Source organism: Macaca nemestrina, chromosome X (genome assembly GCF_043159975.1).
Source record: "Macaca nemestrina isolate mMacNem1 chromosome X, mMacNem.hap1, whole genome shotgun sequence".
Taxonomy (NCBI): domain Eukaryota; kingdom Metazoa; phylum Chordata; class Mammalia; order Primates; family Cercopithecidae; genus Macaca; species Macaca nemestrina.
The window spans coordinates 51,869,622-51,938,498 of NC_092145.1; the positions used below are offsets into that span (position 1 = coordinate 51,869,622).

General features: G+C 40.3%; 2 protein-coding genes and 1 pseudogene across 17 annotated transcripts in view; 2 read left to right on the forward strand and 1 right to left on the reverse strand.

Annotated features, from left to right (window-relative positions):
• Positions 1–7,454, forward strand: part of LOC105499758 (mortality factor 4 like 2) — a 13,017-nt gene extending 5,563 nt beyond the window's left edge. For 2 of the 10 annotated variants that reach the window (XM_071089016.1, XM_071089015.1), the window contains exons 3-5: positions 2,980–3,133; positions 4,178–4,279; positions 5,751–7,454. In XM_071089016.1, coding sequence (XP_070945117.1) covers positions 5,775–6,641 — 867 coding nt within the window. In that variant the 5' untranslated portion in view covers positions 2,980–3,133; positions 4,178–4,279; positions 5,751–5,774 and the 3' untranslated portion in view covers positions 6,642–7,454. Of the gene's footprint in view, positions 1–2,979; positions 3,134–4,126; positions 4,280–5,750 lie in introns of all 10 variants that reach the window. The other 8 variants (XM_011772545.3, XM_011772542.3, XM_011772547.3 and 5 more) reach the window with 4 other exon arrangements.
• A 21,264-nt stretch (positions 7,455–28,718) lies between these two features.
• LOC139360846 (nuclear envelope phosphatase-regulatory subunit 1 pseudogene) lies at positions 28,719–29,437 on the forward strand (annotated as a pseudogene).
• Positions 29,438–48,443: 19,006 nt separating this feature from the next.
• Positions 48,444–51,808, reverse strand: LOC105499788 (transcription elongation factor A like 1). 7 transcript variants are annotated; one of them, XM_011772593.2, is made up of 3 exons: positions 51,730–51,808; positions 50,964–51,031; positions 48,444–50,642 (listed from the first exon to the last, which is right to left on the reverse strand). In XM_011772593.2, exon 3 carries the CDS (start codon positions 50,608–50,610, stop codon positions 50,131–50,133), a length of 480 nt encoding a protein of 159 aa, XP_011770895.1. In that variant the 5' UTR covers positions 50,611–50,642; positions 50,964–51,031; positions 51,730–51,808; the 3' UTR covers positions 48,444–50,130. The 7 variants fall into 7 exon arrangements, with proteins under 7 accessions (XP_011770895.1, XP_070945028.1, XP_011770892.1 ...); XM_071088927.1 differs by having other exon boundaries at positions 50,952–51,031; positions 51,730–51,789; XM_011772590.3 differs by lacking the exon at positions 51,730–51,808 and adding an exon at positions 51,499–51,614.
• Between the last annotated feature and the right edge of the window lie 17,069 nt (positions 51,809–68,877).

Sequence of the window (68,877 nt, forward strand, 5' to 3'; positions counted from 1 at the left end):
TGGCCGGATCTCAGCTCACTGCAAGCTCCGCCTCCCGGGTTCACGCCATTCTCCGGCCTCAGCCTCCTGAGTAGCTGGGACTACAGGCACCCACCACCTCGCCCGGCTAGTTTTTTGTATTTCTTAGTAGAGACGGGGTTTCACCATGTTGGCCAGGATGATCTCGATCTCCTGACCTCGTCATCCGCCCGTCTCGGCCTCCCAAAGTGCTGGGATTACAGGCTTGAGCCACCGCGCCCGGCCTCAAATGAAATTATCTTACTACATGTTAGGTTGGCCCAAGAAAAGCCCCTCTCCTTTTTTTTTTTCAAAAAGATGTTTTTCCAATGTTCTTGAAGTCATGAAAAAATGAACTTTCATATTTTTGTTAGGAGTACAAATTAAAACAGTTCTTTGTGAGATGAATTTGGCTCTATCTCATAAAAGTTATAAATAAGCAAATCCTTTGGCTAAATAGTTCCTCTTGGAATATATCCTTCAGAGGTACTTAATGCTCTAATATTTGTATACACTGATGTGCATTGCAGTATTTTTGTGATAATGAAATATTGGGAAAAGCCTAAATGTTCAGAGACTGGTTATAGTACATAACAGATTAAAGAATGTGTTATGACTATTAAAAAGAAAAGGTAGGTATGTACTGACATGGAAAGATGCCCATGATAAGTGAGCAAGGCAAGGTGCAGAGCAGTATGCATCTCACATTTGTCAAAACAAATAAATGGATGCTATATATTCACATACCTATGTGTATAATATACACATTGAGTCTTTAAAGTTAAGTTTTATGTGAATGTGTACATGAAAAGATTTGAAGGCATACATGCTCATTCAGAGGATACTCCTAGGATTGGGGTGGGAGAGGGGTAGGTGATAAGGGAAGAATGTTCACATCTTTATATAATTTGTTATCTATAGGTATATAAAAGAAATATAAATGGTACCACAAGATCTAATTCATTGAGGTGAACGAAGATTGTCAGTTCATAACTTACAAACTACTGGATGGATTAAGGAGTTAAAATAAATCTATCAAAATATTTGTTCTTAATTTTTAAACTTAAAAATGAAAGGAAAAAAAGTATTTTAAAATGATCCCCAGTGCTGGCCAGAGCGTGAGGCATAGTAAATATTTTTACACACTGCTTGTAGGATTAGAAATTGGCACAACTTGTGCAGAGGGAGTAATTTGGCAATGTATTGAGAGTGTTCTATCTCTTGACTCACTAAGCCCACTTCTGAGAGTCTTAAAGGAATAATAGGAAGCAAGAGTAAAAAATGTTTACACAAAATGTTTTCATTGATTATTAAAGAATATATTGGTGGGAGGTGTGCATTGGATATTTCCAGGGAAGGAGTGGCTAAGTAAATTAAGGTATGCTCATTTGATGGAATCTCTTATATGACTCAAAATGGATGCATATTATAACCTTAACATGGGAAGATTATTGGTTATCATAGTAAAGTTTTTAAAAGAAAAAATCTAAGCTTTGATAGCCATTATGAGCTCACCTCTGTTTAAATGTATTATTTATACAGAGATTAAACTGTTGTAAAAATTAAAGATAGAAAACTAAGACAAACATAAGTACAAAAGTGTTTTCTGAATTTCTGGTTTACCCTAGAGCTGACCTGTAGGGAACAGGTGGGAAAATAGTTGATGACTGTTGTCCCTAATTTATGCCCCAATTTTCTCCATGTGTTGAGTCACAGCTCCCTCCACCCCTATTCACAATTATATACCCACCAGGGACCAGTCTGACTTCCAGAATGGTTTTTGTCCAGCTTGGCTCTACTTAATGTGTTTTACACAGTCTGGTTGGCACTAGGTCACGTTGCTTTCTTTAGGTGATATTTTCACTATCATCCTTTTGTTTTATGGAACCTCTGCACTATGAGCCCCAAGATGGGCTTTCTGGATTTACTCATGCAGGTTGAGTATCCCTAATCTGAAATGCTCCAAAATCTGAAACTTTCTGAGTGCCAACATGCCACTAGTAGATGATTCCACATCTGACCTCATGTGACAGGTGAAAAAGAATGTTTAAAATACTATATAAAATTACCTTCAGACTATGTGTATAAGGTGTATATGAAACAAATGAATTTCCTGTTTACACTGGGGTCCCATCCCTAAGATATTCTCATGCATATGCAAATATTCCAATATCTGAAACACTTCTCATCCCAAGCATTTTGGATAAGGAATACTCAACCTGTAGTAACAATTCTCAGAAGTCTTCAGATACTGTATCTGCTCTGTCCTGGTCACAAAGCAATTCTTTTAGAAACATTATTCTAGAAGCATGATAGCTTACAATTTAATGCCATGATACACTGGCCACTATCACCACTGTCTGATCCTTCACAGGATGTGTCTCCGTGTCCCTCTCAGCCAGAAAGTTTCTGATTCCCACAGGGATCAGTCTCCATATTTACAAATTTTGATGCTTTCTGAAGACTGACTTTACCCTTGAATTTCTGCTCAAAGCTTTGTGCTCTTTCAGTTAGAGGATATTGTTTGCTTAGTGAAAGTACTAGCATCCAGGCCTCTCTTCCCAATAACTGGCTTTCCTGATTCAGGGATCTAGTCTTCAAGCATGCGTGCATATTTATTTATTTATTTGACAGAGTCTCACTGTCACCCAGGCTGGAGTGCAGTGGCACAATCTCCTGGCTCACTGCAACCTCCACCTTACAGGTTCAAGCGATTCTCCTGCCTCAGCCTCCCAAGTAGCTGGGATTATAGGTGTGCACCACTATGGCTGGCTAATTTTTATATTTTTAGTAGGGACGGGGTTTCACCATGTTGGCCAGGCTGGTCTTGAACTTCTGACCTCAAGAGATCCACCCACCTCAGCCACCCAAAATGCTGGGATTACAGGCTTGAGCCCCCGTGCCCGGCCTTCTTTTCTTTTCTTCTCTTTTTGCCCACAGGTGCTACTACCAAACATTTCTTATCTCTGATTTTCTTCTCAGAGCCTCCCTGATGCCTGCCTACACAGCGTTAACGGCTACAGAACGGCTGATGGGCTTTTTCTTTAGGTGAAAGTTGTAGTTACTAGAGAAACCTGGTTTAAGGCTGGTCTACCATCATCCCTTTCTCAGAAGTTACCCGGATTTTAACAGGCTGGTATTTATCTGTCTAGATATTTCCATGCACATTTATAGACATCTGTTTAAAACACACACACAAATGAGAGCACATTCTTCCCAAAAACTATTTCACACTAATGTTTATTTCTGTACCTGTACTATCTTTTTTTTCTTTTTTTGGAGATGGAGTCTCTGTCGCCCAGACTAGAGTGCAGTGGTGCGATCTCAGCTCGCTGCAACCTCCGCCTCTCGGGTTCAAGCAATTCTCCTGCCTCAGTCTCCTAAGTAGCTGAGACTATAGGCGTGCGCCACCATGCCCGGCTACTTTTTTTGTTTTTTGTATTTTTAGTAGAGACGGGGTTTCACTACATTGCCCAGGCTGGTCTCAAACTTCTGACCTCATGATCTGCTTGCCTCGGCCTCCCAAAGTGCTGGGATCACAGGTGTGAGCCACTGCGCCCGGCCTTATCTGTCTCTTTACAATCGTATTGCATTTGGGATCCTATAGTATTACGCCATCTGCCTATTTACCTAATATATATTGAACATCTTTCCATGTCAATACATGGATCTCTGCTTAATTCATTTGAATGTTCTTCTGTAGTAGTCATACATAATTTATGTTATCATTTTCCTATTGAAGAATAGGTAGGTGTTTTCCAGTTCTTCAGTACTGCAAACACCACTACATTGAACATCTTTGTATCCATGTACAAATACTCTGGCAAGGTACTGTGCTAGCTGTTCAGCCTCATCACCTTTATGAAATTCTCACAGGAGCCTGTGAAGGCTATGGGTAATTTGCCACATTCCACAGATGAGAAAAAGAGGCTAAGAGAGCTTACATGTCTTGCCTGAGGTCTCACAACTCATCAGTGATGGAGCCTAACTGAAGTAAAGGTCTGTCTGACAGCAGAACTCAAGTATTTTCTCTGATACCACGATTTACAATTGCAGTATATGATTGATATATGTGTTTAAACATATAAACCACATGTTTATAAATTACTCATTTTTTTCTTTTCCTTAGATGATTTCACAAAAGTTCATCTTCATTGCAGATACCTGCCTTTCTTTCTAGGTTGTATCTCCCACTTCACCCTTCTAGACCATCCCAGAAGATCTATAAGATTTCATCTGGGAAATCACTAGGAGTTCTTGGAAGGGAAAGAAGGAAGATTGTGTAAGTCAAAGGAATTGTTTCCTCTGTCACACCGTAAGAATAATGGAAGACTATTTTTGCATCCTTTTCTCACTAGCACTCCCTGCTGCACTTTACACTGTAGATTATACCTGTTTCTTCTTGGAACGCTCATCTTCTTTGGCATCCAAAATGACATTCTTCTAATTCTGTTATGGCTACTCTTAAAATTTTTGTTTCATTTGTGGTCTCTATGCATCCCTTAAATGCCTTTCGTCCTTACGTTTTCCAGAATTCCATACTTGAAGTTCTTCCTCTCTTCTCCCTGATTTCATTGGCCCTCGTAGTGTCTACTACCAGCTATGTGATGTTTACTCTCAGATCTCCATTTCTGGCTTTTACTTCGCACCCGAGCTTTAATTTGTGTGTGTGTGTGTGTGTGTGTGTGTGTGTGTGTGTGTGTGTGTGTGTGTTGGGGGGGGTACCCAGTTAGCTGGACGAAACTGAGCTTTATAATTTTATGTTTAACTGTACACCTCACACGCAATAGGCCCAACACAACTTTTCCTTCAATCCATTTTCTCCTCCTGTAAATGGAGTATTATCATTTGGTGATAATACTAATGACCTAATCACCCATACCTGGGAGTCATCACTGACTCCTCCCTCACCAATCTTTTTTTTAGCTTCTTCAACAATCACTGACGGTGGTGTCATGTACCATTTCTTGTATCTGCTCCCAAGCCATTTTGTGCCTATAACTATCATTATACTAACCTTATTGTTTTATAATTGTCACTTTAGATATTTGGATCTCTAGCACCTACCATAGTGCCTGTCCCAAAGCAGATATGCAGTAATGTATAATGACAAACTGAATAGATTAATGAATGGATGAATTACCTATGTTCTGTCATTTTATTTCTGATTCCAAACTAAACCCTAAATTCAGTGCTTTTATTAAATTCTTTAATTACCCAGGTTTGAAATTGCAGATTCCTCCCTCCTTTGTTTACTATATTCTTAATGATTTCTGTATTCTTCAGTTTCTCTTCCCTCTGTCATCATCCTAGTTCAGACCTTTCTGGACTTACACAAGAACCTTTACTGTTATTCATTTTGCCCTTAGTCAACTAAGTATAACCTTCCCTATTCCATATTGTCATTTCTCCTGTTCAGAAGTCTTAAATTTCAACTCCACTGCCTTTTATAGTTTCTTTTTCATTTAATTCCTTCTTTCTTTAAAATTGCTTTCCTATCTTGTGAGTGGCATCAACAGAGTAATTTGTGGGTAGATGTGATGAGTATTTGGGTGAGATGAGAGTAGTGGCTGGTAGTGAGGATCAGAGAGAGGGAAAGGAGGTAAAAAAAAAAATCACTTATAAAGAGTCCTGAAATGGGATTTGAAATCCAGATTTTAAGGGAGTTAGAATGTGTTATGCTCTGATGGGCCTTTATGAAACATAAAGGTTGCCATAGAAAACAACCAAGTAAAATATTTTATATATTACAGTGGTTGGAATAAAAACAGGGTTGAATGAGTTCCAGAAAGCAGGGTTCTCAACCTCGTGGACAGCAATCTGCAGAAGAAGAGAACTTCAAAAAACCAACTAGAAGCAACATGCAGAGAAGTAAGATGAGAGGGGCCTCCTCGGGAAAGAAGACAGCTGGTCCACAGCAGAAAAATCTTGAACCAGCTCTCCCAGGAAGATGGGGGGGTCGCTCTGCAGAGAATCCCCCTTCAGGATCCGTGAGGAAGACCAGAAAGAACAAACAGAAGACTCCTGGAAACGGAGATGGTGGCAGTACCAGCGAAGCACCTCAGCCCCCTCGGAAGAAAAGGGCCCGGGCAGACCCCACTGTTGAAAGTGAGGAGGCGTTTAAGAATAGAATGGAGGTTAAAGTGAAGATTCCTGAAGAATTAAAACCATGGCTTGTTGAGGACTGGGACTTAGTTACCAGGCAGAAGCAGCTGTTTCAACTCCCTGCTAAGAAAAATGTAGATGCAATTCTGGAGGAGTATGCAAATTGCAAGAAGTCGCAGGGAAATGTTGATAATAAGGAATATGCAGTTAATGAAGTTGTGGCAGGAATAAAAGAATATTTCAATGTGATGTTGGGCACTCAGCTGCTCTACAAATTTGAGAGGCCCCAGTATGCTGAAATCCTCTTGGCTCACCCTGATGCTCCAATGTCTCAGGTTTATGGAGCACCACACCTACTGAGATTATTTGTAAGAATTGGAGCAATGTTGGCCTATACGCCCCTTGATGAGAAAAGCCTTGCATTATTGTTGGGCTATTTGCATGATTTCCTAAAATATCTGGCAAAGAATTCTGCATCTCTCTTTACTGCCAGTGATTACAAAGTGGCTTCTGCTGAGTACCACCGCAAAGCCCTGTGAGCGTCTACAGACAGCTCACCATTTTTGTCCTGTATCTGTAAACACTTTTTGTTCTTAGTCTTTTTCTTGTAAAATTGATGTTCTTTAAAATCGTTAATGTATAACAGGGCTTATGTTTCAGTTTGTTTTCTGTTCTGTTTTAAACAGAAAATAAAAGGAGTGTAAGCTCCTTTTCTCATTTCAAAGTTGCTACCAGTGTATGCAGTAATTAGAACAAAGAAGAAACAGTAGAACATTTTATTGCCTAGTTGACAACATTGCTTGAATGCTGGTGGTTCCTATCCCTTTGACACTACACAATTTTCTAATATGTGTTAATGCTACGTGACAAAACGCCCTGATTCCTAGTGCCAAAGGTTCAACTTAATGTATATACCTGAAAACCCATGCATTTGTGCTCTTTTTTTTTTTATGGTGCTTGAAGTAAAACAGCCCATCCTCTGCAAGTCCATCTATGTTGTTCTTAAGCATTCTATCTTTGCTCAAATTGTTGAAGGATGGTGATTTGTTTCATGGTTTTTGTATTTGAGTCTAATGCACGTTCTAACATGATAGAGGCAATGCATTATTGTGTAGCCACGGTTTTCTGGAAAAGTTGATATTTTAGGAATTGTATTTCAGATCTTAAATAAAATTTGTTTCTAAATTTCAAAGCAAGTAATTTGCAGTGTGCCTTTCATGTTACTGAGGCTGGTATTCTGTGGTTATTGTAGAAATTTTAGAAAACATAGTAAGAACAAATGCAAATAAGAATTGTGTAATTCTGCTGGATCATTCAAGATCCAAGCAATAAATAAATGGAACTCAAAAATGGATGATTTGACGAGAGTTAAATAATTTTTTCCCTGAGTTGTCACCGGAGGGGTAGGGTTGTGGTGTATATTAGCTGGCTCAGGCTGCCATAACAAAGTACCAGAGACTGAGTGGCTTAAACAATAAATTTATTTTCTCACAGTTCTGGATGTTGGAAGTCAGATCAAGGTGTTGCCAGAGGATTTTTTTTGAGGCCTCTCTCTTTGGCTTCTACACAGCTGTCCTCCCTGTCATCACATGGCCTTTTTCTCTGTATCTGTGTCCTAATCTCTTCTAAGGACACTAGTCACTGGATTAGGACCCACCCCAATGACCTCATTTAATTTAGCTATCTCTGTAAAGACCCTATTTCCAACTACAGTCACATGCTGAGGTATTGGGGATTAGGACTTCAACATGAATTTGGTGGGTGTGGGGAGGGGTGGGTGCACAATTCAGGGCATAACATAGTGTTACTACCCCTCTGCAAAGGAGACGAGAGGAAAGGAAGTGGGGAGGAGCAGAGGGAGTGGGAGGTAAGGGAGGGGTTACTGGAATGGTATACAGCTGTGTGGAAAGGTCCACCTGACAGTAGCTGTAATCTTCAGGATGCAGTCAGCTCACAGCAACCCTGAAAGAGAAAATGAAATGAGAGGGAATAAATGCTTGACTTCGCGATCTTCCGAACATCTGCTAGGTATTTCTCTTGGCCAAATTGGAAGCTGGAGGGCAAGGAAGACCTTTTGTATAGTCTGTGTTGGTAAGTGTGGGGGACACAGAGCAGGAAGGAAAGTAGATGGTGGGGAGGGGGCCGGAGGAGGGTGGTTGTGGGTGGTGAGTGGGAGGACAAACGGGAGATACAAGCACACACCTGAAATAGTTAATACTTTACCATATATTCTTGGAATTATGTGTATACATAAATATTTGTAATAAAGATGACACAACTTTTTTTTTTAACAAATTGGGATCAGATTATATGTATGGTTTTCTAAGTATTTTTCTCCCCAAATTGATATACAAAGGAAATTCAAAGCTAATAAAACTAGTTTATTTTTAAATGACCTAAAACATGAAAATGGAAAAATTCTGAGATTGGAAATTAAGGAGAAGTTGCCACATAGAAAAATTTGTTATAAAATGGTACCCTAAAAGTGTATTTTGGACACCAAAACAAATCAGGGTAACAGAATGGAAATATCTGTATCTGTGTATATGTGTTTAATTTGTTAGATATGTTAGAGGGAATATTTGAATTAGTGAAAGGATGGGATAGTCAAAATATTTGAGGGGAATGTTAGATCTTTTGCTTTACACTTTATTCCAAAGTACATTCCAAATGAATTAAAGATTTACATTTGATAAGTGAAACCATAGATTGTTTGTTTAAAATGAAGGATATTTTATCATGGCTCAGATGACCTTTCTAAATATTATTGACAGGATACCTACAGGAAAAGGTGGATAGATTTTCATACATAAATACTTTAAATAACTTTATTATAAAACAACATGAGAGGAATTATTAGGCATGCAACACAGAACAGAATAATCACAACACATAAATACAAATTGTTAATATCTTTAAAATTTAAAGGATTTTTTTACAAGTTATAAGAGACAAGGGAGATAGGCCATAGATGCACATAAGCTAATTTTGAAAAGAAATGCAAATTGCAAGTAAACAGGTTCATTTTCCCGAGACATAAATACTTAAAATAATGAAGTATTTTCTACCACTGTTGTCATCCCCCTTGCAATAGGTGCTAGTAAGTTATTGAACATACTTTTAGGTGTCTAGTCAATATATTGTCAGAGTAGTAGAAACCAGGCTAGGTTGTAGGCTGGCTACATTGTGACCATCACACCATCAAGCGATGACTAGACCCATCAGGTGTCAATTATTCTTCCCCAAATTCTGGACTGTTTTGGTTATGGTGTAGACAGAGAGGGGGAGTGGCAGGAAAAAGGATCAATGTAAAGAAGAAAGGAGGTTTGATAATTATATGCAGCCCATTGATTACTGAACCTAATTATCACATTTCTCTAACACTGGTACACAGCACATAGAAGTTGCTCATTAAATGTGCATTCAATGACGACTACGTCTTAGACCTTGCATCTTAGTGAATACTTCATTTAAATAGGCAAATCCCTGGCGTCAGATGGCTGAAATGATTCAAATTTTGCATTAGTGAATGATAGGCGACCAGATGGGCAGGCTTGGGGCCTCTCATCCTCATGTCCTCTGTGGAATCTAGGACCTAGCCAACTAACTGAGTTCTTGACCCCTATCCCATTAAGAAGACAGTTGTAACATAGCCCACGATATTCATGAAAACATTCCAAAAGAAAATAAGGATTTGTTAATGAAAGTTTGAATAGGAGGCCTACCAAACAGATATGGATCTTAGTTCACACCCTTCAGCATATAAGAAATGTCACATTTTCAAAGCACCTTTAAATGAATATAAATATGACTCTGATATCCAATCCTAGCATGCTAGTGGGAAATCCACATCAGTTATTACTGGGGATTCCTCATCTCCATTAGTTGTACAGGCATTCTATGGTCTTATCTAGCACCAAAGCCTGAGGAGATCCCTGCTGTCTTCAGCTGTCTGTCCACACTGATTAGGGATGAGGTGCTCATTTACTGAACTGGCATGGTATCTTCAGATCCCTTGTCCCTGCTGCTTCTATCCAACCCTCTGGGTAGTGGAATGTTTGCCAAGACCAGGTGACCAGCTTCCCCCGGCCCATCAGAGAGTCTTCTTTGGGTCCTGATACAGAGAAATGCTCATGTCTCTGCTACTGAAAGGAAGTATAGACCCTGACCTCTATTCTCTTGCTGCCCTAAAATGCCCTCCATTCCCATCCAGGGACATCTGGCTTGACTTCATCAATGAATATAATCCTTTTCAGAATATATGGGCTGGGCACAGTAGCTCACGCCTGTAATCCCAGCACTTTGGGAAGTCGCAGGAGGATTGCTTGAGGCTAGGAGTTCAAGACAAGCCTGAGCAACATAGCAAGACCTAATTTCTTTTTTTTTTTTTTTTTCTTGAGACGGGGTTTTGCTGTGTTGCCCAGGCTGGAGTGCAGTGGCCGGATCTCAGCTCACTGCAAGCTCCGCCTCCCAGGTTCACGCCATTCTCCTGCCTCAGCCTCCCGAGTAGCTGGGACTACAGGCGCCTGCCACCTCGCCCGGCTCATTTTTTGTATTTTTAGTAGAGACGGGGTTTCACTGTGTTAGCCAGGATGGTCTCGATCTCCTGACCTCTGATCCGCCTGCCTCGGCCTCCCAAAGTGCTAGGATTACAGGCGTGAGCCACCGCGCCCAGCAACATGCATGTTAATATATATTTCTCTTTATTTTTTTAGAGAAGTGGGGTCTCACTCTGTCACCCAGGCTAGAGTGCAGTGGTGCCACTATAGCTCGCTTCAACTTTGAACTCCTGGGATCAAGGGATCCTCCTGCCTCAGCCTCTCAAGTAGCTGGAACTGAGGATGTATGCCACTAAGGCTGGCTAATTTTTTTTGTTGTTGTTTTGTAGATGGGGGTCTTGCTATGTTGCCCAGGCTGATCTCAAACTCCTGGCCTCAAGCGATCCACCTCAGCCTCCTACGTAGCTGGTAATATCTCAAAAACTGATAATTTAATATGTCCCAGTTAAATGTATAGGTAGTTTCTTTTAGTTTGGATGATTTATTCTTGTTAATTGTTTCATTAAAAAAAAAATCTTAGGAATATTCAGGAAAGTCATAAAGTACTTTATTAGGTCCAAAACTAGGCCATCCTATTGATTTTAAAAAGGGGGCAGTTATAATAAGTGGACCCAAATTCACATATGGACTCTGTTGATTTAGCAAGTTTCTCTATTTTAATACTATAGAGATGATGTTGCTTTATCTATCCAGACATCTAGATGGTTTCCCTTCTAAAACTGAAGGGCAATTTAAAGAGTATATTTACCCCCATGACATTCAGTGCCTAGTTAACAAGGTGGGTCCATAACAAATAGCTGTTATAACTGTTATTTATTATTGTTATCAATGTCTTCGTCATCAACAAGAATAATCCTGTTTTCATTCAGGAGAATGTATGTGGATTGGTATGGAAGCATGTTGTGAAATAAGTTGCATGACACTCATAAAACACCTGAAAAGGAAAGTAGTTAGTAAATGTAAGGTTTGTCTTGCTTACAGCAAGTTTTTGACATAGAATAAATGTTCAGAAATTACAATTCTCTTTCCTTCCTCCCTTTCCAAAAGGAAAGGGTAAACAATATATTCCTAAGATCTGTAGTTCTCAGCCTGAGGTCCCCAGACTCTTAAGGGTCTTTGAAGATACCATTAAGAATTGAAGAGCTCTCTTCTCTTTCCATATTGTCTCTTCTTTCTTTCTTTCTTCCTTTTTTTTCTTCCTAATTCATTATGGAGGTAATACTTAGCTGAACTTTTTCTAGAATCAAATGAGATAATATATTTAAAAGTGTATTATTAACTATGGATTGTGGCCGGGCGCGGTGGCTCACACCTGTAATCCCAGCACTTTGGGAGGCTGAGGCGAGTGGATCACGAGGTCTGGAGATCGAGACCACGGTGCAACCCCGTCTCTACTAAAAATACAACAAATTAGCTGGGCGCGGTGGTGGGCGCCTGTAGTCTCAGCTGCTCTGGAGGCTGAGGCAGGAGAATGGCGTGAACCCGGGAGGAAGAGCTTGCAGTGAGCCGAGATCGTGCCACTGCACTCCAGCCTGGGCGACAGAGAGAGACTCTGTCTCAAAACAAAACAAAACAAAACTATGAGTTGTAATAATAATGATGATTAATAGTTAGCTTGCTTATACAAATGTCAATAATCAGAAGTTGTATATACATGTATGTAAGTTATATATATATTTTTGTATATATATTTGTATATAAGTTGTGTGTGTGTGTATATATATACATATCTCTCCAAAATATAAAAAAATATGTATAAGGAAGAGGATAGAAGTTAGAGATGCTCTAAATTTTGTTTAAAAAATATAAAGTTAGATAAATAATTTAGAAAAGTCTACCAGATGTGGTGGTGTGCACCTGTGATCCTAGCTGCTTGGGAGGCTGAGGCAGGAGGCTCTCTTGAGCCCACTAGTTCGAATACAGCCTTGGCAACATAGCAAAACCACAACTTAAAAAAAAAAAAAAGAGGCCAGGCATGATGGCTCATGCCTGTAACCCAGCACTTTGGGAGGCCGAGGCAGGTGGATCACCCGAGGTCAGGAGTTCGAGACCAGCCTGGCCAACATGGCAAAACCCCATCTCTACTAAAAATACAGAAACTAGCCCAGTGTGGTGGTGTGCACTTGTAATCCTAGCTACTAGGAAGGTTGAGGCAGGAGAATTGCTTGAACCCAGGAGGTGGAGGTTGCAGTGAGCTGAGATCATGCCACTGCACTCCAGCCTGGGCAATGCAGCAAGACTCCATCAAAAAAAAAGAAAGAAAGAAAGAAAGAAAACAATCTTAGGATAAGCACTACAAGATTAAAAATGGAATATGTGTCTTAAGCCATTTTGTGCTACTATAACAGAATACCACAGACTGGATAATTCATAAATAGAGATTCATTTCTTATGTTTCTGGAAGCTGGGAGGTCCAATATCAAAGTGCTATCATCTGGTGAGGGCCTTCATCCATGGTGGAAGGCAGAAGGTCAAAAGAGCAGGGGGTGGGGAAGAAGGCAGCAGAACTCATCCTTTTATCAGGAACACACTCTTGAGATAACAAACCTACTCCCACAATAACAGTGTGAATCCATTCATGAGGGAAGAGCCCCATGACCTAATCGCCTCCTAAAGGTCCCACCTCTCAACATTCTTGCATTGGGGATTAAGTTTCCAACACATGAGCTTTGGGGGACACATTAAAGCCATGACAATATGTAAATTCCAAAACTCCAAAGAAAACTCCATTGGTCTAACAAGGCAGGAAAGGAGGGGAGGGGAACATGCAAATTAAATACATGGTAAATAGAAAACACAAAGTAAAAAGGTAGAAATATATCTACAGTGGATCAGTAATAATAAATATATGTGGATTAAACTCACATATTAAAAGAAAACCTCAGTTTTTTTTTTTATAAGACACAGAATCCAGTTTGATGCCTTTTCTCAGAGGCACACTTACAATTATCCAGAAAAGCTCAAAATAAAAGGATGGAAAAAAATACCAGGCAAATACTAAGCAAAAGAAAGATGGTGTAGCAAAATTAATGCAAAAACAGTAGTAGTTTTCATCCACAGGAGTATGGCACATCATAAACACCACACCAAGCAAATGTAGTTAGTATATTGAGCAAGAACTATTGGTGAGATACAATCAAAATGTAACTTTACTTTTGTCTAATCCTGTACTTTTAAAATTACATTTCTCTCAGGCCCCATGGCTTTCCTGCCACATTACAGTCACTTTAAATCACAAATTGAGCCTCAATTCAGTGATTAGAACACCAAGTTCCAAATAATAAAGGGCCACTGAACTTGATTTAGAGTTAAACCTTCTCTGCTAACCTAGCACCAACTTAAGGCAACCTCCCATATTTGAGCAAAGGGATGCACTGAGTTTCTTCTCTTTGCCCATCTTCCTTCCCCAGCTTGCTAATTTTGACTTCAGGCCTGTCCGGGGTTGGAGTGATGGGAAAGAGTAAGGGGGAAAGGAGCAGAAAATTCTTGTCTGGTTATGTAGTAAGTTGCCTTTAGTCTGTATGGATCTAGCTGTTTAAACGAGACTCTCATCAGAGGCTCCCTTACTACTACCTCTGTATCAAAAACAAAACATGCTATTGCTGTTTCTCCTTCAGCTCTGAGTTTTTCAGCTGTCCATTCCATAGGGTTTTTCAGCTGGAATCTGTAGCATCCCCAAACAGCTCTCTTTGAGAGCAGCTCGCTCTCCTTCATGGCCCGCTTCTTGTACATGGGAAACATGTATCTATCTTTTGCCCCCAACAAACTGGAAATGCAGACAGATCACAACACAGTTACCACTCCCACCATCACCACAGCCACATTCTCTAGCCAGTAAGATTTGTCAGTCTAGAAGCAGATCACATTCCACTGTGCCTTCCAACTCCAGGAGACACATATCAAGCTTTAGGGGATCCAGTTGAATCCATGGACTGAAAAGGAAAGCACCTCAACTCTTCCAACTTGGAAGCTCATTACAAAGAAATCTTCCTCACAAAACTTCCTTCTTCATATCTCCTCTCTTGTCCCTTTTAATCCTCCTTGTGAGTTTTAGAGCCGCTTGGTTATTTCCTTTGAAAACCTGGCTTTGATTTCATATCTGTTATATCTTAATGCCTAAGAGGAAACTTTTAATTTAACATCCTGTCATGGAAATCTAAACCAACTAGTCCCTGAGTCCTGGAAGGTCACAGTATAATGTTAAAAAATTTTTTTTAAGGTAGAGTGGGGGAGAGTGTGGGTTTTGGAGTGTGACAAACCTGGGTTCGAATCCAAGCTCTCAAACTTACTAGATTTAGGGTCTTGGAATATATACTCAACCTCTGAGTTCCGTTTCTTCTTCGTTTAGGGAAGATACTGCTGCCTACCTTGGTAGAAAGCAATTCTGCCTACCTACAGAATTATGGGAATTAAAGAGAGAACCAACTTAAAACACAAAACACTTCATCTGGCCCATAGTGGACACTCAAACAAATATTAGTTCCCTTCCTACCTGCCTCCTCCTTTCCTTGAAAGTTATGCCTTTGACATTCTTTACTTTCTAAAGAACATTTGTAAATGCAATAACAAGAAGGAGAAAACACAGCTATGATCTTCAGTGCCATTTCTGTATTCTAGAATGAGCTGTCTGATGGATCCTACAGGAAAAGGAACAATATCATCATACCATTTTCCTTTTGGGAGTTACCCATCCAATGAAGTTGAAAGTAGGGGGCAACAATAATCAAGCTATTTAACTGTTTCATATGTTTTCCTGAAACTTAATTTTAGCTTATAGGTTAAAAATCAATAAAGCACGTGTACTTAGAGCTCCAGAACTTTAGAATGAGAGTTCCAGTGCCAAACCCTTCAATAGCTACTGGACCTGGTAAGATCTTTCCCCCTTCTCTGACTTTATCTATCAGAGACAGTAAACAAACAAACAAACAAACACCCAGCTGATATTTATTACTTACTATGTGTTGACACTAAATGGACTATGTAATAATTTATGTAAACCTCACAGCAACCCTAAGAGGAAGTAATGGAATTATCCCCATTTTACAAAAGAGGCACAGAGGCACAGCTAAGAGTGGCAGATCTGGGATTTGAACCCAGTTAGTGACTACTCTTGACAACTCTTAGCTACTGTACTATCGTGGCTCTCTGAAAAGGAGCATATTTTGAGAAATGTGAAACTTGAGATCTCATTTGTGAAAGCACCCTGACTGTATAACAGGCCCACCTAAAAGCTGATGTCAAAATAAGATTAGACATAAATAGATTTACTGGAGAAACACGATAGACAAAGGGAGAAAGAACAAGAGAAGATGGGGAGAGCCTTTAGACTGTGATCCACATGTCACATCTGGAAAGCAGAGGGAAGGAAGAAGAGTTAGGTAGAAAGAGTCTCAGACTTCAGTGCATTTGAGAAGCTCTGGACCAGGCCAATGGGGAGTACAAGCAAAGATTAAAAGTCTCCCATTGAGCAGAAATGGCATGGCTCTAGTGGCTCAGCTGTGCTAACTCATGGTATGGGAGCAGTCTGGGAAAAGTGTGTCCTTAGCATGAATCATGAATGTAAGGGTAGATTCAGTGACTGTTTCCTTGCAGTCCACTTACCTTCTGCTGACTGAACCCTGAATATTTTGCAAAGACCCTGAGCCTGATCCCTTCTACGCTTCCTCATCAGAGGGTCTCACACTCTTTTGCACTGTCTCCTAAGAGCAGGGGGATCCTGGTTAGCACAGAGCTCTCTCTCCAAGGTTCTAGATGTTCCGTGCTTTCTGCTCTGCAATTGGCCAGGTAAGTAACTGCTTGGATATGTGATTGACATTCCAGCCTTCTGTGTGGGTAGGGAGGTGGTGAGGGGCCCACAGCAGCAGGCTCTGGATGCTGCTGACCCTCCACCACCAATGCCTTAAAAAGCACCTTCACACCAATTCACAGCTTGACTGTCCTGGCTCCCAAGTCGTGAGCTGGGCCTGCAGTACATGGGGATTTTCAGATAGGAGGTGATACCCCCTTTCTCCTAAGTTGTAGGACCACATGTGTTTGCAAATTTCCTTTATCTGGGGTCTTCTGTACTTCTGGGCTTGGGATGACTGAGGCATCAGATGCACTGCACCAGGCGGACACAGAGCTAAAGTCCTTGCAGAACCAACCAAACAGGCCAGTGCACATCAAGGTCCTTCTGGGAGCCTGAGCAAGGTGGGTGGGAGAGGGATGGGTGAGGTTTTGTGTGCTGTCTAACCCCATTTTTGCCCCAGTCTTCTTGGGGGCTACTTCACTGGACTCTGAGAAAAGGGTCAGCCTCTTCTGCTTCAACCCCAAGTTACCTGGTCAGATCTGTTCAGACATCTGTTTGCTCAAAGACTATCCCAATGAATGTTTCCTGCCAGGATGCTTTGGGGCTTTATCTCCTCCCCTGCAAAATGTTCCCCAAAAGAGAGAGGGAAAAGGAGGGAAAGGCAAAGTGCTCTGACCTGCAATAGAGCAGTCAGTTCTCCTCCTCCAGGTATGTCTGTGCAGGGCAGCTTGACCATTAGCCTAAGAGGGCCCTGTGCCTGCTGTAGGCTGGAGCAGAGAAACAACAGTCAGACCCACCCCAGAGGGGAATGTGGCCTGAGTGAGCCCTTCCACCTCCTGCCTAAGTACCACCACTCTTAGCGTTAGGGGGATGGATTTATCCTTTCTTATAAAACTAATTCCAGTGAGCCTGGAACCTGATCTCACTCCAGCCAGAATTCCAGTTTGACTCTTACCCATCAGGCTGCCATTGGCCTTGAAGAATGGTCTGGAGACATGAAGAGCTCCAAAATGGCATCACAGAGAAAACCAAAAGCAAAGGTCACATTCATTCTTGCTTTGCTCCATAGAAGCTTAATTTTCTTATATTACACTTGCTACTTTTTCTTTAGAACTTTTAATTTTTTGTTTTGTTTTAGTATTTTAGAAAGGCATTTTCCCCTTGAATTCTTATGAATATTTTATTATAGTTTCTTTTTCTCACTTTACACCCACCCTACACAGAAAACTATACTTTCTAGTCCCCTGTCCCCTCTATCCCCTTACTGTGAGGTGAGACCATATGACAGTTTTGGCTAATCAGCTGTCAACCGCAGTAACAGGTTACTTCTAGACTAACCTATAGTGGGATGAGAGTCTTCCATTACTCTCTACCCCTGCCATAGTGATCCGTGATGTTCCAGGCTGTAGCGCTTCTGTCAGCCTGAGGTCCTGAGACTGGGGACCAGGGCCCTTTCACCCCACACTTTCACCAACACATGTTGGGCATTTATTGTGAGCTAGAAATAAACCTTTGCAGTGTTAAGCCGCTGAGATTTTTTTTTCCCCAAAAGGGAATGAGGAGGCAGGGCAGGAGTGTAGGGAATGCAGTTTCAGAAAGGCGCCCGCCCCCACCCACCACTCTCACGCCCACCTTCAGGGATGGGGTGCTTACCTCTTTTTCCATCTTTCGCTCAAAACTCCCACATCCTCTGTAATAGGAAGCTAACATCCACACAGGGTTTCTGCTCATCTCCCCAGCATTCCCCACTGCCCACCATTTTCTGAATTAAAATGGGCAGGGGGCGTGGCTGTGGGAACTGCAGTACAAGACCCGCTGCGGTGTCCGTTTTCCATTCCAGAGGTTTGCAGATGATTCCTCCCCTCACACCGACTTGACTTGCGGAGAGCCAGGACATTTTTCTCCTCCCCTTTCCCTGAGCGAGAAGCTAGCTTGCTTTCAATACAATAGGGGCCCGGTACACAAACCTGACCGCCATTCCCATCCCAGATCCCTCCCCCAAGCCCACCATTTTTCCCCCTAAAATAAATCGGCGTAGGGGCCGGAAAGGGGTATAGTCAACGCAGTCTTGGACGCGTTATGATCTTCTGCTTCGCCTTCAGATAGCCTGTAATCATTCAAACCTTTTCAGATCCGCGGCCAACAGTAGTCTCCTCCTTTTCTGTTTAGTAGCAAGAAGCGCTCCCGCCTGCCTCTAAGGCAATAGGGAGATGGTGCTCAGGATGGAAAGAGAACTCAGACTATATACTGACTTCAATTCACGTCAGCCCTTTGTCCAGTGAGGCCCGTGTGTTAACAGTGAGCTCGGATCCCTAATTAGCCCTCCCAACAGCACTTCAGCAGAAGCCGGGTTGCCCATCCCCAGCCCAACCTGACAATCTGAAAGGGTATCATCTTCCTAGAGTATTTATTCGCTTTTCTCAGATTATCAGGGAGGATCAGCCTTTTAGAGTTAATTGATCCTGTCTTCTTTTTTTCTCTCCTGTCTCTAAATTCTCCACCTCCCCTCCCCCAAGATCCTGAAGTCTAGCAGTTCCCTGGCAGTTCTGTCCAGACGCTGAAATGGGGCTCAGGAAACAAACTGGGAGGGAGAGTGAGTGAGGTTTCACCAATTCTTTTCAATATTTGTATGTTCTGTTCCTTATAGTTATTATCTTTACTATTATTACTAACAGCCTACATCCTGTTTGTCACTAGAAAATAGAAAAGAGCTATTTATTTTCAGATGGGAAGCAGGAGGTAGATTCAAGTATGCATGTGGGTGAATAACCCAGCCAACTGTTTTTGCTGCTCAATAATAATACAAATATAGATACTCTAGGCGCCACTATTTTGGATGTTTGAAATGTACAGAGCAGCTGGAGGCTCCCCTTATGAGGGGCCCCTATGTTGTGTGAGGCTTTTCCATGAAGTCAGACATTGAGGTCACATAATCCCATAGTACAGAGGACACCTTGGATTTTCAGATTTCAGTAGATGGTCATAATGTTGTAGTCTTTACAAATTATATTAATTCAACTTCCACAATTGCTCTATTTCCCAGTTCTCAACCACATCCACATCCCTATTAACCCTTTCCAATTGCAACTCAAAAGCTCCTACTTTTTATGAGTTCAGGGACAGATCTGGATTTTGGGTACTGAAATTTATAATTTGGAGGACTCTAAGAAAAAGAATATTAAAAAGTATGAACATTTCAAGCAACTATGTACAAAAGTTAACATTTACTTATTATGAGAAATCACAACAAATTACAAAATTGAACAGCTGACATATTTTTTTAAAATTTCCAGAAAAATAACATTGTCTTAATTAACTGCCTGGCATACCTCTACAGTGATTTTTTTCACTACAATTTTTGGCTACAAATTCTTTGATCTTTTCTTCATATGACATTTTTGTAATAACATATTTTCTTTCTTTTTTCTTTTTTTTTTTTTTTTTTTGAGATAGAGTCTCGCTCTGTCGCCCGGGCTGGAGTGCAGTGGCCGGATCTCAGCTCACTGCAAACTCCGCCTCCCGAGTTTACGCCATTCTCCTGCCTCAGCCTTCCGAGTAGCTGGGACTACAGGCGCCCGCCACCTCACCCGGCTAGTTTTTTGTATTTTTTAGTAGAGACAGGGTTTCACCATGTTAGCCAGGATGGTCTCGATCTCCTGACCTCGTGATCCGCCCGTCTCGGCCTCCCAAAGTGCTGGGATTACAGGCTTGAGCCACCGTGCCCGGCTGTAATAACATATTTTCTAGAAAAAAAAGATACTCCAATCTTTCCTTTGGCATAGTCAAGCAATTTTAAAATTATGATTGATAAAAGTTTCAGCTTTACAACTTATCATTGGCAACCGGTAAATTTTTAGTTTTGTCAAATTTGAGGAAACTGCTGTCAACCTCTGTCAAGTTTCTTTCTTATATGGGTTTTAAGATTTCAGAACATTTCAAGTTTTCTTGTGCAGATACTAATCTTAAGTATACTCAATGGCATACACAAATCCGTGTAATGTTAATGTCCTCATTGTAGTATATTTTGTGTTTTATGGTATTTTAGTCAGTGTCAGTATTTCATGCCAATTCATTCAAGAAATTAATATGAACCAATTTAGATGTGATTGGGCAAAGCCACAGGCATGGTTGGTGTAAAAAAAAGACCAATAGTCAATTTTTGATTAATCATATGTTGCTTACTTATTGGGCAGCAGTGGGAACTAAGACTAATAAAACATCAGGTAGGAGGAAATAGTATCAAATGCTGCCAGGAGGTCGATGACAGACCACCATGCTTTTAAAGTAAGGTCTAAGATTTTTCAATGGTTTACTAAGCATATGAAAGACAATTGAGTATAGTGTTAGACTTATTATAATTAGAGTCTGACAACCCTAGTTTGAATCTTAGAGCTTCCACTTGCTACCTTGAGAAATCTTACTGGTAATTGCTTAATTATACATGAGATTAAGACACAAATGAGTAAATTATCCAACTAAAATCAAACTAAATGTAATTCCAAATCAACTTCCCTCTTAGCTTGCTCTCCAACATGCTGGCATCCATCTCATCACCAAGAAGAGGAGGGGAATTTGAAGTAGAAAGAAACAGTAATCTTTTTTCTTTTTTATTTCACTCAGATTAGAAAAACCTTCTTGTAGGAGCTCCAAGAATTTTATTTACTTTGAGTGTCTTGCCTTAGACGGTTTTTAAAACACAAATGTCATCCTAGACCTGCTGTGTCAGAATCTTTGTTGCTAGGGACTCAAGTACTGTATTTTCAAAAACATGCACAGATGATTCTGCTAAGCATACCTTGTTATGAACTGTATGACAGACTTTACAAATTCTATTCTTGCCATCCTCTGAGGAGTAATTATTTTTCTTTCCAACTTTTATTTTATGTTCAAGGGGTACATGTACGCATTTGTTACTTGGGTAAATTGCATGTCATGAGGGTTTGGTGTACAGATTATATCATCACTCAGGTAATGAGTTTAGTACCCGATAGGTAGTTTTTAAATCCTCTCCCTCCTACCACACCCCACCCTCAAGTAGGCCCTGGTGTCTATTGTTTCCTTTGTATCCATGTATACTCATTATTTAGCTCCCACTTATGAGTGAGAGCGTGCATTATTTGGTTTTCTGTTCCTGCGTTAATTTGCTTAGGATAATGGCCTCTAGCTCTATCCATGTTTCTGCAAAGGACATGAACTTCTTTTTATATGGCTGCATAGTATTCCATAGTGTATATGTCTCATATTTTTTTTAATCCAGTCACCTCTAATGAGCACCTAGGTTGATTCCATATCTTTGCTATTGTGAACAGTGTTATGATAAACATATACATACATGTGTCTTTATGGTAGAATGATTTATATTCCTTTGGGTATATACCCAGTAATGGGATTGCTGGGTTGAGTGGTAGTGTTTTTTAAGTTCTTTGAGGAATTTCCAAACTGCTTTCCACAATGGCTGAACTAATTTACATTCCCATCAGCAGTGTATGAGTGTTCCCTTTTCTCCACAACCTTGCCAGCATGTTATTTTTTGATTTTTTAATTATAGCTATTCTGACTGGTATAAGATGGTATCTCATTATCTTTTTCATTTGCATGTCCCTGGTGATTAGTGATGTTGAGAAGTTCATGTCCTTTGCAGCAACATGGATAGAGCTAGAGGCCGTTATCCTAAGCTTATGAGCTAGAAGGTAGGACTTGACTCTGGAGGTGGAGCTCAGACACCGGACCAAATTGAGGACTAGCTAAAACAGGGACAGGGTGGAAGTAGCCTTCCATAAGAGATGCCCACCAATGTGTCATATCAGTTTACCATTGCCATGGCAACACCTGGAAGTTACCACCCTTTTTCTAGAAATATCTGCATAATCTGCCCCTTAATTTGCATATAATTAAAAGTGAGTATAAACTTTACTGTAAAAATTACTGAGCTGCTACCATGGGCACACTGCCTGTGGAGTATTCCTGCTCTACAAGGAGTAGTACCTATGCTGCTCCTGTATGCTGCCACTTTAATAAAAGTTGCTGTCTAACACCACTGGCTCACCAAGAACCTTCCCTGGCTAAGCCCCAGTTTGGGGGCTCAAATGCCCTGCATCATTTGTCCACCAACGAAGGGATAAAGACAGTGAAAATGGCAGCAATCGATGGAGAGGTGAGATGGCAAGACAACAGAATTGGTGGCAATCAGTGATCAGCTGAGAGGTGGTAATTGGTGAGAGACAATGAAGAGAGATGGCAGTCAGTGAGACAAGTAGACAGACGGTGAGAGATGGTGAAGCTGCAAGAGCTATAACACCAAAGCTGTAACAGTAAAGAGCTGCTAACACTACAGAGCTATAACACTAACCAAAGGCTCTTTTCAGAGCCATCATTTTTCCTGGCAGGTGGTGAACCTGAGCAGATGAACCAGTAGTCATAGTGCTGCTGTCTTATGTGAGACCCACCATTCTGACCAGCAGGCTGGTGGGTTACTGGTTCATGCCAGCCCCCATGTGGCAGCCAAGCCCACTTGTCTGTTCTCACATTGCTATAAAGAACTACCTGAGACTCAGTAATTTATAAAGAAAAGAGGTTTAATTGACTCACAGTTCCACAGGTTGTACAGGAAGCATGGCTGGGGAGGCCTACGAAAACTTACAATCATGGCAGAAGGCAAAGGGGAAACAAGCACATCTTCACATGGCCAGCAGGAAAGAGAGAGACAGAGACAGAGAGAGAGAGAGAGAGAGAAGAAGAAAGAAAGAGAAAGGAAAGAAAAAGAAAGAAAGAAAGAAAGAAAAGAAAAGAAAAGAAAAGAAGGAAAGAAAGAAGGAAGTGCTACACACTTTCAAACAACCAGATCTCATGAGAACTCACTCACTGTCATGACATCATCCAATCACCTCCCACCAGGACCCTCCCCTAACATTGAGGATTATAATTCAACATAAGATTTGGGTGGTGACACAGAGCCAAATCATATCACCACCCAAGTTGAGGAAACCTGGAAGACCTTTACCCGGGTCCCACATAGAACATTGGTCATCATGATTTTGGCTACTGTGCATGAATGAGTGTCCTCCACCCTCTCCCACAATATTAGGTAAGCTGGGGAATAAAAGCCTTTGGCTATGTGTTCAGTTAAAAGTCGCCCATTCGATCATTAAAAAGTCAGGAAACAACAGGTGCTGGAGAGGATGTGGAGAAATAGGAACACTTTTACACTGTTGGTGGGATTGTAAACTAGTTCAACCATTATGGAAAACAGTATGGCGATTCCTCAAGGATCTAGAACTAGATGTACCATATGACCCAGCCATCCCATTACTGGGTATATACCCAAAGGATTATAAATTATGCTGCTATAAAGACACATGCACACGTATGTTTATTGCAGCACTATTCACAATAGCAAAGACTTGGAATCAACCCAAATGTCCATCAGTGACAGATTGGATTAAGAAAATGTGGCACATATACACCATGGAATACTATGCAGCCATCAAAAAGGATGAGTTTGCGTCCTTTGTAGGGACATGGATGCAGCTGGAAACCATCATTCTTAGCAAACTATCACAAGAACAGAAAACCAAACACCGCATGTTCTCACTCATAGGTGGGAACTGAACAATAAGATCACTTGGACTCAGGAAGGGGAACATCACACACAGGGGCCTATCATGGGGAGGGGGGAGGGGGGAGGGATTGCATTGGGAGTTATACCTGATGTAAATGATGAGTTGATGGGTGCAGCACAGCAACATGGCACAAGTATACATATGTAACAAACCTGCACGTTATGCACATGTACCCTACAACTTAAAGTATAATAATAATAAATTAATTTAAAAAAAAAAAAAGAGTCGCCCATTGTTTGAGTGCCCTGAAACACGTCCTTGTCACCCCCCCCCAGTCCTTTCTCTTATGACTTCATTTTATTGCTCTACCAGTTGTTTTATTTTCAGTTCTAAAATGTGTGTTTTGTTTGCAGTCTTATGTTTGCTTTGATTTTCTGTTAACTGTATATGGGCATTTGTTTAAAGCAGGACACTTGGTTGTGGGAGGCCCCCTATTGTGTTGACTCTGGGACACCAGAGTCACATTGTTCTCTGACCCCAGCTTGGGTTTGGGTTCACTGGTGGCCACCTCCTGGATGCCCCTGGTATTTGGTGATGGGACCCTCATTGGCTGAAACTCCGGCACTCTGGGTTTCCAGCACTGGCATTTTCGGCTACCTTCCAGATGCTCTGGGGTTTTCAGCATTGACATTCCCTCTAGGATTGTAGGTTATGATCCCTCTCCCTAGGGGAATAGTGGTCTTGCCTTTTTCTGCCCTGAAGTTAGAAGTTATTATTTTCCTAACAGGCAGTCGCAGGCTCCTTCTTGTGTGCTGACTTATAACTGCTTTGCTCAAACACCCTCTAAGCTGAAGGAACAGGGAGTTCCTAGGCTCCTGGCCTGACAGACAACCACCTACAATGGTAGAAAAGTGGCTGCCTGAACATTTATTTTGGTGTCTCCACTGCTGGATAGGTTCTCCAGCAAGTCGATACCTCTGAGGTCTCCCCTTCGGTAACACTGTTTACCCCCTTCCCCTCCTCCCTTCCCATTCACCAATTGTTTAGCCCTCCTCTCTGCTTAACCCTCACTGTCTGTGGATTTTAGGCTCAACATGCTACTGCCCATTTGTAACTTGTAATCCACTTTTGTAATGCCTTGCTACCTATACTTACACCTTCTCTGCAGGAAGTGAGAATCTAAAAGTGAAAAATAATGACTCAGTTGCTTTCCCTCTTGCTAGACTTAGGAAGACTTCTGTGTCCTCTAAAACTTCTGTATCCATGGGGACAATGACGAGCATCTCAGAGGACTCACCACTAGGATATCTTTTAGGCTATTGGAGCAAATTCAAATTTGACTTAATGAAAAAGAAACTCATTTTCTATTGCAACACGGTTTGGGTTCCATACTAATTAGAAAACCAAATTTGGCGTAAACATGGTTCTATATATTGTAACGATAATTTACAACTGGACTTATTTTGTAAAAAAGAAGGAAAATAGGAAGAGGTCCGTTATGTACAGGCTTTTATGACCCTTTACTGGCTCATGTTACTTCCAGGCACCAGAAAGCTCCACCTGAGGATCCCCTCCTTGCTGGTTCCCCTAGAAGGCATATGTCTTTCCCAGAGTCTCCTCAGTCCCCCAGTTCTCAGGGGGTCCTGCCAGTACTCTAACGAAGGATTGTAGCTCAAGGTCATCAGACACTCCTCCCCCTCACCCAACTAGCCCAAGCCTATACCCCCATTCCCCCCAAAATAAGCCCAATCAATACCACCAGGAGTGGAGCCCCATATTAGCCCCTAAAGTAAAATCTGTGTCCATTGCAGGAGGTAGCTAATGGAAATGGGGATACATGTGCCATTTTCTATGTCTAATGTGGATTTATATGAGGAAAAATTTGGCCAGTTTTCAGAAAATCCAGGAAAGTTTATACAAGCGTGTGTTATGTTGACCATGTTCTTTGATTTAACTTTCATGACTTAGAAATATTATCATCTGTTCGCTGTGCTGTGGGAAAAAAGTGGAGGGAAGTATCTGTGGTTAAGCCAGTCAATTATGACAGAGTTAGAAATATAACTCAGGTAAAAGATGAAAATTCTGTTCTGTTTCTGGGTCATTTGATAGAGGAACTCGGGAAATATACCAGTGCATACCCAGGCTCCCCAGAAGGGCAAGCTCTCCTGGGTGTACATTTTATTACTAATCCTGCACCTGACATTAGGAAGAAGATAAAAAAGCAATGATGAGACCTCAAATCCCAATGAGCTAACCCTTTTTTTTTATTTATTTATTTATTTATTTATTTATTTATTTATTTATTTTGAGACAGAGTCTTGCTCTGTTGTCTTGGCTGGAATGCAGTGATGCCATCTTGACTCACTGCAACCTCCGCCTCCCGGGTTCAAGCTACTCTCATGCCTCAGCCTCCCGAGTAGCTGGGACTACAGGCACCCGCCTCTATGTCTGGCTAAGTTTTGCATTTTTAGTGGAGACAGGGTTTCAACATGTTGACCAGGCTAGTCTCAAATTCCTGGCCTCAAGTGATCCACCCACTTCAGCCTCCCAAAATGCTAGGATTACAGGCATGAGCTACCGCACCCAGACCCTAAGATCCAGATCTTACACGAGGACTTTAAAATTTATAACAATAGGGACAGAGCAAAATAGGTGAGAAAGCAAAAACAAAAACAAAAACTAGCCAAAAGGCGCAATTGTTAACAGTTGCTTTAAGTCCCCTGCCACATCAGAATTACCCATGCCAAGAAAGAATCACGAGATTGGCATCTGGGATGCCTAGATAAGAGCCCCTGACTCACTGGCATACTGATTCACTAGGCCAGAATCAGCGTGCCCAGTGTAAACAAAAGGGTCATTGGCAATGAGAATGTACTAACTGCCCTGGTGACACAGAAAAATAGCTCCCCATCACTACTGGAGCTAACCTTCTTTTTCTAGCCCCAGTGAGCGGGAATGTTGGACCCTTGGTCCAATGGACAGCTTTCCACAATGGCAGTTTTTTTTGCTCTAAGTCTCTTGGCCAAAGGAAATTCCAAAGAAGTCTAAAACAAACAAACAAGCAAATTCAGGCCATGAAGGGAAACAGGAGGTTGAACACACCTCACTATGCCCTCTTTGAAATTTAGGCTTGGTTCACAAGGCCCTTCAAGAATATAGAAATAAAGTATCGGCCGGGCGCGGTGGCTCAAGCCTGTAATCCAGCACTTTGGGAGGCCGAGACGGGCGGATCACGAGGTCAGGAGATCGAGACCATCCTGGCCGACACGGTGAAACCCCGTCTCTACTAAAAAATACAAAAAAACTAGCTGGGCAAGGTGGCGGGCGCCTGTAGTCCCAGCTACTCGGGAGGCTGAGGCAGGAGAATGGCGTGAACCCGGGAGGCGGAGCTTGCAGTGAGCCAAGATCACGCCACTGCACTCCAGCCTGGGCGGCAGAGCGAGACTCTGTCTCAAAAAAAAAAAAAAAAAAGAAATAAAGTATCAGCTCTAACCAGGAGACTTAGTCTTACTAAAAAGAAGGATCCCCTGAAGATCAATTACAACCCAAATGAAAAGGTCCCATATCAGGCTGTTCTCACAGCTATAGAGAAATACCTGGGACTGGGTAATTTATAAAGAAAAGAGGTTTAACTAGCTTATGGTTCTGTGGGCTATACAGGAAGCATGATGCTGGCATCTGTTTGGCTTCTGGGGAGGCCCCAGGAAATTTACAATCATGGTGGAAGGCAAAGGGAGAGCAGGCACTTCACATAGCCAGAGCAGGAGCAAGATTCAGAGGTTCCATACGCTTTTTTTTTGAGATGGAGTCTCACTGTGTCACCAGGCTGGAGTGCAATGGCAAGATCTTGGCTCACTGCAACCTCTGCCTCCCGGGTTCAAGTGATTCTCCTGCCTCAGCCTCCTGAGTAGCTGGGATTATAGGTGCATGCCACCATGCCTGGCTAATTTTTGTATTTTTAGTAGAGACAGGGTTTCACCACGTTGGTCAGGCTGGTCTCGAACTCCTGACCTCATGATCTGCCCACCTCAGCTTACCCTTTAATTATTTCCTGGGCTAAGCCAAGAACCCTCCCAGGCTAAGCCCCAATTTTGGGTCTTGCCTGCCCTGCATCACTCATTGGCTATGTGTATGTCTTTTTTTCAGAAGGATCTGTTTATGTCTTTTGTCCACTTAAAAAATGTTTGGGACCAGGCACAGTAGCTCACACCTGTAATCCCAGCACTTTGGGAGGCTGAGAAGGGTAGATCACGAGGTCGGGAGATTGAGACCATCCTGGCTACGGTGAAACCCTGTCTCTACTAAAAATACAAAAAATTAGCCAGGCGTGGTGGCGGGTGCCTGTAGTCCCAGCTACTTGGGAGGCTGAGGCAGAAGAATGGCATGAACTGGAGAGGTGCATCTTGCAGTGAGCTGAGATCGTGACACTGCACTCCAGCCTGGGCAACAGAGCGAGACTCCATCTCAAAAAAAAAAAAATGTTTGGGTACACAGTAGGTATATATATATATATATATGGAGTATATAGATACTACGATACAGTCATGCAATACATAATAATCACATCCCGACAAATGTGGTATGCATCCCTTACATCTGTTGTGTTAGAAACAATCCAATTATACTCTGTTTGTTATTTTAAAATGTATAATCAAATTATTATTGACTATAGTCATGCTGTTGTACTACCAAATACTAGGTCGATAAGAATAACATTCTTTCTGGTGGACAGGGCCATGGCAGTGACCTGAGCTGCCACCTGACATGAATTTGCTGGAGCAGGCAGAAGAGCTCAAGGCTTTTGAGAGAAGACTTACTGAGTATATACATTGTTTACAACCTGCTACTGGACATTGGAGAATGCTTCTTCTAGTGGTATCTGTCTGTACAGCTACTGGTGCCTGGAACTGGTTGATAGATCCTGAGACACAAAAGGTGTCCTTCTTCACATCATTACGGAATCATCCATTTTTCACCATTAGCTGTATCACTCTAATAGGCTTGTTCTTTGCTGGAATACACAAGAGAGGAGTTGTACCATCAATTATAGCTGCTCAATGTCAAATGATATTAGCAGAATACAATATGTCTTGTGATGATACAGGAAAACTAATTTTGAACCCTAGGCCTCATGTTCAACGCCAATCTTCACTAATTGTTATTGGATGTAAAACAACCTTTATTTGAATAAGTGATACAGCAAAAAGCCATAAAGCATTCCTTTTGTGGTTAGATATGTAAAGGTCATAGCAACAACTGACAAGATGTGTGCAATATTTACCCAGATTATCTTGATGATGATGATTGACATTATCAGTGCTTTGGTACCTTTTATTACCTGTTTCAGTATTAGTGTCACCTTAGTACTTCAGATGCTTCAAAGATTTTTGCAGATGAAGTTTGTATATATGTTATGAAGTTAAACTTAAGAATAGAACCTCATTCAGTTTTTATAATGTATTTTTGCAAACTACTGTAAATAGCAAATCAATGCCAATGGTAAACAAAGAGGAAAATGTTGCGTGGTCTTTGTTCTGTACCAGTATTTCAGGAACATCTGCTTGCCATCTCCACAGCTCTTTAAAACTGGCTATTATGTGTGCCTTTCATTCTTACACTTTTAATCATACTGCAGGAAAAACATTGGATTCAGCTTAGACTGAGGAAAACTCCTCTCCATAATGTTGTAAGAAATTATAGGTGTTTTTGAAAAGGTTTAAATTATTTCATGAGCAATCTTTTAAATTTCATTTAATATAAAACCGAAAATTCAATAACAGGATAAAAAACTTTGTTACAAGACTTTCACGTAAATGTGTTCATCTTAGCTTCCACATGGATAAAATGTTATTCTTTGAACTGTAGCAATAAAACAAATAAGTGATACAGCTTTGCTGTAAGAAGTCTGAAGAGGGTATTCTATATATTCTGCTTTGTTTTATTTTCTGTAAATTTTGTAGGTAAATATGTGCATAAAATAAATACTTTATATGAAAAGGAATAACATTCTAACTACTTTTTTGCTCTTTAACCATCCCCACTCCCCACCTCCCCCACTACCATCCGCAGCCTGTAGTAAGCATCCTTCTACTCTCTGTTTCCATGAATTCAATTGTTTTGATTTTTATATCCCACAAATAAGTGAGGACATGTGAAGTTTGTCTTTCCATGCTTGGCTAATTTCACTTAACAAAATGACATCCAGTGCCATCCATGTTGTAGCAAATGACAGGATCTCATTCTGTTTTGTGGCTGAATAGAACTCCATTGTGTATATGTACTACATTTTCTTTATCCATTCAGCTACTGATGGACACTTAGGTTGCTTTCAAATCTTGGCTATTGTGAACAATGCCATAACAAACATGGGAGTGCAGATATCTCTTTGATACATGGATTTCCTTTCTTTTGGGTAGATACCCAACAATGGGATTGCTAGATTGCATGGTAGCTCAATTTTTAGTTTTTTGAGGAAACTCCAAACTGTTCCTCGTAGTGGTTGTATTAATTTACATTCCCACCAATGGTGTACGAGTGTGCCCTTTTCTCCACATCCTCATCAGCATTTGTTATTGCCTATATTTTGAATAAAAGCCATTTTAACCAGGATGAGATGATATTGTAGTTTTAATTTACATTTCTCTGATGTTGAGCACTTTTTCATATGCCTGTTTGCCATTTCTATGTCTTTTTTTGAGAAATGTCTGTTAAGCTTTTGCTTATTTTTAATCACATTATTAGATTTTTTCCTATAGAGTTGTTTGAGCTACTTATATATTCTGGTTATTGATGCCTTATCATGTCATGGGTAGTTTGCAAAATATTTTCTCCTATTCTGTGGGCTGTCTCTTCACTTTGTTGATTGTTTCCTTTGCTGTGCAGAAGATTTTTCATCTTGATGTGATCCCGTTTGTCCATTTTTGCTTTGCTTGCTTGTGATTATGGGGTATTATTCAGGAAACATTTGTCCAGGCCAGTATCCTGAAGAATTTCCCCAGTGTGTTCTTGTAGTAGTTTCATAGCTTGAAGTCTTAGAATTAAGTCTTCAATTCATTTTGATTTGATTTTTATATATGGCAAGAGGTAGGGGTCTAGTTTCATTCTTCTACATATGGATATCCAATTTTCCCAGCACCATTTATTGAAGAGACTGTTTTTTCCCCAATGTATATTCTCTTCACCTTTGTCAAAAATGAGTTCACTATATGTGTATGGATTTGTTTCTGGGATCTCTATTCTGTTCCATTGGTCTATGTGTTTGCTTTTATGCCAGTACCATGCTATTTTGGTTACTATAGCTCTGTAGTATAATTTGAAGTCAAGTAATGTGATTCCTCCAGTTTTATTTATTTATTTATTTTTGCTCAGGATAGCTTTGACTATTCTGGGTCTTTTGTGGTTCCATCTAAATTTTAGGATTATTCTTTCCATTTCTGTGAAGAATGTCATTGGTATTTTGATAGGTGTTACATGGAATCTGTAGATTGATTTGAGTATTGTAGACATTTTAACAAGATTGATTCCTCCAATACATGTACATGGAATGTCTTTCCATTTTTTGGTGTCCTCTTTAATTTCTTTCACCAGTGTTTTACAGTTTTCATTTTAGAGATCTTTCATTTCTTTGGTTAAGTTTATTCCTATGTATTTAATTTTATTTGTGGGTGCTGTAAATTAGATTACTCTTTTATTTCTTTTTCAGATTGTTCACTGTTGGCATACAGAAATGCTTCTGATTTTTGTGTGTTTATTTTGTATCCTACAAGTTTATTTATTTATCAGTTTTTATAGTTTTTTGTTGTGTCTTTAGGTTTTTCCAAACATAAGATCATATCTGCAAGCAAGGATAATTTGACTTCTTCCTTCCCAATTTGGATGCCGCTAATTTCTTTATCTTTTCTGATTGCTCTAGCTAAAACTTACAGTACTATGCTGAATAACAGTGGTGAAAATGGGCATCCTTTCCTTATTCCAGATCTTAGAGGGAAGGCTTTCCAGTTTTTCCTATTCAGTATGATACTGGCTGTGGGTCTGGGTCTGTTGTATATGGCTTTAATTATATGGAGGTATGTTTCTTCTATACTCAGTTTTTTGAAGGTTTTTATCAAGAAGGGATGTTGATTACATCAAATGCTTTTTCAGCACCAACTGAAATGATCATATGGTTTTTATCCTTCATACTGTTGATATGATGCATCACATTGATTAATTCACATATGTTGCACCATGCTTGCATCTCTGAGATAAATCTCACTTGATCATGATGAATCATTTTTTAATCTGTTGTCGAATTCATTTTGCTGGTGTTTTGTTGAGGATTTTTGCATCAATATTCATCACAGATATTGGACCCTACCTTTTTTTTTTTTTTTTTTAAATCTCTGTTTGTCTGGTTTTGGTATCAGGGTAATGCTGGCCTTGTGAAATGAATTTGTGAGTACTGCCCCCTCCTCTGTTTTTTGAAATAGTTTAAGTAGAATTGATGTTAGTTCTTCTTTAAATGTTTGGTAGGAATTCAGCAGTGAAACTATGAAGTCCTGGGCTTTTGTTTACTGGGAAAATTTTTATTATGGCTTCAATCTCATTGTTTGTTATTGGTCTGTTCAGGTTTTGGATTTCTTCCTTGTACATTCTTGGTAAGTTTTATGTTCCTGGGAATTTATCCATTTCCTCTGGATTTTCCAATTTATTGTCATATAATTGCTCACAGTAGCCACTAATGATCCCTTGAATTTCTGTGGTATCAGTTATAATGTTTCCTTTTTCATCTTTGATTTTATTCATTTGAATTTTCTTTCTTTTTTTCTTATTTGGGCTAAAGGTATGTCAGTTTTATCTTTTCAAAAAAAAAAAACCAACTTTTTGATGGATCATTTGTAGATTCTTCATTTCAATTTCATTTATTTCTGCTCTGATGTTTATTATTTCTTCTACTAATTTTGGGTTTGCTTTGCTCTTGCTTTTCTAATTCTTTAAGATGCATCATTAGGTTGTTTATTTGAAGTTTTTCTTCTTTTTTGATGTGGGAACTTAGAGATATAAATTTCCTTCTGCTTTTACTGAATCCCATAGGTTATGGTATGTTGTGTTTCCATATTCATTTATTTCAAGACATTTTTCAATTTCCTTATTAATTTCTTCTGGTCATCAGGAGCCTATTGTTTAATTTCCATGTTTGTATGGTTTCTAAAATTCGTATTGTTATTTATTTCTAGTTTTATTCTATTGTGTTCAGAGAAGATGCTTGATGTTATTTCAATTTTTTTGAATATTTTATGGCTTATTTTGTGACCTAACATATGGCATGGCCTATCCTGGAGAATGATCCATGCAATGAGAAAAGGAAAGCGTAGTCTACAGTTGTTGCATGAAATTTTCTGTAAATATCTGTTAGATTCATTTGTTCTATATTGCAGATTAAGTCTGATGTTTCTTTGTTGATTTTCTGTCTGGATGATCTGTCCAATGCTGAAAGTGGGGTTTGTAGTCTCCAACTATTATTGTATTGAAGTATATATCTCTCTTTAGCTCTAATAATATTTGCTTTATATATCTGGGTATTCCTGTGTTGGGTGCATATATATTTACACTTGTTATATCTTTTTGCTGAATTGACTCCTTTATCATTATAGAGGGCCTTTGGGAGTTTGCCTTATCATTATATAATGGCATTCTTTGTCTCTTATTGTTTTTGTCTTAATCTATTTTGTCTGATATAACTACTCTTCCTGTTTATTGGTTTCCATTGGCATGAAATATCTTTTTACATCTCTTTATTTTCAGTCTATCTGTATCTTTATAGGTGACGTGTGTTTCTTCTAGGCAACAGGTCATTGGGTCTTGATTTTTTATTCATTCAGCCATTTACATTCAATGCTATTATTGATAAGTAACGATTTACTCCTGCCATTTTGTTATTTGTTTTCTGCTTGTTTTGTCATCTTCTATTCCTTATTTCCTTCCTTCCTGTCTTTGTTTTAATGAAGGTAATTTTCTCTGGTGGTATGGTTTAATTTCTTGCTTTTTATTTTTTGTGTATCCATTGTAAGTTTTTTTGATTCGAGATTACTATGAAACTTGCCAATACTATCTTATAACCCATTATTTTAAACTAATGGAAACTTAACACCAATTGCATAAACAAAGAAACAAATAAACTAAAAGGAAAATAATAAAAACTCTACACTTTAACTTCCTTCACCTCCCTGCTTTTTATCTTTTTGTTCTCTATCTTTATGTCTTATTGTATTGTCTATGCCTTTTAAAGTTGTTTTAATTATTATTTTTGACTGGCTCATCATTTAGTCTTTGTACTTAAGAGAAGAGTAGGTTATACACCACAATTACAGTGTTACAATATTCCATGTCTTTTCTGTGCTTACTATTACCAGTGAGTTTTGTACCTTCAGATTACTGCTTTTCTTTTCCTTTATTATTTTTTTTCAAGACAAGGTCTTCCTCTGTCGCCCAGGCTGGAGTGTGGTTTGATCATGGCTCACTGCAGCCATGCCCTTCTGGGCTCAAGTGATCCTCCTGGTTCAGCCTCCCAACTAACTAAAACTGTAGGCATGTGCCCATATACCTGCCTAATTTTAAAATTTTTTGTAGAGATGGGGTCTTGCTATGTTGCACAAGCTGTTCTCGAGTTCCTGGGCTCAAACAATTCTCCTGCCTTGGCCTTCCAAAGTGCTGGGATTACAGGTGCGAGCCACTGCACCCAACCCAGATTATTTTTTATTGCTTGTTAACATCCCTTTCTTTCAGATTGAAGAACTCCCTTTAGCATTTCTTGTAAAACAGGTCTGGTGTTGGTGACATCCCTCAGCTTTGGATTGTCTGGGAAAGTCTTTATTTCTCCTTCATGCTTGAAGGATATTTTTGCCGAATATACTATCCTAGAGTAAAAAGGTTTTTCCTTCAGCACTTTAAGTATGTTATGCATCTCTCCTGGCCTGTAAGGTTTCCACTGAAAAGTCTGGTGCCAGATGTATAGAAGCTCCACTGGATGTTATTTGTTTCTTTTCTCTTGCTACTTTTAAAATCCTTTCTTTATCCTTGACATTTGGGAGTTTGATTATTAAATGCCTTGAAGTCGTCATCTTTAGGTTAAATCTGATTGGTGTTCTACAGCCTTCTTGTACTTGAATGTTAATATCTTTCTCTAGGTTTGGGATGTTCTCTGTTATTATCCCTTTGAATAAACTTTCTACCCCTATCTCTTTCTCTACCTCCTCTTTAGGGCCAATAACTCTTAGATTTGCCATTTTGAGGGCAAATTTCTATTTTCTAGATCTTGAAGGCATTCTTCATTCTTTTAAATTCTTTTTTCTTTTGTTTCTCTGTGTATTTTCAAATAGCCTGTACTGAAGCTCACTAATTCTTTCTTCTGCTTGATCAATTCTGCTATTAAATACTCTGATGCATTCTTCAATATGTTAATTGCATTTTAAACTCTATAATGTCTGCTTTATTCTTTTAAATTATTTTAGTGTCTTTGTTAAATGTATGTGATAGAATTCTGAATTCTTTCTCTGTGTTATCTTGAATTTTTTGAGTTTCCTGAATACAGCTATTTTGAATTCTCTTTCTGAGAGGTCACATATCTCTGTTTCTCCAGGATTGGTCCTTGGTGCCGTATTTAGTTGGGCGAGGTCATTTTTTCCTGGATGGTCTTGGTGCTTGTGGTTGTTTGGTGATGTCTGGGAATCATAGAGATAGGTTTTTGCTGTAGTCGTCACAGTCTGGGCTTGTTTGTACCTGTCTTTCTTGGGAAGGCTTTCCAGGTATTTGAAGGGACTTGGGCCCCAAGCCCAATAATCTTGTGGCTTTTGCAGACTTTTACAGGTATTACCTTGGTGATCTTGGATAAGATCCGGAAGAATTCTCTGGATTACTATGCCGAGGCTCTTGTTCTTTTCCCTTACTTTGCCCCAAACAAACAGAGTCTTTCTCTTTGTGCTGATCCACCTAGAGCTGGGGGTGGGGTGATACATGCTCCCCTGTAACCACCACCACTGGGACTGTGCTGGGTCAGACCCGAAGCACTGGGTCTCACTGAAGGCCTATTGTGATCACTACCTGGCTACAGCCTATGTTTACTCAAGGCCTTAGGGATCTACAATCAACAGGTGGAGAGTCCAGCCAAGTTTGTGTCCTTCCCTTCAGGGTGACGAGTTCCCCCCAGGCCCCAAGCAGGTCCAGAGATGATGTCTGGGAGCCGGGGATTAGAGTAAAAAACCTTAGGAATTTACCTGGTGTTCTACTCTACTGTGGGTAAGCCTGCCTTCAAACCACAAGACAAAGTCCATACCACTCTTCTCTCCCCTTTCTGCAGCTAAAGGACTCTCTCCCAGTGGCCACCAGCACCACCAGCCCATGGGAAATTCTGCTAGACCACCACCAATGTTCACTTAAAGTTCAAGGACTCTTCATTTAGCTTCTGGTGAATGCTGCCAGGTCTATGACTCACCCTTCAGGGCAGTACACTCCACTCTGGCCCAGGGCAGGTCCATAAAGCCTAGGCCTGGACTTGGGGACCCCAAGAGCCTGCTTTGTGCTCTATCCCATTGTGGCCGAGTTTGTATCTAAGGTGCAAAGCAAAGTCCTGTTTACATTTCCCTCTGCTTTTCTGAAGCAGAAGGAGTCTTTCATGGTAGCCACCACAGCTTGGAATGTGCTGAATCTCATTTGAGACCAGCACATCTGAGTCTCACTCGAGACCCACAGCATACAACCTGGGTATCGCTGTTGGTTATTAAGGGCCCAAGGGCTCTTTAGTCAGCAGGTGATGGATTCTGCCAGGACTGGGCCCTTCCCTTCAAGGCAGCAGTTTCTTTTATGGCCAAGGATATGTCTAGAAATGTCATTTGGGAGCTAGGGCATGAAATAGGTGCCTCATGACTCTGTCCAGTGCCCCATCCTATTGTGACTGAGCTGGTATCCAATGTGGAAGACAAAGTCTTCTTTACTTTTCATTCTCTTTTACTCAAACAGAAAAGAAGGAGTCACTTTCGTTGCTGCAAGCTGAGCTACCTGAGGTAGGGGAGGGGTGGTGCAAATACTCCCTTAGCTGCTCCGGCTGGTATCTCCTTAGGGCTTATGTTGCCCTGGTCCACTGGCTGTAAGCCCAGTGCAGCATTAGGACTTGTCTAGAAATTGTAATCCTTGTGTCCTAGACTGCCTTTCAAATTTACCTAGGACCTTAGAGCACTTTAGCCCAAGGTGGTGAGGCTTGCCAAAACTTCAGTTCTGACTGCTAGGATAGATGATTACCCTCTGGCTAGCACTGGTCCAAATGCTACCTCTGTGTGCAGATGCTAGCTGAGCCCTGTACTGCTTTGCTCTCTGCAAACTGCCTCTTCTTTTTTCCTTAAAAATCTTCTTGTCATTCCTGTTAATTGAAGTGTATATTCAGGACACCTTAAATCTATGCTCCAGTGTGGCCATCCTAAAGCTTTGGGTTCAAATAAACTCTACACTTAATCATATTTTAAAAATCTCATTATTTGAGGTTGACAAATTTTGATCAATATTCTTGCTTTTACTAACCTAATAAAAATATGAAACACATGTCTTCTACATTAGTTTTCTATTTCCATGTAACAAAATACCACAAACTCAATGGCTTAAAATAACCCATGTATTTGGTTCACAGTTGGGTAAGTTAGAAGTCTAGGCATGATGTGACTGGGTTCTCAGCTGAGGGTCTTGTGAGACTGAAATTGAAAAGGTGTCATTCAGGCTGCAGTCTCATCTGGAGCTTGGGGTCCTTTTCCAAGCTTACATAGTTGTGGCAGAATTTAGGTGTTTTTTTTTTTTTTTTTTTTGGTAGCTGTAGAACTGAGTTCCTATGTTCCTCCTGGCTATCTGCCAGTTGCCACTCTCAGCCTCCAGATATCACTCACATTCCTTGACACACGGCCTCTTTATCTTCAAAGCCAGGAATGGAAAATCTACCTCACACTGAATCTCTTTTATGCTTCAAATCTCTCTGACTTAAGGAAAAACTAGTCCCTTTAAGGACTAACATGATTAGAGCCGACCCATTTAGTAATTGCCCTTTAGATTTAACTCAGTGATTTGAGATTTTGATTGCATCTGCAAAATCCCTTTTGCCAAATAATGTAACATAATCATAGGAGTGACATCTTGTCATACTCATAGGTTTCATCTTTAAACAAGAAGAGGGAATTATACAACTGTCAAGGTCATAGGGGATCATCTTAAAATTTTGACTACCACAACCTTTCTTAGAGGCCTTAGATGATGCCCATATAATTCAAGGGGACTTGAAACTTAAGTGCCATTAGCTTCAAGGTGAATTCACCTCTGTATCGCCTCTACCCATTCACTTTTTCACTTCTCTCATGCAAACATGTTCTGCTAATGAGCTCCTAACCATGGATTAGTTACTGCTTACAATTCTAACAGAAGTTACATGATTAATTTCCTGACATTATTTTTGCTGCTAAGATTTTTAGCATTTACCTAAATTGGAGATGATAGATATTCACATCTTGTGCCCTCAACAAAAGGCAATCGTAATGATTTCTCATATATCTACTGAAGTATGGCAGGTTAGGAGAGACACAAAGGCCAACTGCAAGGTAAGAGTACTTGTTCTCTAGAAACCTCTGGGAATCTCACCATTCCTGAGTATCTGCCGTGTGCTGCACATGGGGACAGCTGCTTTATGTGGGCTGGCTGGCTAACCTTTATGCCCCCTCACCAGTGTGTGAGGTAGGGATTGTTACCAGGTAAATAGGAATTTGGAGAAGATAATGTCTAGTGTGGACTGGAGTTATTAGAGAAAAATTCAAAGAACAGACTGGGTGTGGTGGCTCACGTCTGTGGTCTGTAATCCCAGCACTTTGGGAAGCCAAGGCCAGCAGATCACTTGAGTCCAGGAATTTGAGATCAGCCTGGGCTACATGGTGAAATTCCATCTCTACAAAAAGTACAAAAATTGGCTGGGCATGGTGGCACGTGCTTGTAGTTCCAGCTACTCAAGAGGATGATTGAGCCTGAGAGGTCAAGGCTGCAGTGAACCATGATCATACCACTGCACTCCAGTCTGGGTGACAGAATAACACCCTGTCTCAACAACAACAAAAAAAATCAAAGAACAAGTAAATGACCAAATTAGTCTGCTTTATTTTCTGATTTTGCCTTGTCATTCTCCTGTTCTCAAAGGCCCTGGCATTTAGGGCTCTTCAGAATCCAGCCTGAATCACAGATTCTAAGCTTTGTCTTTCAATTTTCCTCTGCTTCAGCTGAAAGAGACCCCCGTCATCATTGTGACTCAAACATACTTTACACTTACTTCTGTGCCCTTGCTGTGCCATTCTCCTAGAATGAGTAATTCTGCTAGGCCTGGTAGCATAAAGGTCTATATCACATAAAGGCTTTGCTCCTTGGGATATTTCAGGAGCATGAAAATAGACCACAATTTCTAAGAACCATTAGTAGCCAGCCCTACGACAGCACAGGCTTTACATCATCATGTTTCTGGAGAAAACCAGCTAGTACAGCTCAGGCTAGTGAAAAAGGGATGCTTGCAGAACATTATGGACCCATTTGTTTGTAGTTTGTGTCTGGTTTCATCACTTGATATGGTACATACAGATCTCCTTCACTTTGAATATCTTTGACCTCTTCTCCTATCCTTCCTTACACGTCCTCTTATGCTATAAGTTCCTCAATTTCTTTTCATTTGTTCTTTGGATAAATACATGAGGACTTTTCTTCTGCCAAACTGAGCATAGGTAGAAAAATGTCCTTCCTACTGAAGAAGATCATAGCCAGCCTTGTCCACAAAAGGCTCCTAAGTTGACATGCATTAAAAAATGTCTCCCCTGAAGAAAAAACACAGAGGAGAGACATTCCCAGTCCTGTCACAGAAAGAATGTTAAGACCGTAATGACATACAAGATACACAATGAATTGCTGCATTCAATCACTTGCACCATCATCTCATATATTCTTTGCATTGCATATTTGCCACTTATTTTTATTTATTTATTTATTTTTGAGACAAGGTCTGTCTCTACTGCCCAGGCTGGAGTGCAGTGGTGTGATTTTGACTCACTGCAACCTCCGCCTCCCTTGCTCAAGCCATCCTCCCACCTCAGCCTCCTGAGTAGCTGGGACTACAGGCGCACACCACCACGCCCGGCTAATTTTTGTATTTTTAGTAGAGATAGGGTTTCGCCATGTTACCCAGGCTGGTCTCAAACTCGTGAGCTCAAGCGATCCACCTGCCTCGGCCTCCCAAAGTGCTGGGATTACAGGTGTGAGCCACCACACCCAGCCACATATTTGCCGCCTTAGTAATAACCAACCTAACACCTGTTTGAATGAAGTCAAATTGTCATTTTTGCACATCCCTGAATTCAGAATGGATTTTGAAAATTTACAAATATATGTTTATAAGTGCTATAAGGATACAATTCTATAAATCTACTGTTGAACTCATTTATAGATGAGAAAACAGAAAGAGAGATGAAATAAACTGCTAAATTCATCTAGCAAGAAAAAAGGCCACAAAAAAGGTTGGCTTTGGAACCCACATCTATGGATTCTCAGCTGTTCTTATTATACTCCATAATGAGCCTGTATAATTCGGGAGGGCCTTGCTCTCAATGTTGCGCTTTCTAAAGTTATTCAGAATGTATTTCAAGGTTCGGCCCCTGTTGAAAGCTGCTCCCGGGAAAGTGAGCTCCAGCCACGGTTGCATACAGCCAGGGTGGGCAGCACAGATCTTTTCAGGAAGCAGGAGCTGAAAGTATCAGAAGGCAGGCAGGACAGCCATGCAGGAAAGGGAGAAGGGAGTTAGCACTGGGCAGCTGCTGCCATGACAACAGTATCCAGGGGGTGTGGCCTTTCTCTGGGGGATCTGAGAAAGCCCAGGGTGGGTTTCTCCTCCAGGGATTCCTGTTGCTGGGGAGGCTGCACTTCTGTGGCAGGAACAGAGCCCTTCTTCTTTGCGAGTCCTCTTGGTTTCACTTTGCAGGGCCTGTCTGCCTGGACTTGAGGAGTTCTGCCCTCTCCAGCCCGGAGGCTCCCTCTGTGGCTGCTGCCTCTGCATTCTTTCCTAATGGCACTAATGGCAGTACCTGCTCTCAGACTTGCAGCTGTTGACTGCCGCAGGCCCTGTCCAGCCTGTGGCTCTCATGGGCTCCTCCCCTTCCCCAGGGCAAATACCCAAGCAGGAAAAGCAATGACAGAAACCTCCTGTTTTCTGCTTGTGGCCTCATCCTAATTGGGGCCTAAAGACACGCACATACACACACACACACACACACACACACACACACACACACCCCCTGTATATGCTCAGAGAAACAAGGAAGGGGCTCTGAGGAAAGGCCAGGTAGCAACTCAGGCTGTTGGAAATGCACAGGGACAGGGAAGATGGGTCCAGACCTGGGCTGAAGGGAGACAGTACCAGGCTTGGGTCTGGGCAAGACTTATGCTGTCATTCACTCCCTGGAGGCTCTGGAGATGTGGCAGCCTCCTACCCCTCTCCTTGCCTCTGTTTGTATCATTTTTTCTCCCTAAATGGTGGGGGCGAGGGCTGTGGTAAAACCATGAATGAGGTCCCTTCCAGCTCTAGGAAGCTATGATTCCACCCTGCCCACCATGCTGAGGAGGGAGGAACACCTTTTGGCCTGAGTGGGGACCACCTGCAGACTGTGGCTGCTGCTGCATTTCCCGGAATCCAGACAAGCTCAGAGTACAGAACTCATTCTATTTTGGCCTTCCATGCTGTGCTCTAACACAGTCATAGCTTACTCTTTACTTCAGGTACTCTTTTTTGTTTTTTTTTGAGACGGAGTCTCGCTCTGTCACCCAGGCTGGAGTGCAGTGGCTCGATCTCAGCTCACTGCAAGCTCCGCCTCCTGGGTTTACACCATTCTCCTGCCTCAGCCTCCCGAGTAGCTGGGACTACAGGCGCCTGCCACCTCGCCCGGCTAGTTTTTTGTATTTTTTAGTAGAGACGGGGTTTCACCGTGTTAGCCAGGATGGTCTCGATCTTCTGACCTCATGATCCGCCCGTCTCGGCCTCCCAAAGTGCTGGGATTACAGGCTTGAGCCACCGCGCCCGGCCAACTTCAGGTACTCTTTAAAGGGCCAAAAACAACCTCAGTCTGAGGTGTGGGTGACAGAGGTTGGAACAGAGGAGATGAGTCAGTCCTGGATATTTGGTTCAACAAGCATATATTGAATGGGTGTTCTGTCCTTTGTCCTGTATATGCTGATGAGTAAGCCACAAATGTCCTTGAGCAGTTCATTAACTTATAAAGGATATATGTGCTTAAACATGGTTTTAGTACATAATAATGAAGTCTAAGTCACCGGATACTTCAGGCAAGAACACCTAACTCATCTGAGAGTAAGTGGTACTTTAGTTGAGTTTTAATGATTTAATAGAATTTTGCTGAACAGAGAATGGAAGGGCAGTCTAGACTGAAGTAGCAGCATCAGCAAGGGCATGGAGGCCTAGCCTCAAAGGCTTTACTAGACCAGACCAGTCAAAGTCTCACAAGAATTCAGATGACAAATGTCCATTACAGAAGCCAGTTTGGCAGTGCCCCCTAAATGCACCTTATGACCCAACAATTCCACTTCTAGTCACCAATCCTAAGAAATGCAGAGATATACAAGGAGGCATGAACAAGAAAGGCCATTGCAGCGTGTTTGTAATAGTAAAGCACTAGAAACATAAATCTCTATAATTAGGGAATACATTGCAGTATGTTCAGAGTCTGCAATGGGTGCAGCAGCTACATATGAACTAGATCTATAGGTAATAATATGGATAGATTTCCAGGATATACTATTGAATGAAAAAAAGAACATTTTGCTGAATGAAACGTAGGATAGGATGCCATTTATGTAATGTCATTTCAAGCCTATGAATATATATGTATTTATATTTATATATGTGTAAGTATATTATATATGTATATATGGCATCTATTAATATGTTTTTTATAACATATAGTACATAAGTGTGTGTGTGTGTGTATATATATATATAGTTTTTTTTTTTTTTTTTTTTTTGAGACAGAGTCTTGCTCTGTCACCCAGGCTGGAGTGCAGTGGCCGGATCTCAACTCACTGCAAGCTCCGCCTCCTGGGTTCACGCCATTCTCCTGCCTCAGCCTCCTAAGTAGCTGGGACTACAGGCGCCCGCCACCTCGCCCGGTTATTTTTTTTGTATTTTTTTAGTAGAGACAGGGTTTCACCGTGTTAGCCAGGATGGTCTCGATCTCCTGACCTCATGATCCACCCGTCTCGGCCTCCCAAAGTGCTGGGATAACAGGCTTGAGCCACCGCGCCCGGCCTATATATAGTTTCTTATGTGAGTTACTGCTCCATGTACTTTGCCCATTTTCTCTTGGGTGAGCAGTTTTTTACTTTTAAAAGATATTATGTCTAAATCTATATGTTTAAATATTTCATTACAGTTTCTCATGTGCCATTTAACATTCTTTGAGATACATTTTTTACTTTAAATATTTTGAAAGAGATAATTCTTTTTTTTTTTTTTTTTTTTTGAGATGGAGTCTTGCTCTGTCGCCCGGGCTGGGGTGCAGTGGCCGGATCTCAGCTCACTGCAAGCTTCGCTTCCCAGGTTCACGCCATTCTCCTGCCTCAGCCTCCCGTGTAGCTGGGACTACAGGCGCCCGCCACCTTGCCCAGCTAGTTTTTTGTATTTTTTAGTAGAGACGGGGTTTCACCGTGTTAGCCAGGATGGTCTCGATCTCCTGACCTCGTGATCCGCCCGTCTCGGTCTCCCAAGGTGCTGGGATTACAGGCTTGAGCCATCGCGCCCGGCTGAAAGAGATAATTCTTTATTAATTTTTCTGATTGTAGAAGCTTGCTTGTAGCATAAAATTCAAACCCTGTAACAGTGGGGCATGAGAGTAGCAGAGTGTTCACAAATTTTCTGACATCTAAAAGACGAATGCCACTAGACTCGGCAATGAGAAAGAAAGTGTGAAATTTTAGGAGCAAACAAAGCATAATGGTCTGACTTAAGAGTCAGACAAATTTGAATTCGAATACAGGTTTCTCCACTGACTGGCTGTGTGACCCTGTGTAAGCCACCTTAACTTTTCTGGGCTTCAGTTTTCTCATCTATGATAAGCAATACCTTCCTAAAAGTGTTAAAAGGATTAAAGGAAACTCCAAGTATGAAGTGTCTGCCCCAAAGCAGGTGCTTGACCATTTTAAATTTCTTTCCTCAACTCCAAACAAAGCCAGTGATCTTTCCCTCGCCTTATGCTTTTTGGGGAGCCGGTCCGTACATGTGGCCCTCAGACATAGGTCTCTGAGACCAAAAAGCACAATTTTATTTTCATCATTGACATCACCATCAAGGAGTGTGGTTGATGGAATACTCATACAGATGAATGTCATGGCACATATGTAAATAAAAGTAAGAGAATAAAGAAAATAGGCCAGGCGCGGTGGCTCACGCCTGTAATTCCAGCACTTTGGGAGGCTGAGGTGGGTGGATCACGAGGTCAGGAGATCAAGACCATCCTGGCTAACACAGTGAAACCCCATCTCTACTAAAAATACAAAAAAAAAAAAAAAAAAAAAAGACGCATGGTGGTACGCGTCTGTAGTCCCAGCTACTCGGGCTGAGGCAGGAGAATCACTTGCATCCAGGAGGTGGAGGTCGCAGTGAGCCGAGATCGTGCCACTGCACTCCAGCCTGGGTGACAGAGTGAAAAAAAAAAAAAAGAAAATATATGCTCTGTAAGATATAATTACATGTATAAAAATGAATACATAAAGGCACTTAAATGTATTTTTTATATAATATAATATACATGTATACTTTATAACAAAGTAAATGGATCGAATACAAAAAAGGAGATATACACACAATGTAAGTACATGCTCCTCAATATTAATAATTCTCTTCTCTGGGTAGAGGAAGTATAGGCATCTTCTTCTTACACTTTTCTGCATTTCCATATATTTTCTAGTAGAAACATGTAACTTCTACAATCAGAGAAAAAGTGAAAATAGTATAAGACAATTCAGTTAAAACACACATACGTGCACACGCTTATCTTGACTTGAGACAAGGAAAAACCACCTAACTATATGTTGCTTCTTGGGTCACCTCAATCCCCAAGAAGAGCCTGATACTTGTGTGGGTCCAGTGTGAGTCGGGGTTGAGACATTCCCTTCCCAAATATCAAGCCTCTCCACCAGCTCTCCTATCAGTTTCTCTCCTCCCTGCTCTCCTTTGTTAGCCGTGTTGGACCCACAATTCTGACTCTGGTCACTGGGTGGCACTTACTTCTATTTGTAAACATTCTCCTGAAACAGGTATTGTCTTGGTAAAAAGAAAGTTTAAAGAAAAAGTTTATTTTTTTTACACACAAGATATGAACCAGTGTGTTCAGTAGAATCCCACTTCTGTTTGAAAAATACGTATTCATGGAAAAGGATAGAAGAGCATACAGTTGCATTCTTCATTCATTCATTTAATTCAACAAATACTCCTGGGCCACTTGCTATGTTCCTGGTATCATAAACCAAAATTGATATTTCCATTCTAATCTCTTTTCTAAACTTCAAACACATATCTAACTGCCTGCTAGACATTTCTACCTGGAGTGAGATAAAAATGCGAAAACTCACCCAAATCCACAAACCAACAAGAATATCATACTCAGTAAGTCTAAATCAATGATTCCCTCAGCCCTAAAAAGCTACCATCTAAATTGGTGGTCGTGTGGTAGAGTGGGAAGAACATAGAATTTGACGCAAACAAATCTGAGCGAGAAGACAGGATCTGCCTCCTATTTATCTGTGAAATATTATCCCTCATTTGTAAAATAATTATTTGTTTAGATTAGTATTTCCCAATGGGGGAGGGAGTTGTCTCTGGTCCTTTTCTAGGGACCCTGAGCCTGATCCTTTCTATGCTGCTTCACCACTCCAGGGAGTTCCCAGTCATATGCATTGTTTCCTAAGAGCAGGGGGACCCTGGTTAGTAGAGGACTCTCTCTCCATGATCCTGGACCCTCAATGCTTTCTGCTCTGGAGTTGGCCAGGCAAGTTGCTGCTTGGACATGTGATAGAGATACCAGCCCTCTGTGTGGGCAGGAAGGTGGCGAGAGGCTCTCTTAGTCCATTTTCTGCTGTTATGACAGAATACCTGAGACTGGATTTTTTTTTTTTTTGTTTTGAGGCAGGGTCTCCATTGCTCAGGCTGGAGTGCAGTGGCACCATCATGGCTCACTGCAGCCTCGACTTCCTGGGCTCAAGCAATCCTCCCACTTCAGCCTCCCAAGTGACTGGGACTATAGGCACACACCACCATGCCCAGCTATTTTTTTTTTCTGCTTTTTGTAGAGACGGCATCTTACTATGTTGCCTAGGCTGGTATTGAAATCCTGGGCTCAAGCGATCCTCCTGCCTTGGCCTCCTAAAGTGTTGGGATTACAGGCATGAGCAACCGTGACCAGCTCTAGGATAATTGATAAAGAATAGAAACTTATTATCTTACAGTTTTGGAGGCTGGGAAGTCCAAGATCAAGACACTGGCATCTGGGATGGGCCTTCCTATTGCATTCTTACATGCAGGAAGGCAGAGGGCAAGAAAGAGGAACTCTGTGTTTTCATGTGGCAGAAGAATGGGAGAGAACCCATTCCTGCAAGCCCTTTTTATGATGGGATTAATCCATTCATGAGGGTACAGCCCTCATGACCTAAAAACCTCCCATTAAGCCCCATATCCCACATCCGTGTTTCACTGAGGATTAAATTTCCAGCATATGAATTGTGGGAAACACATTCAAATCATAGCAGAGGCCCAGGGGCTCTGGATGCTGCTGACCCTCCACCACTAATGCCTTAAAAAGCATCTTCACACCAATTCACAGCTTGACTGTCCTGGCTCCCAAGTCGTGAGCTGGGCCTGCAGTGCATGGAGGTTTTCAGATAGGAGGTGACACCCCTTTTCTCCTGACTTGTAGGACCACATGTCTTTGCAAATTCCCTTTATCTGGGGTCTCCAGTACTTCAGGGTCTGTACTAACTCAAACATCAGATGCACTGCACCAGGCAGACACATAGCTAAAGTCTTTGCAGAACCAACCAAACAGGCCAGGACACATCAAGGCCCTTCTGGGAGCCTGAGCAAGGTGGGTGGGAGAGGGATGGGTGAGGTTTTGTGTGCTGTTTAACCCCATTTTTGCCCCAGTCTTCTTGGGGCTACTTCACTGGACTCTGAGAGACGGGTCAGCCTCTTCTGCTTCAACCCCAAGTTACCTGGTCAGATCTGTTCAGACATCTGTTTGCTCAAAGACTATCCCAATGAATGTTTCCTGCCAGGATGCTTTGGGGCTTTATCTCCTCCCCTGCAAAATGTTCCCCAAAAGAGAAAGGGAAAGGGAGGGAGAGGCAAAGTGCTCTGACCTGCAATGGGGCAGTCAGTTCTCCTCCTCCAGGTATGCCTGTGCAGGGCAGCTTGACCATTAGCCTAAGAGGGCCCTGTGCCTGCTGTAGGCTGGAGCAGAGAAACAACAGTCAGACCCACCCCAGAGGGGAATGTGGCCTGAGTGAGCCCTTCCACCTCCTGCCTAAGCACCACCACTCTTAGCGTTAGGGGGATGGATTTATCCTTTCTTGTAAAACTAATTCCAGTGAGCCTGGAACCTGATCTCACTCCAGCCAGAATTCCAGTTTGACTATTACCCATCAGGCTGCCATTGGCCTTGAAGAGTGTTCTGGGGACATGAAGAACTCCCCCAATGGCATTGTATGGTAAAAATATAAAAACAAAAGAAAGCCAAGGGTACAGGGCTGGCTCAACCGTTTTTTTGAGATTATTACTAAAGGAGAACTTTGAATTTACTTCTGATGCATTTTACTCATATTGAAAGTATGGAATGTAAGGCATTATATAACATTAGTCATGGAAATACATTTCTATTAAGTTGTCTCTTAGGTTTTAATTTTGTGTAAGGTCTTGCTTTGCTGTAAGAAATCTAAATTTTATGTTATAAAATTGGTAAGACTATCGTTAGTTGCTTACTTAAAAATATGCTTGGATGCGTCTTTCGCCCTTTTAATTCTGACACAATTATTTATATTTTCTTCCATTTACATCATAGTTTATTATCAGTAAAATCAGAAGTATACCATATATGCCAGTGACTATCCAACTTTTAGTGTGCTAATTTATAAAAAAGCAGATTTACTGGGTCTGGTGTAGAAAATAGGTTTCTGCATTTTTTGTAAGAGAAACACTGATATATAAAATATTTAAATAATTTTAATGTTGAATTTCGGTTAACAATCCCTTCTTCACCATGTTCCTTTTGGAACTGCAAATCATAGCTCTAGAGAAGTCAACACAGTAAAGCTTATATAGTCAATCAAAGGGAATCTCAGAGTTCATGACTGGGTCATAATTTTTAATCATTATTAACCACTCTCTGTATTTCTAGCACTAACAGGATCAATAAAACAAAATCTTAGGATTTATAAAGGTAGCTTAATAGAGAAATCATATCTATGTTTATATACATATACATATATAGTACTTTAATGTTGTAGAAAGTAGTTTTGCATGTGTCTTGCTGATATGGAGCAGTGTAGAAGGGGAATGTCCTAGTTTGAGCCTAAGCATTATCTTCAACTTCAATTTATACAACTTGAGCAAGTCAGCTGAATTGGCAAGGCAAGCTTGCCAGAAGCCCCTGAGAGAGAACTCACCCTAAGGCCAGTTAGACAATTAAAATGAGAGTTATCCTTGGATGTTTGGGAGGGAAGTTCCAATTCTGAGTACATAGCATGGTGTCTGGCTCATTAATTTTGTCTCCTAGCCCAGGACCTAGTGGAATCATGTTTGAGTCAGGTGGAGAAAAGGTGGACTCATGTTTGAGTCCAATGGAGAAGAGGAAGGTTCTAAATGGAAAAAAAAAAAAAAAAAAAAAAAAAAGGAAGAACTATTTTACTAAGCATTTTTTAAAGACATTGAGGTCTAAGCAGCATTGGGATGGTAGCCTCCTAGCTAAGTGCAATATCAAAGCTGGAAAAAGGGCATTCATATATCTGCAGGAGATACAATTCAGCTTGGGCCCAACAGGGACTCCAGAGCAATCAGTGAGGCTTTGTACCTTAAGCACTCCAGCATGTCAGCAGGGATGAGAGCCAGTGGAAGGATCAGGACCCAGGAGAAGGAGCAGCAGTGCCTAGCAGATACTGTAAGAATCTGAGAGTACAGCAGGACATGAATAGAATGTGGCACTCACTTGGAATCTCACCGGAATTGTTTGTGAGCACAAGTGAGATCTCCTTTGGGTACCCTGCCTATGTCTGCAGGGAATCTATAGGGGTTGGGGTCCTGCCTGTGCAGGTGGAATAAAGACCCCAAACACAGCTCACACAATCTTTTTCTCATCCGGTCCCACAGCAGCACTGTAAAGCAAGTATTATTCCTATTTAAATGAGAACAAAATGACTATTAAATATAATCAATATCTGGCTTATATTTGTGCCTAAGAGATTCAGAAAAAAACATAGGATTCACTTTTTTTTTAAGTTCTGACAATTATTTATTAAGTGCCACATTGTCTTTATAAGCTGATTGACAGTTTTTTTCAAAATTGGGTGATTTTTTCATTATATATTTTTGCAACACAAGTAAAATGTTTGTCTTGAAAAAATGAGAAATTCAGATAAAGCAAAATTTTTAAAAATCACCTATTATCTTACCACACAACCACTGTTATACCTTTGAAGTATATACTTTGTTTTTTCTTTGCATATTAATATATAAATATACATTTTTTACAAAAATGGGATACAATATATACCATTTGAAAATTGCTTTTTTCGTTTCACAATATATAATGTACATCTTTCATGCAAATGTATAGGACTTATGATTGAAAGAGGGAAACTTGTAAATTTTAGGGGGAAACCCCAACTTTAAGCGAGTTACAAGCTAAACATCTAAAATAAATCCTCACAAAAAGTTAAAATTCAGAATATGGGAAAAGGCATTAAGAAAACGCACAGAAAGTCCAGGTGGCAATGGCAATACTATTAGCAGGCAAAACAGAATTAAAGGGCGAACACATTAAATAGGATAAGGACGGCTCCGTTTTGCCTTCCAATGCATTATCATCAGTTTGTTTCTTACTCTTTTCATCTCTTCTAGCTCATCTGCTGCCTGTATCATCTCCTCATTGCTTAAATTTCTGCCATGTATGTCCCCTCTAAATTGCGGGCGAGAACGAGCCAACCTTTCTTTAAAGCTTCCTTCTTCAAGCTTATGTTTTCCTACTCCACAAGGAGGCTGCTCCATGGGAGGGCGCCCCTCAAACAGGTCCTTCCTGGAAAGGCCCTCCTGCGGAGGGCGCTCCTCCGAGAGAAGCATCTCAGGCAGGAGCTCAGGCAGGAGCTCCTCAGGAAAGAACTCCTCCTCCGAGGACTGCTCCTCCGAAGACTGCTCCTCGAGGGACTGCTTTTCGGGAGAGTGCTCCACCGGAGGCCTCTCCTCATCGGTCTTGGGCGCGCTCTGCGGCTCTTCTTCATTTTCTTTGCGTGGTTTGTCCATGTTGGGAATTTTCTTCTTCAAGCACAGTTATTCTTAGGAGACAAGAAAGGCAGAATAGAGTCAGAATACTAAGTGACTGGACTAACACCCAAACCGTGGGTTCCAATACCTGCCTTTTCCTGATTCGGGGCCCAGGCCCTCAACCTTGCGCTTTCCCAGAGGCTCTCCGGCTCTCCCGACTCCGCCGCTTCCCGGTCGCCCCCTCCTTCCCGAAAGCCCACCATTTTCCCAGCAGGCTTTGCTACAGGCCTCGCCCGCAGTGCCTGGCGGGACAGTGCGGCCTGCAGACTCCATGCCTTTCGGCGTCCACCCTCGCGCCCCAGTCCCGGTCCACTGCGTACCCCTTCCCTGACCTGGACCTTTCCGGGCCGTGTGCTTCTAGTCGTCCTCTCCTCGAGGTGCCCCGCTGTGACCAGCAGACCTGCACACAGACGCAAGACAGGGTAGGGGGCGGGGAGTGGGGAGGAGGGACGGACTGACTGACACCCCCCATCCCCCACTTTCTGGGCACCAGCCACTGCCTGCACGCCCCCCACCCCTCGGGTTCTCCTCTAGTCTCAGACCCTGCTTCAAGCTTCGTCCTCCGTGCCCGCACCTCCCCACCCCGCAAAGCTTGCCATTTCTTTTCAGATGGGAAGTGGAAGCGAAGCATTCTTAGAAACTATTTCCAAGTGTCTGTACCTCCCTCCCGAGGGACGGGGGAAGCACTCGCCTTCCCACCCCGCCCCCAAGACCACCATATTTTGCACAGAAATATGGGCGCGGGAGGCGGGGCTGGAGCGTAGGGAAAGGCCTGGACTCCGCCATCCCGATTCTGTCAACCCCATTCCCCGGGTTACTAGGCAGCGCCGACACTCACACCGATTTAAGAGGGTAGAGGGAACTTACTTCCTTCTGCTTTCCCTCTCGACCAAAGGTAATAGGGAGATGGTGGACAGGCAAAAAAAGACCGGGACGAGAGGGACTTGGGCAGACATAGGCTCCTGGTCACGTGAGGGACGCGCGTCACTGCCGAACTCAGATCCCCAGTTACCACTTTGACCCGCGGCCTTGCCGCAGCCACCTGCTAGTGCCTGCTAGTGTTCCCTGACCCCAGACACACCAGGCATTGTCACTCACCTCTCTTTGTATTTGCCTTTTCCTGGTTGCCAGAGACGGTCCGCATCTAGTCTCGGGTAGTATTGCCTCTTCCTCTGTGCTACTTCCCCTGGTACCACCTCTTTCTCTCCTCCTCACTTCTTAGCCACCAAGGCCCCTTATTTCCCCTGCAGTTCAGATTCTGCACTGACATTTGACTATTCACCTTCATAAATCAGTATTATATCCTTATATCCCAACACTCTCAGTTTTAATCCACATCCATATCTCCATCATGTCCATTTAGGCTCTTTCAGCATGTTTTCATCTCTTGTCACTTTCATGGGAGACAATCTTTCACTTTTTCTTGACACCACATTTTGTTTTTTTGAGCCCCCAGACCTAAATTGGTAATCATTCAGTTCTAGACCTCTAGAAAGAGTTAAGTTTGTAAAGTTTGTAGATCTAAAAAGAATGAATACTTTAATTTTTGTAAATCAAATACGCATTTGTCCGTGTGTGTATACACACATATATATGCATGTATACACACTGAATATATTATATATTAAATAACTTATATTTACATGTGCACATATATATATATAGATCAGTAGTTATTTATAATAGAATAAATAGATTTTACTGGGACTCTCAATCCTTAACCAGCCACCTCTTGGTGCTTCTGGTTGAGGAAGTTTATATTAATTCACTAAATTGACAAATATTTGAGTTCTGGGACTGCTGGACCCCAAAAGATAGATGCAGCAGGGAGGGCATTCTGTATTAAACTATGCAATAATTCTGTTGACCACATACTGAGTAGCAGGACTACAATCATGCTAGCATTGTCAATTGTCACTGCATTATGTATTTTTTTATCTAATGGTATTTTATGATCTTTAACCTTATGCCTGCCTCTCACCTACTCACATCAGCCTGGATGCTACTTTCTTATGCAGATGCTCTTTCCTCCACAGAGCATACTACTTCCCTTCCCTCTGTGTTTTACACTTCCAGGGTAGATGGCCATCTGATCTGTGAGGATCCTGAGATTTTGTTTTAAAGCCAGGCTGTTTAGTAAGTTTCTGAACAGAAATTCATGTGAAATTTCCCCTTTTAAGAACTGTTGCTTTTCTCCAACATCTAATTAATTTTGTGTTGAGATGGCAGTTAGACAAATATTAGTTTACCTTCATATCTTCTTTATAACTGTTTTATTTTCCAACTTCTCTGTGGCATGCGTCTTTAAAACCAAGTTTCACTATGCCTTCTTATTTTTTCGTCAAGGGTTCGTTTCTCATTTGCATAGTTTCTTTCCTAGAGAAGTCCCATTTCATTCATTTCTATCCTCATTCTTCTTACATCCTGTGATGGAGAACTCACTACCTTATAAGATATCTCATTGAAATCTCAAAGTTCTAATCATTCAGAGTTTTAAAATTAATTAATTAATTGACTTTTGCTTCTGTTGAGTTAAAATCTGCCTCCCAGTAGTTTACACACATTGGTCCTGGCTCTGCCCTTTGGAGTGATACAGAACAGGTATAAAATAATAAAAGTACCTTTCATCCTTGACGGCTTAAAATTGCCACAGCTTCTATTCTGGTTCTTTCCCCTTCCATTCTGTGAGACACACTAGGCAATCTACTCAATCTTTCTGTGACTCAGCTTCCTCATGTATAACATTGGAGACAATAATAGTACCTATCTCATAGAATTGGTAAGAGGAATAACTGAGTCAATGAGTCAACCTATGTAAAGGACCTGGAATAGAGCCTAGCACATAGAAAGCACTCTATAAGCATTAACCATAATAATAGTAATAATAATAGTATGACATAGTGCTAACAATACTACTAATTAACATCCTTTTAATATTAAGATTAATTGTGCACTTTATGCCAGGCATTGCACTAAGTATTTTCAATAAGATATCTCACATAATCCTTAAAGAATTATGTTCTCACCAAGAGTTTTTTTGGGGAGTTTAACCTCCTCAGTTATTTCAGCCATTTCTGATGTGTCATATTTTTTCAAAGTCATTCATTATTCTACACGTTCCTGAATGTGTAAATGTCTCTGAAAACACTGAATATTCTGCCTAGTGCAGAATGGAGTGATCTTATCACCTCCTTCATTTTAGAATAGGTGCTATACATCTATAGATGCATCCTAAAATTATAGTAGATTTTGTGAATGCCATATCACACAATTGAATCCAGTTTAAGTTGCAGTCAACTAGACCCCTCCCTTATTTCATACTTCAAGCTGTTAATCCACTTCTGTAAATCTTTTTAGTTTTAACTGAAGTATAGAAGCTTCTGATTTTTTCTGGGTTAAATTTTGTCTTGTTAGATTCACTCCCTTAATCTTTGAATCCAGATTCTATCATTCTGTATATTAGCTGCAAATCATTAATTTAAAACATGCCACTAGTACTAAATAGGATGATAAGGTCAGCAAACTCAGGAAAGATCTATAGGTATTTCAGCAGAGAGTTCTGACTCCAAGTGAAAAAAATTTCGTTTCCTTATTGCATGTGGAAGCCAGGAGTATGCCCTGCCAAGCTAGTTCCCTTCCTCTCATCTCTCATGTGGCTTCTCAGATTGCTTGCTTTCTAGTACTGCTAATAGAAGACACTATAGTCCTTGAAAGCTCCTGAACCGGTGTAAATTAAACTTTGATGAGAACTTAGTAACTATGCAGGGCAGATAAGGAGGTGTGAAGAAATAGAAGCAGGAAAGGAGGAATAAAGACCGAGTCTCCATGTGAGCTCTAAGTCTGCCCAGCAGTAGCTGATCTTGGGTTCCCTTAAGAAAAAGGACTCTCAAGAGGGAATGAGGTAAAGGTGGTTCTGCCACCAAATGACAATCATTTGTTACAAAGAAATGTGGTCTGCTACTTGTTTGTGTAGGGTTGGGGTGGGGCTGTCCTTCTGATGGATTTGATTTGATACCCTTGATTTAGGTCCTACGAGGGTGTATTGCTCGGTCCATTATTACTAATGAGAGTTTAAGTGTTTTGAAACCCATTTCAAAAGTGTGATAACTGAGCTCTGGGAGGTGACAAATTGTTCCCATGGAAACACAGATGATAGTAAGTAGCTGAGATGGGATTTAAAACCTAAGGCTAGGTGCAATGGCTCACACCTATAATCCCAACACTTTGGGAGGCCAAGGTGGAAGAATAGCTTCAGCCCAGGAATTCAAGACCAGCCTGGGTAACATAGTGAGACCCTATCTCTAGAAACAATACAAAAATTAGCCAGGCATGGTGGTGCACCCCTGTGGTCCCAGGTGGTCCCAGTTCTTTGGGAGGCTGAGGTTAGAGGCCTGGGAACTCAAGGCTTCAGTGAGCCGTGATTGTGCCACTGTACTCCAGCCTGGCTGATAAGAGATTCCATCTGAAAACAAAACAAAACAAAAAAACAAAACATAGGCAGTGTGGCATGAGAGACTGTACCTTTAACCACTATGAAAACTGCTCCTGGGCAGTGGGCTACACCCATATTTACACACAGCACTGGGCAGCTGCTGCCATGACAACAGTATCAAGGGGGTGTGGCCTTTCTCTGGGGGATCTGAGAAAGCCTAGGGTGGGTTTCTCCTCCAGGGATTCCTGTTGCTGGGGAGGCTGCACTTCTGTGGCAGGAACAGAGCCCTTCTTCTTTGCGAGTCCCCTTGGTTTCACTTTGCAGGGCCTGTCTGCCTGGACTTGAGGAGTTCTGCCCTCTCCAGCCCGGAGGCTCCCTCTGTGGCTGCTGCCTCTGCATTCTTTCCTAATGGCACTAATGGCAGTACCTGCTCTCAGACTTGCAGCTGTTAACTGCAGCAGGCCCTGTCCAGCCTGTGGCTCTCATGGGCTCCTCCCCTACCCCTGCCCCAGGGGAAATACCCAAGTAGGAAAAGCAATGACAGAAACCTCCTGTTTTCTGTTTCTGCTTGCGGCCTCATCCTAATTGGGACCTAAAGACACACACACATACATACATACACACACACACACACACACCCTGTATATGCTCAGAGAAACAAGGAAGGGGCTGGGAGGAAAGGCCAAGTAGCAACTCAGGCTGTTGGAAATGCACAGGGACAGGGAAGGTGGGTCCAGACCTGGGCTGAAGGGAGACAGTACCAGGCTTGGGTCTGGGCAAGACTTATGCTGTCATTCACTCCCTGGAGGCTCTGGAGATGTGGCAGCCTCCTACCCCTCTCCTTGCCTCTATTTGTATCATTTTTTTCTCCCTAAATGGTGGGGGTGAGGGCTGTGGTAGAACCATGAATGAGGTCCCTTCCAGCTCTAGGAAGCTATGATTCCATCCTGCCCACCATGCTGAGGTGGGAGGGCCTTTGCTTAGGAACACCATTTGCCCTGAGTGGGGACCACCTGCAGACTGTGGCTGCTGCTGCATTTCCCGGAATCCAGACAAGCTCAGAGCACAGAACTCATTCTATTTTGGCATTTCCTGCTGGGCTGCAACAGAGCCACAGCTTAGCCTTGGCCTTTCAGGGACTTTTACAAGCACCCAGAACAACCTCAGCCTGAGGTCTGGGTAGGAGGTTGGGACAGAGGCAGGGCTGGCTCCGTAATTTGCAGGGCCCAGTGTAAAATGACAATGCAAGGCCTTTATTCAAAAAGCAAGAAATAAAAGTACCATTGTAGGTAATAAAATATAAAGCTTTTTTTTTTAACGTCATGTTTTTTTTTAATTTTTTTAATATAATTCTTTTTTTAGAATAGTTTTAGATTTACCAAAAAATCTAGAAAATAATACAGTGTCAATATATTCCAAACCCTGTTTCCTCTATTTTTAACATCTTACATTATTATGGTACATTTGTTATAATTAACAAACCAATATTGGGACATTATCATTAACTAAAGCCCATACTTTATTCCCATTTTCTTCATTTTTACATGATATCCTTTTTTTCTGTTCCAGGATGCCATCTAGAATACTATATTACTTTTAGTTGGTATGCTGTCTTAGGCTTTTCTTGGCTGTGATCTTAACTGGAATTACACTGAATAAATGGATCAATCTGGGGAGAATTGCCACTTTCACAATAATGAGTCTTCTGATAAGTGAACATGGTATTATACTTCATTTATTTAGGTCTTCCATAATTACTGTCAGTAATGTATTATAACTTTCAATATAAAAGTCATCACATATTTAATAAACTTTATTTCTAATTATTTCATGCTTTTTGATGCCTTTGCAAGTGGTACTTTAAATTTTTTGTCTTCTAATTGTTTATTTCTAGTATATAAAATATATACTTGATTTTTGTATATTGATCTTTTATCTTTAGATCATGCTAAATTCACTTAGTAATTCCAATAACTTTTTGTAGATTCTTAAGGCATTCTATGTACATGATCATGATTTTTCTGTGAATAAAGACATTTTTACTTCTTCCTTTCTTATCTACATTTCTTTTCTTTTCATTTTCTTCTTCTTCTTTTTTTTTTTTTTGAAATAGAGTTTCGCTCTTGTTGCCCAGGCTAGAGTGCAATGGCACGATCTCAGCTCACTGCAACCTCTGTCTCCTGGGCTCAAGTGATTCTCCTGCCTCAGCCTCCCAAGTAGCTGGGATTACAGGCATGCACCACGACACCCAACTATTTTTTGTATTTTTAGTAGAGATGGGGTTTCACCATGTTGACCAGGCTAGTCTCGAACTCCTGACCTCAGGTGATCCTTCGGTGTTGTCCTCCCAAAGTGTTGGTATTACAGGTGTGAGCCACCGTGCCCGGCCTCTATATACCTTTTCTCCTTGCCTTATTGCACTAACTAGGATTTCCAGTACATAGTTGAATAACAGTGGTGAGAACTGATATCCTTGCATGATCCCCTATCATAAGAGGAAATCATTCTTTCACTATTAAGTGTGATGTCAGCTGTGAATTTTTTTAAATAGATACCCTATTTCAGGTTAAGGAATTTCCTTTCTAATTTTTTCCTAAGAGATTTTATTGACTTTTATCAAATGCTGTTTCTGTATCTATTGAGGTGGTCATATTTTTCTCCTTATTATGTTAATATGTTTAATTAAATTGACTTCCAAGTACTTGACCAACTTTGCATTTTTGTGATAAACCTCACTTGGTCATGATAAATATATATATATATACTTTTTATTTACTGCTGGATTCAAATTCCCAAAATTTTGTTAAGAATTTTTGCATCTATAAACGTAATGTCTATAGTTTTCTTGTAATGCTTTTGTATTGGCATCAGGGTAATTCTGGCCTCATTATATAGAGAGGAGGCCTTTTCCTTTATTTTCTGAGAGTTTGCTTAACATTTGTGTTATTTCGGCCTTGAATGTTTGATAGAATTCACTAGTGAAGACATCTGGGCCTGGAGTTTTCTAGGAAAGTTTTTAATAACATTAATTTTATTTTATAGATATAGACAGTGGTATACTGGAACTGGCCTGTACCAGCTATTGAGAGCTGATTGTCACTATCTCTTATCAAATCTACATTCAGTGATGATACATTGATTGATTAAAATTGGCCATAGTTTACACTTTAGAAGTCAGATACTCTATGAATCAGGGTTTTTAATTTCTTCCAGAGACCAGGTGGTTAAACACCACTCTTCTGTTCAGGTTTTCTATTTATTTTTTGAGTGAGCTTGGTAATTTGTATCTTTCAAGAAATTTGGCCATTTTATCTACATTATTGCATTTATTGGCATAAAGTTATTCATAATACTACCATGCTGTCCTTTAAATGCTTAGAGAATCTGTAATAATGACCCCTTTTCATTCTTTTTTTTTTTTTTTAAAAAACAGCTTTATTTAGTTGTTGTTCACATGACATAGAGTTCACCCATTGAAAGTATACAGTTCAGTGGCTTTTAGTATATTAAGAGATATGTGTAACCGTCACTACAATCAATTTTAGAACATTTTCATCACCTCATAAAGAAAGTTTATACCCTTTGGTTAAGACTCTCCACCCTCCATCCTCCCCAACCCTAGCCAACCATTAATCTGCTCCTTGTCTCTATGGAATTGCATATTCTCTGTATTTCATATAAATGGAATCATGCAATATATGGTCTTTTGTGATTAGCTTCTTTCACTTACCATAATGTTTTCAAGGCCCATCCATATTGTAGCATATATCAGAACTTCATTTTTAATGACCAAATAGTTTTCCATCATCTAAATATACCACATTTTGTTTATGCATTCATCAGTTGATATACATTTAGATTCTTTTCACCTTTTGGCTATTATGAATAATGCTGCTATAAACATTCATGTAAGTTTTTATGTGGACATATATTTGTGGGGTTTTTTCTCTTGGGTATGTAACTAGGTCTGGAATTGCTGGGTCATATGGTTACTCCATGTTTAACATTTTGAGGAACTGTCATTTTACATTTCCACCAGCAGCATATGAGGGTTTACATTTCTCCTCATCCTCACCAATACTTGTTATTATTTGGATTGTTCATTTCTGGTAGATTACAAGTCTGATGAAGTGCTCTGTGAGGGCAGAACATTATAAGGGATTAGTACTCTTATAAGGAGGCCTGAGGGAACTTATTTGCCCCTTCTACCATGTGAGTACACAGCTAGAAGGTGCTATCTATGAACCAGAGATTCAGCCCTAATCAGGCACCAAATCTGCTGGCACCATGATCTTGAACTTCCAGCTTCCACAGCTGTGAGAAATAAAATTCTGTTGTTTATAAGCTACCCAGTTTATGGTATTTTGTTATAGCAGCCTGAATGGACTAAGACAGAGGTTGTTTTACTTCTTCCTTTCCAATCTGGATGTCTTTTCTTTCTTTTTTTTTGGTCTAACCTCCGTGGCTGGAACCTCTAGTGCAATGTTGAATAGAAGTGGAGAGAACAGACATTCTTGTCTTGTTCCTGATCTTAAGGGGAAAGCATCCAGTCTTTCATCATTAAGTATGTTATTAAGTGTGTCTTTTTCATATATACCCTTTGTCAGGTTAAGGAATTTTGCTTGTATTCCTCGTTTGTTATGTGTTTTTATCATGAAATGGTGTTGAATTTTGTTGAACATTTTTTTCGGCATCTTTTGAGATCATCATGTGGTTTTTGTGCTTTATTCTATTCATATGGTGTTTTACATTGATTGATTTTTGAATGTTAAATCAACTTTGCATTCCTGGGATAAACCTCACTTGGTCATATTGTATAATTCTTTCTATATGATGCTGGATTTGTTTGAAATATTTTTTGAGGATTTTTGCATCCTCAAAAAATCTACAGCATAAGAGATATTGGCTTGTAGTTTTCGTGTGGTGTCTTTGTATAGTTTTGGTAACAGAGTAACACTGGTCTTATAGAATGAGTGGAGAAATGTTCTCTCTTCTTCTATTTTTTATAAAAGTTTGTGAAATGTGAATATTAATTTTTCTTTACATGTTTGGTAGAATTCACCAATGAAGCCATCTTGGCCTGGATGTTTCTTCATTGGTAGTTCATTCTCTTTGTTATAGGTGTATTCAGATTTTCTGTTTATCCGGGAGTCAGTTTTGGTAGCGTGTGTCTTTCTAGGAATCCATTTATTTAATCTAAATAATGTAATTTATTGGCATACAGTTATTCATAGTGTTCCTCCATAATCCTCTTATTTCTGTAAAGTCAATAGTAATATACCCTCTTTCATTTTTGACTCTAGTTGTTTGAGTCTTCTCTTTTTTTTTCCAGGCTAATCAACTTAAATGTTTGTTCATTTTGTTGATCCTTACAGAGAACCAGCTTTTGTTTTTATTGACTTTTCCTATTATTTTTCTATTCTTTATTTTATTAATTTCCGCTCTAGTTTTTATTATTCCCTTCCTTCTGCTTGCTTTAGGTTTAGTTTGCCCTTCTTTTTCAGTGTCTGAAGGTGGAAGGTTAGGTTATTGATATGAGATCTTTCTTCCTTTTTCTTCTTGAAGATAGAGTCTTGTTATGTTACCCAGGCTGGTCTCAAACTCCTGGGCTCAAGTTATCCTCTCACCTCAGCCTCCCAAGTTGCTGTGTCCAGCCTTCTTTTTTACTGTAGGCATTTACAGCTATAAATGTCTTTCTAAGCATTGGTTTAGACGCATGTTGTAAGGTTTGGTATTTTGTATCTTCATTTTCATTAGTCTTAACATATTTTCTAATTTTCCTCTTTATTTTATCTTTGATCTGTTGGTGATTTAGGAGTGTGTTGTTTAATTTCCACATATTTGTGAGTTTCCCAAATTTATTTATGTTATTGTTTTCTACTTTCATTCTATGCTATGGGAAATACTTAGAATTATCTCTAATCTTTCAAATTTATTGTGGTTTGTTTTATTGCCTAGCATATGGTCTATTCTGCAGTATGTTCCATGTGCATTTGAGAAGAACGTATATTCTTTTGTTGGGTGGAATATTCCATATATGTCTGTTTGGTCTAGTTAGTTTATAGTGTTGTTCAAGTCTTCTATTTCCTTGTTGATCTTCTGCCTAGTTCTTCTATCCATTATTAAAAGCTGAAAGTCCCCAACTATCCCAACTATTATTGTTGAGTGGTCTATTTATCTCTTAATTTCTGTAAGTTGCTTCAGGTATTCTGTTTTTGTTTTTGTTTTTTCTTTAGACAGAGTTTCGTTATTATTGCCCAGGCTGGAGTGTAAAAGCACGATCTCGGCTCACTGCAACCTCTACTTCCCAGGTTCAAGTGATCTTCCTGCTTCAGCCTCCCAAGTAGCATGGATTACAGATGTGTGCCACCACACTCGGCTAATTTTTTGTATTTTTAGTAGAGATGGAGTTTCACCATGTTGGCCAGGCTGGTCTCAAACTCCTGACCTCAGGTGATACACCTACCTCGGCCTCCCAAAGTTCTGGAATTACAGGTGTGAGTCACTGCACCCAGCCCTCTGATGCTGTTTTGTTAGGTACATATATGTTTATAATTGTTACATCTGCCCGATGGATTAACCCTTTTATTATTATACAATGTCCTTCTTTATCTCTGCTAACACTTTTTTTTTCTTGAAGTCTATTTTGTCTAATATTACTGTGGCCACTCCAGAAAGCTGGCTATAGTAATATCAGACAAAATGATGTATCTTTTTTCATCCTTTTACTTTCAGTCCATTCGTATCTTTGAATCTGAAGTTTGTCTGCTATAGACAGGAAATGGTTTGATCTTGGATTTTTAATTTCCATTTTAACAACTGCCTTTTATTGGATAGTTTAACCCATTCAGACTTAATGTTATTATTGATTTAGTTGGATTTATACCTGCCATTTTACTTTTTGTTTTCTGTAGGTCTCCTGTCTTCCTCAAATCTTCCTTTACCACTTTCTTTTGCATTAACTGAATATTCTCTAATGTAGCATTTTAATTTTTAAAATGATTTTTAAACTATACTTTTTAGTTATTTCCTTAGTGGTTGCTCTAGACTTACCATATATATATTAGCTTATCAGAATCAGCTTCAGATTTATACTGACTTAATTCCAGTGAGATATAGAAATGTTATTTCTATATCATTCTATTTCCTTCTCCATTTTTGTCATTATTGTTATGTATGTTACAACTATACTACTGACAAACTCAACAATACATTATTATGATTATTGCTTTATATAAACATGTATTTTAAAGAAGCTGAGAGAAGAGAGGAGAACGAGTATATGTTTTTGACCTTCTTAGATATCATTTTTAGATCTCTTCAGTTGGTTCCTATGGATTTCTTGTTGGGAGTAATGCCTTTGCTAATGTAATATTTAATGGTGTTCCACATTTCTCTGAGGCACTGTACATTTGTATTTAGTCTTTTCTTCTCTTGGTTATTCAGATTGCATAATCTCTATCAATTTACCTTCAAGTTTACTGATTCTTTTGGCAGTTCAAATGTAATACTGAATTTTTCATTTTACTGTACTTTTGAATCCCAGAATTTCGATTTGTTTTAAAAATAATTTATATGTTTTTATTGGTATTTTATATTTGATGCAACATCATCTTTCTTTACTTCTTTAATCATGGTTTCTTGTAGTTCTGTGAACATATTAATAATAGCTACTTTGAAGTCTTTGTTCAAACTGACATATGGCCACTCTTACAAGGACCTCCTAGTGTCTGCCTTTTTCTGGTATATGGGTTATACTTTCCTGTTTCCCTGCAAATCTCATAAATTTTTGTTGGAAACCGAGCATTTTTGGATAATATGTTGTAGTACTTCTGGGTACTATTTCCCTCTTCCCCATCTGGAGCTTTTTACTGATATTTGCATATTTATTTGTTTAGTGATTAGCTAGATTATTTTAGTAAAGTCTGTGCTCACACAATGTGAAGCCTCTTATGTTGCTCACCAGAAGACTCAACCTTGGTTATGCCCACAGTCACCTTTGGCAGGGCTTTCCTTGACTGTTTCTTTCCCTGACCATACCCAGCTATTTAGCTCCACTAATTGCCTGCTGATTGCCCTATTGTTTTCAACAATGCCCTGGGGCATAAATGATTCCACAGACAGATTTGTTCTAATCCCAGTAGGTCTCCTCCCAGCTTTCTCTGTCCCAGGTTGTCTCCAGCAAGCTAGTGGGCCTACAGCTTAGTCTGCATCTCCAGTGAATCTACCAATGTCCTCTCAATTGCCTTTTACCATGTGTAGTGTTTTCTGGCACCATTTCTGACATCAAATGTGTAGTGTTTTCTAACACATCAATTCTCTGATTCTCTGGCACCAACTGGATGTCCTACAATTCAATTTAATTCTGATATTAATTCCTCAGAGTTAGTGCAGACCCTACAGTTTAAGGGCTCTTAAGTATAAGACTGCCCTCCACTTCAGATGGCAGCTGCAAATGGGGTGCCCAACCTACCCACACTTCAGCCTGGGCTACTACAAATTTGAGGGTTCTGTAAACCAAAAAGTGGCTGAGGCAGATCTCAATTGATTAGAGGTTTATTTTGCCAAGGTTAAGGACACACCTAGGAAAATGAAACACAAGTGACAGTAGCATTGGTGACCTGTGGTTTTCCCAAAGAGGGCTTTGGGAACTTCAATATTTAAAGGAGAAAGAGCAAGCAAGAGGGGAGGAAAAAAAAGGAGGATGGGTAGGCAATGAGGCAAGTGGTTACATTCTTGTGAGTCTCTGATTAGCACTCAGTGAATCTACATTTTACATGGAAAAAGAAGGGAGTAGAGGAAAAGTCAATTATGCATTTGTTTCATGCTCAGTAAATCTACATTTTACATAAGATAAAGTAAGCATGTGAAATTACAGCTATTTGGGAACAAAAGAAGGCAGTTTTTGGATGACTCAGTTCCCAAGCTTAACTTCCCTTTTGCCATAGTGAGTTTGGGATCCTGAGAGTCTATTTTTTATTCACAGTTCTCATGACTCCCTCCTTGAATTCAGTAATTTACTGGAATGACTCACAGAACTCAGAAAAGTGCTTTGCTTACTATTACCAGTTTGTTATAGAGGATACAACTCAGGAAGAGCCTAATGGAAGACATGCATAGGGTAAGACATGGGGTATATTTGGCACAGAACTTCCATGCCCTTTCTAGGTGCTCCATCTGACCAGTACCTCAATGTATTCCCAACCAAGAAGCTCCTGAGCCCCATCATTTAGGGATTTTAATGGAGGTTTTATCAAATAGGAATGATTTATGTAATAATTGGCCACTGGTAATTGAACTCAATTTTTATCCCCTCTCCAATCCCTGGAGGTCAGGAGCAAGGCAGAAAGTTCCCATCCTCTAATCATGTATTTGGTCTTTCTGGTATCCAGTCCCCATCCTGAAGCTATCTAGGGGTCTTACCCTAAGTCACCTCATTAGCATAAATTCAGGAATAGTCAAAAGGGGCTCATTATGAATAACAAAAGACACTCCTATCATTCAGGAAATCCCAAAGGTTTTAGGAGCTCTGTGCCAGGAACTGGGGACATTGGCAAAATATTTACTGTATTATATATTTTTAATATACCATGCACCACAGCCTCCACTGTTTTTGAGAGTTCCCTTGAGCTTGGACTTCTCCATATTCTGTTGCAAATGGATTATTTTTCTTTGGGAAAAAATTTAGAACTCTCCATTTTACATCTTGCTTCCCTCCCTTCCCTCAGGCAAAATCTCTGAGCCGTGGCTCTGGTATTTGTAATATGTATCATAGGTTATCACAGTCTACCTTCAAATAATATTACAGCTATCTCTCAGTATACTCAGGGGATTGGTTCCAGGACCCCCTCTCCCCAGGATACACAAATCTATGTATACTCAAGACCTGGAGTTGGCTCTGCAGAACCCACCTATGTGAAAAGTCAGCCCTCTCTATATGCAGGCTTCACATCCCACAAGTACAGTATTTTCCATCTCAATTTGGTTGGAAAAATCCACATCAAAAAAAACAGGTCAAACCTGTGTTGTTCAAGGGTCAACTGTAAATGATTTCATGGATGATGGAAGAACCCTACAACTGTGCATTCCCCCTCCCATCTTTTTTTCTATTGTTGTACGTATTAGTCGGGGTTCTCTAGAGGGACAGAACTAATAGGATAGATGTATATATAAAGGGGAGTTTATTAAGGAGTATTGACTCACACAATCACCAGGCGAAGTCCCACAATAGGCCGTCTGCAAGTTGAAGAGCAAGGAAGCCAGTCTGAGTCCCAAAACCTCAAAAGTAGGGAAGCCGACAGTGCAGCCTTTAGTCTGTGGTCAAAGGTTCAAGAGTCCAAAAACTGAAGAACTTGGAGTCTGATGTTTGAGGGCAGGAAGCATCCAGCAAGGGAGAAAAATGTAGGCCGGAAGACTAAGCCATTCTAGTCTTTCCACGTTCCTCTGCCTACTTTTATCCGAGTCACGCTAGCAGCTGATTAGATGGTGCCTACCCAGATTGAGGGTGGGTCTGCGTCTCCCAGTTCAGTGACTCATGTGTTAATCTCTGGCAATACCCTGACAGACACACCCAGGAACAATATTTTGCATCCTTCAATCCAATCAAGTTGACACTCAATATTAACCACCACATTGTACATTTTACTTCTACATATGTTACAAGCCATGTAACACATTGTTCTTATTTTTATTGTAGATAATTATTTTTCTTTAACAACTTTATCGAGATATAATTCATATGCCTTATAATTCACCCGTGTAAAGTGCACAATTCAATGGTTTTTAGAATATTTATGGAGGTGGGCAACCATCACCATTATCCAGTTTTACATTTTCATCAACCCTAAAGAAAACCTTCCTATTACCAATCATTTTTCATTCCTGCCCTTCTGCAAGCCCTATGCAACCACAAATCTACTTTCTCTATAGATTTGTTGATATGGCCATTTATTATAAATTGAATAATAAAATATGTGGTATTTTGTGACTGCCTACTTTCACTTAGCATAATGTTTTCAAGGTTCATCCATGCTATACCATGTATCAGTACTACTTCCTTTTTATTGCCAAATATATTGTATAATATACCATATTTGTTTATTCACCAGTTCATGGATTTTTTTTTCTATATTTTGGCTATTATGAACAATACTGCTATAAACATTTGTGTATACATTTTACATGACTGTATGTTTTCATTTCTCTTGGGTATATACCTAGGAATGGAATTGCTAGGTCATATGACACATTATGTTTAACATTTTAAAGAATTGCCGATTTGTTATGCCAAGCGAGTGCATTCCCATCAGCAATGTGTGAGGACTCGTTTCTCTCCATCCTCACCAAAACTTATTTTCTATCTCTTTCGTTTTAGCCATCCTACTGTGTGTGAAGTGGTATCACTTTGTGGTTCTGGTTTACATTCCCTAGTGACTAATAATGTTGAGCTTCTTTTCATATGCCTATTGGACATTTGTATATCTTCTTGGGAGAAATATCTATTCAAATCATTTGCCCATTTTAAAATTGGGTTCTCTTTTTTTTAATGGTTGAGTTGTAAGAGTTCTTTATATATTCTGGAAATTAGCTCCTTATCAGATGTATTATTTGCAGTTATTTTCTCCCATCTGGTAGATCATCTTTTCATTTTCTCGATGTTATCATTTGAAGCACAAAACATTTCCATTTTCATGAAGTGGAATGTATCTATTGTCATATATGATTTTGTTGTCATATCTAAGTAAAATTGCCTAACTCAAGGTCATGAATATTTATGCATATGTTTTCTTCTAAGAGCTGTATAGTTTTAGCTCTTTCATTTATATTTATGATCTGTGTTGAGTTCACTTTGATATAGGGTGTGACATAATGTTCTAAATTCGTTCTTTGGCATGTGGATATCAAATTGTTTCATCACAATTAGTTTAAAAACTATTATCTTCCCTTTGAATTGTCTTGGTAGACTTGTTGAAAATCCATTGAGCATAAAAGTGAGAGTTTACTTCTAGATTCTCAGTTCTATTCCATTGATTTATATATCTATCCTTATGGTAGGACCACCCTGTTGATTACTATTGCTTTGTGGTAAGTTTTGAAGTTAGAAAGTGTAAGAACTCCATTTGTTACTGTTTTTCAAGATTCTTTTGTCTGTTTTCGGTCATTACAATTTAGGATCACTTTGTCATTTTCTGCAAAGAAGCCAGGTGAGATTTTGATAGCGATTGCCTTAAGTCTGTAGATCAATGAGGGAATATTGCCATCTGAACAATGTTAAGTCTTTCAGTCAATGAACATTGAATTTATTTCCATTTATTTATGTTGTCTTTAATTTCTTTTGACAACATTTTGTACTTTTCCATATACAAGTCTGGCGTTTGTTTTGTTAAATTTATTCCCAAGATTGTTTTTCTTTTTGATACCATTGTAAATGGAATCATTTTAAGTTCATTTCAGATTGTTAATTTCTACTATAAAGAAATGCAATTGATTTTGTATATTGATATTGTATCTTGCTACATTGTACTTGTGTATTATTTCTCATAGTTTAAATAATTATTGTTAATTGACAATTTATAATTGTATATATTTATAGGGCACAAAGTAATATAATCAACCTTCCCTCTGGAAATGATACCATATTAGGGTCTCAGCAATGGCCTCTGCTGTTGGCAGGTTTCATACTCAGCTATGAGAATAGTCAGATCAGGTTGGTATGGGAAGTCAGTATTGTTGAGCTCTCACATAGTTTTGTACAAGGGCGCATTGAGCAAACATTGGGATAGCAGTGGCAGGGGAATGGGGAGGCTGAATGATATCTACAGAGATGGTCATTTTTTCCTCCCAATTATCGATAGTTTCCTCTGAAGTGGATGCCCCCAGTGGGTACACTCATTACCTGAATAAACAGATACGGACTATTTAGAAGGGAATGTGACCTGGTAGTCTTTAGATTTCAAGACCTTCCCAAAGGGTAAAAACAGGCAGAACCTTGGTTAGGGCATCCACCTTGAGGGAGTCCTGTGCCACTGTTTCTTTGCAGCCATTCCAATCCATGAACAATGTATCTTTCCATTTATTTAAATCTTCATTTCTCTCATAAATGTTTTGTAGTTGTCAATGTACAAATCTAGCACATAGTTTGATTTTTTAAAAGATGTTGGTACATATATGCTTTGTGCCTACTGAATTCAGATAAACATTTCCTTATACTTCCTCCTACTTTTTTATGGTTTATATTTAATTAATTGAGATCATGAAAAGTGTTAAACTTTAGTGTACATCAGAATTACCTGGGCAGTTTGTGGAAATTGCAGGTTCTAGAACCATTTTCCTAGAAATTCTGGGTTTGTGCCAGGGACCAGGATGCTACATTCTAAACAAGCTTCCCAGGGAGTCGTTTAACATATTTTGAAAAAAATCATTTTTATACACTGTTAAAATGGTTTATGAGCTGAATTTAGAATTATCACTTCTCCTGTATTATTTAGTTTTGAATTTCAAGTTGTATTTTCGACAAGTGAAATTACTTGCCCAAGGATAAACTGGGCCAAAACCTCAGGGCTCCTGACTCAGTCGTAGTCAAGTAATTGTTAAATATATATGTCAAGTACAGTGTAAGGGATATCAGGATGAATTTTTTAAAAGTCTGTTTTGATAAGGGAATATACTGGTGGGCTAAATAAAAATGCCTGAGAGTTTTTAATATTTTTAAGAGCACTGTACCTCTTTCAGTTGCAAGTGGTTTAGTATGGGAAGGGATGTTTCATACAGGGTTATCTCTGTGATTATGTATGGATAAGTCCCTTGATTTTGTA

Excerpts from the sequence above, each read along its gene's own strand:
- LOC105499788 (XM_011772593.2), bottom strand. The coding sequence starts at position 50,610 with ATGGACAAACCACGCAAAGAAAATGAAGAAGAGCCGCAGAGCGCGCCC.